The sequence below is a fragment of the Papio anubis genome, chromosome 11 (genome assembly GCF_008728515.1).
Source record: "Papio anubis isolate 15944 chromosome 11, Panubis1.0, whole genome shotgun sequence".
Classification (NCBI taxonomy): domain Eukaryota; kingdom Metazoa; phylum Chordata; class Mammalia; order Primates; family Cercopithecidae; genus Papio; species Papio anubis.
Window position 1 is genome coordinate 90,727,559 of NC_044986.1, and position 72,089 is coordinate 90,799,647.

Genomic DNA, 72,089 nt, shown 5'->3' on the forward strand with positions numbered 1-72,089 from the left:
AGACACTACTGTAAGCTCTGCCATGTACCCCTTCCCACCACACCATGAGGTGGGAAACCTCTATCCACCCCATAAACCAGGAAGCCTGTCACCAATCCGGCGCTGTGCACTCCCTCTCCAAAGTCCCTCCTAGGCCAGGCAGCCGCAGGAAGGGGCCCTGGGGACTGTGAAATCCAGAGGTCTCTGAGGAAGGTAGGATGAAAGGGGGCTTTGCCAGGGACTGCAGGGTTCCAGTGTCCTTGGCTCCCACAACAGGAGCTGTGTCTGCCCTCCTGTTTTTTCCGTTATTTCCCAAGCCATGCTGAGGTGCCCAGAGCACTGTGGGCTATCTGGGGTCAGTACCCTGCTGAGGGCCCTGGGGAGAACACGTACACACACACACACACACGCACACACACACACGCCTTTGGAGAAATTCACCCCAAGTCCCTGTGGACTGGCATTCTCAGGGTGTGGCCTTTTAAATTCCCAAGGGCAATGACTCAAACTACTATGCTGGGCATGTTAGAGGATGCAAATATGCACTTTTGAATGACAAGCTATTTTCTAATGGCGGCAAGTCTGCTTTCACAGCTAATCACAGCTAATAGAATGTGATCTATTTTTAAAATTATTATTTTTCACAATACAATAGCCAAGATTTGGAAGCAAACTGAGAGTCCGTGAACAGAGGAATGATTAAAGAAAATGTGGTTCATCTACACAGTGGAGTACTACTCAGCCATCAAAAAGAATGAGATCCTGTCATTTGCAACAACATGGATAGAACTGGACGTCATTGTATTAGGTGAAAACACCAGGTGCGGAAAGACAAACTTTGCATGTTCTCACTCGTTTGTGCGAGCTAAAAATTAAGAACAACTGAATTCATGGAGACAGAGAATAGAAAGATGGTTACCAGAGGCTAGGAAGGGTAGTGGGGTGGAGGTGGGAGGAATAGCTAATGGGTACAAAATAAAGTTCGATAGAAGGAGTAAGATCTAGTATTTGATAGCACAACAGGGTGACTACAGTCCACAATTTTTTGTATTTTTAAAAGTAACTAAAAGAGTATAATTGGAATATTTGTAACATAAAGAGAAATGCTTGAGGAGATGGATACCCCATTTACCCTGATGTAATTATTATGCAGTGTATGCCTGTATTGAAACATCTCATGTACCCCATAAATATATACACCTATCATGTACCCATAAAAATTAAACGTCTTAAAAAATATGATTTTCCTATCTTGTGTTTTGGTTAACAGGAGCCACCATCTCTCATCCCAGGATGAGAGCAAACAAAGCACCCAGGACAGCCCTGGAAAGGCAGTATCCAGCTGGCTGGCTGCATTCCATCCTCCACCTGCAGCCACGGCCCAGGTGCCAAGCTGGCTAAGGTGACGAGATCCGGGAATAATGCTGGCAGCGTCCACGCTGCCCCTGGGCTCTGTCACTCCGTTAGCCTGCTCATCCGCTGCCACTCTGTCGGCTCCCCTGTGTGAGATTTCCTGTCCTTGCAGCTTGATCTCACTACAACTTGCACATACTTTCCCACTCAGGAAGAATGTCTCCATTCAAATCCCTCGCAGGATACAGTCTATTTTGGAAGCCACTTAATGGCAAAGGTGAGCAATGTGCCCAAGCTTGTACATATTTACAGACCCCTCCTTCCCACTGTCTTCTCCAAATGCCACCCCTGGCTCAAGGGCTTTGCCTGATCGTCACGGTATTAGCGTTGAACACTATCAAGGCTGCTCTGTGGGCCCAGCACTCCAGCAAATGAATAGAAACATAATGTTCCTGCCAAGCTGATTTATCTATCATTTAACCAGAGTGAGTGAGAGAAGAAACAAACAGTGGGAGAAGCTGTCTTACGCACACTGAGGTTAGACCACTGCAAAACTGAGCCAGACGGCCTTGTTGTGCAGCTTTCTGATACCTCCAGGGGGCAGCTGCTTCTCAGAGGGAGACTATTGTGGGGTGAGTTTTAAGGATTTTTTTTTTCCCAAAATAAGGCTACCGCTCAATTTGGGACATCCCCTAAACACAGTCCTGGTCCTGCTCCTCCTGACAGCCTACCCACCTACCACGACCCGGACCCACAGCTTCTCCACTGCCACTCCATCCTGTGGTTTAACCGGGGCAGAAAGCAGGTTTGACCCAGCGCGGTGGCTCACTCCTGTAATCCCACTTTGGGAGGCCGTGGCAGGTGGATCACTTGAGGTCAGGAGTTTAAGACCAGCCTGACCAACACGGAAAAACCCGTCTCCACTAAAAATACAAAATTAGCTGGACATGGTGGTGCATGCCTGCAACGAGGCTGAGGCAGGAGAATCGCTTGAACCCAGGAGGTGGAGGTTGCTGTGAGCGGAGATCGTGCCACCACACTCCAGCCTGGGCAACAAGAGCGAAACCACGCCTCAAAAAAAAAAAAAAAAGAAAGAAAGAAAAAAAAAAAAAAAAGAAGAAGAACTCTGTAGACCCCAGCAGGAGTATTCATCATGCCTTTGTTGTGAGAGCAGACTTTCTGCATAGTCTGGGTTCCTACATCCTAAACTAAGCCAGTGTTGCCGTCTGGCATTGCTTTCCTTGATTCACAATTGGGAGACATTTGCACTCTTAGCTACACTTTTATTCTAAAGTAAGTAATGATTACAACTTTGAAATAAGTCTAAGAATATGGGAGAGGGGAAGTAAGAAGAGTTTATATCAGGCAATATCACACAAGAATAAGGTCTTAGATAAGCCGGGTTTCAAGATCAGTGTCAGGCAGGAGGATCCTCTAAGGGATGGTGGGGGGATCCTTCCCAGTACCCAGAGGAGTCGACAGGCACTTCATGCCCCAAAGCCACAAGGAAGAATGTCATCCACAGCATTTTCCCCTGAAAGCAGAGCCAACTCCCCAAGCTAGAACAGGAACCTCAGGATAGACCTTTCCGGAGCTTGTTGGCATTCTGGCTTAAGCCCCAGAATTTATCCCGTCCTGGCCATTGGTTCATGATTCTCAAGTGGCTCCGCAGCAGGACTCACTGACGTTTCCTATTCTCGTGACCAAACATCTTAGCAGAACATGAGCAGTGATGACTAAAAAGGCAAGATACAAACTGGGGCCAGGGCGTCGCCAATAGGCAGATGCCACACCTTTGGTTATCTCAACTGACCTATTCCCACCCATTCTGTGACTCCAGGGGGCTCTAGGCCCAGGCAGAATTCTCTTTGCTTTGACAGCCTCTCCTCTTGTCCTCCTCCAGGTTGGGGCTGGAGATGTTCCATGCAGCGTCCTGCAAGGGGAAGCAGTTACTTTATGAGAGTGATGCTTCAGCCAGCTAACTGGATAACCCTCCCTTTTGCAGCTGGTATAGGTGAAGATGTTGAAGCTTGATTCTCCTTGGAAGCTCTGATCACCCCAGCCCGGAACCACTAGTCCCCACTTAGCCTTGGAGAGGAGGCAAGGATGTGTGTTCTCCGCGCGTAGCCTTATGGTCTGCAAATGCTTACAAAAACCTATGAAAGAGAGACTATTCGTTTTAGCTCCATTTTAGAGAAAAACAAAAACAAAAAACAAAAACCTGGAGCTTAGAACATTTAAGAAATTTCCCCTAAATCCATCTAGCTAGCAAGAAGTGGGGACAAAATGAGAGTCCACTTGGCTCTCAGCTCCAGCCTCAAGCACCTTTTAGAGCCATGGGGGTTGCACAACACGGACTTCCTCTGCCAGAGTAGCAAGACAGTCTTTTTCACATGAAAAAATTAGGATAGGCGGGGCGCGGTGGCTCACGCCTGTAATCCCAGTACTTTGGGAGACAGATCACTTGAGGTTAGGAGTTTGAGACCAGCCTGGCCAACATGGTGAAACCTCATCTCTACTAAAACTACAAAATTAGCCAGGGCATGTCCCTGTAATCCCAGCTATTCGGGAGCTTGAACCTGGGGGGCGGAGGTTGCAGTGAGCCGAGATCAAGCCACTGCACTCCAGCCTGGGCAACAGTGCAAGATTGTCTCAAAAAAAAAAAAAAAAAAAAACTTAGGATAAATTTTAGGTAACCATTAAGTGTATTTTCATTTACTGACATTGTTTGATCATGTTCTAAAACCATCAAGTCTGTTTCATCTCCTCGTTAGACTCTAAGATTCTCAAGAATAATAACCACGTTCCCTTTTAAATCATTTTCTTCCTTGCTTCCCTTCACTAAGGTAATCTCTGACTTGATTAAAAAGTGTCCCCAGGCTGTGTCACCTGGCGGGGCACAGCTTAGAATGCAATTGCTGGAATTCAATTCCGTATTTTTTTCATAACTTTTCTATCAAGCCAGTTGCAACTTCAACATGTGATGCATTGCTTCTGAAACCAATGTTTGCTCCTAATGATGCGTATATACTTACTACCAAGAAGACTTAGGTACGTGCTTAGTCCCTTAGATGGAGGCAGGGTTGGGAGACCCTAAATGAGTATTGTTATCAGAGCTCTGTGTCCTCCATACCCCATCGTAAAAGGGTATGTGTGCTGTGTATGGTCAAGACTTCATTCTTAACATTCTCCTGTAGTTCCACTGACTAAACCCTCATGATATTCAGTGTTGCCATCATTTGGAAAACATGTTTATACTCATACTTATGCCCAATCATCAGCCAAGCCAATTTTGCAGGATTTATCTTAGAACATGCAACATAAATATTAGGCCAAAGACTTCAGCAAAAGCACACAGAGTACCCTCCCAAAATTCAAAATGCAGATTTTAAAGACAGACTTTAATATACCACATATTATCGGAGGAAGTAAGACATGTCATTATCATGTTAGGACAGGGTGTCATATTTACAATACACCATCAATAAATCAAAAGAAATTCAGTGATCCCATAGAGTATTGGTAAAAATCTTTCTCAAAAGTCATTTCTCAGGAGGTCATTTCGCACGGATTATTTTCGTCTGACTTACTTCTTACTCAGAAATAGAAATTCTTGCAGGATGCTATTTTAATTGAGAACAAAGGGTATTATTCCCAAAGTTCAAGTAAAATTTTTTTTAAAAAGAAAAGTAAAAGTGCACGTGGGACTAAAAGGTCATTGTCCCAATTTGAAATAGACTTTCTGCACACATTCTCATTGTCAGGAACCCAGAAATATCAGCCTTGTCGACCAAAAAGAAGGCCCCTTAGTGAGCCTTCTCACTAAGTATTCTTAGTGAGAAGTAAGCCTTCTCACTGGTATTCTCAACATGAGAACACCAAGGTAGTAATATCCAATTTCACCACAAGTTTCTGGATACTGTCTCCAGGGAAAACTTCAGAGAATTTGCACACCATCTAAATACATAAGAGCAGGCAGATCATCAATGTGGGGCAAATAAATTAGTGATAACTTTCATAGAAGCAGAAAAATACTATAGCAGCAGGTCTACATGCTATGAAATGGACAATTGGCTAAGCTCCTTTCTCAGGTGTTATCAGAACAATGTGTTTTTTCCTCACCTGAGTGTAAATTCCTCTAATATAATTTATATTTATTTGAAAACATAGACATTTAATAAGATATTTTATTTATTTTTTATTTTTTAAAGTCAGGTATATTGATTTACATACAGTAAAATTTACCCCTTTTAGGTGTACAGTTTCATGAGTTTTGAAAATATAAAGTTCTGTATCCACCACCACAAGTACGTAGAAGGATTCCACTAGCTCAGAACATTCTCTTAAAGACAGACTTTGATATACCACATATTATGAGTTCTCTTGTGCCTCACTATAGTCAATTCCCCTTCCTCACCTCCAGCCCAAGGCAACCAACGATGTTTCCTGATTCTGTGTTATCCAGAATGTCACATAAATGGGATCATAAAATACATAGCACTCTGATGTGGCTTGACTTTTTAAAACTTTTTATCTTTTATTTTAGGTCCAGGGGTACATATGCAAGTTATATAGGTAAATTCATGTTATGGGGGTTTGGTGTACAGATTATTTCATCACCCACGTACTAAGCATAGTACCCAGTAGGCATTTTTTTCTGATTTTCTCTCTCCTCCCAACCTCCACCCTCAAGTAGGCCCAGGGTCTGTTGTTCCCATCTCTATTTCCACGTGTTCTCAACATTTAGCTCCCACTTATAAGTAAGAACATGTGGTATTTGGTTTTCTGTTCCCACATTAGTTTGCTTAGGATAATGGCCTCCAGTTTCATCCATATTCCTGCAAAGGACATGATCTGATTTTTTTCATGGTTGCATAGTATTCCATTGTGTACATGCACATGCACCATGTCTTGTTTATCCAGTGTGCTGTTGATGGGCATTTAGGTGACTCCGTGTCTTGGCTATTGTGAATAGTGCTGCAATGAACATTTGTGTGCATGTGTCTTTATGGTAGAATGATTTATATTTCTTTGGGTATATACCCAGTCATGGGATTGCTGGGTTGAATGGTAGTTTAATTTTAGCTTTTGAGGATTCACCACATTGTCTTTCACAATGGTTGAACTAATTTATACTACTACCAGCAGTGTATAAGTGTTCCCTTTTCTCCACAACCTCACCAGCACCTGTTATTTTTTGCCTATTTAGTAATAGCCATTCTAACTGGTTTGAGATGGCGTCTCATTGTGCTCTTGATTTGCATTAGTCTCATGATCAATGATATTGACCTTTTTTTCATATGCTTGTTGGCTGTGTGTACACCTGCTTTTGGAAAGTGTCTGTTCATGTCCTTTGCCCACTTCATAATGGGGTTACTTACTTTTATCTCATAAATTTGTTTAAATTCCTTATAGATGCATAGTTTCCAAATATGTCCTTGCATTCTGTATAATTTCCATCTACTCTGTTGATAGTTTCTTTTGCTGTGCAGAAGTTCTTAAGTCTAACTAGATCCATTTGTCAATTTTTGCTTTCGTTGTGATTGCTTTTGACATAAAAAGACATTTTAAAAAGTAAATTATTCTCCATATAAAAGTCAAAGTCTGCTTTTGAGTACTTGCTCAAAAGTCTTGAGTATGATTACATGTAGAGTTTTAAAAAATGTGTGCCTCATGGTTCACTTCTCTCTTGTCAGGTACCTGGTATCCTACAATAGCTAAATCCTTGGGATAGAAGGTCACATGGTTTTTCTTTTCTTTTCTTTTCTTTTTTTTAATGAGATGGAGTTTCACTCTTGTTGCCAAGGCTGGAGTGCAATGGTGCCATCTCGGCTCACCACAACCTCCACCTCCCAGGTTCAAGCAATCCTCCTGCCTAAGCCTCCCAAGTAGCTGGGATTACAGCCTCCCAAAGTGCTGGGAGTACAGCCGTGAGTCACTGCACCTGGCCTGACATGGCTTTTCAAGTGTCTCAGTGTCTTACTCTTCTTCACTGGTGGTGTAGTGGAGGCAAAACAAAAACCAAACTGACCTGAATATTCTTGCCACTTGTTGCCTGTAATCCCTTCCCAGGAGGAACGGGAGGGAGGGAATGGGAGAAGAAGGTGACAACACTGAAACAGTGCTTCCAGAATCCTCTTTTACCTCACTATTTTCAAGGCAGAGTCTGATTAATGAGTCAGTTTGGGGTTTGGGGGTAACTTTGTTTTATAAGTCTTGACATCTCAGTTCAGACAATATTTCATTTTTAAAAACAAGCAAAAAGATGACCACTTATTTGTAGCCTCACATTTTTTCTATGGACTATATATGTATATATATATATATAATTTTTTTAAAGAAATCCTTCTTGGTTGTGTCTGTAACTAACTGCTCATTAACTTTCTCATCAGCAAGTACTCATTTATTCCTAATTGGGCCAGGTGCTTCAATTAGGAAATGGCACCACTGGATTTGGAGTTAGAGAAAGCTTCTCATTGTACATGTGATGGGAAGACGTGCGTGTCTGAGAAGGGCTTGACTTCACATATCTGAAAGTAAGTGCGATCCCAAGGGATTTGTTTTGCGTGAGTCTCTAGATAGCAAGATGTAAGATGAGAGGGGAAAGAGGGGGATGGTATATTCCCTTGCTTGCAAACAGACTCTGGTGTCTATCACTAAAATATAGATATGCACATATCTATATTCCCCTGAAGTAAGTCCTGTAACGAAGGCATCTCCCCCTGGAGAGTGGCATATTTAATTAGAATGGATTTATGTGCAGTTGGTTCTCCAGGATAGCCTCCAGAGATGAACATCTTGTTATGGGAAAGCCCAAGAGGTGTAGCCGCCAATCTTCCTCCAGCAGACTTGGCACAATATGAACAGTAACATATAGAATGTTCTGCCTATAATGAAGACACAAAGCCAGATTTGCTGGCTTCCGCTCATTTTTTAAGAATTGGCTCTTAGAACCCAAGTGTACCACCTTTTGCTGAAATAAGCAACTGACTTCTGTGGTCAAAGTTGAAACCCCAAAAACCTATTTCTTGGTCTCATAGCTGCTGTCATTTAGCAAGAAGGAAGGGTCTCCCTCCTATCCAAATTCCTAGTATATTGGATTTCTAAATATAAGGCATACGTATCCTTTAAATGCAAATAAATATTCCATTCTTCCCTGTATAACCAAAAAGATGCTCTTTACAACGCACAAACTAGGTCCATTTTTTTCATTAATCCCTTCTAGAAAACAGTTTTCTTTAAAGATTTTGCATACTAGCTTGTTGCATAAAGAAAAAAAAAAGATTTTAAAGAGATAGTATTTTATGTAGTTTCAATTTTTAAAACTAAAACAAAAAATGGGTAAACATGTTATTAAAATATTAAATAATGGAACATCACGATAACTTATATTTGCACAACTCCTTTCAGTTGACAAAAAAAAATCTTATAAATCTTTACAAAAGTTATTTGGATAAGGCAGGGAAGGTATTATTATCGCTCACAGCCCACTAGCAACTCTTATCATCCTCTGCTGAGTTCAGAAATTATAAAATAATTAGAGACTGCAGATTAGAATACCGTAATAAAAATTTCAAATTGAATTGGAGATTGTGTTAAACTAAAATGTGACTGAAGCTGCCGTTGATATATGTATCTATCATCCTAACTGCTCTGGTCACTGTTATTGGCTAACTAGAAATTTCTAATCCAAAATTTATCTAATCCTTACCAGTGTTCTTTTATAAGCAACCACAGAGCCACGTGAGAAGCCTGGGGCACCTCTGTTATCCAGCATGTGCAATCCATAATAACCCAACAATTTCATAGAAACATTTTCTATCAAAGAAAGTTTACCAGAATGATTTCTGTCTTATATTATGCGCATATACCAGGCCATGCTGGTGACCCTTAGCAATTCTCGTAAGGTTTTAGAAAACTGCTTTATCAGGAGGCTTACGAAATAAACCACAGATTATTTCGCAGAACAGTATCAAAAAGAAACTTTCCAGGGATTAGCAAAAAGATACATGCAAGGAACACAGGCAGAAATAAGGAATCGGCAGCTCCAGAAGAAGAGGGAGACAGAGCAGCACATGCCTTCCCAGGGTTCATCCTGCCTCTTGAACTGCTGGTAGTAAAGTTAATCTGTAAATGCTTTGAGGTGATTAAGAAGCTGGGCATCGCTCTAAATGTAAATAAGTCCCGTTTCATTTCCTTGAAGCTGACTCTGATTGGGGCAGTCACCAGCTACTTAGCCTGCCGATAAATTTAAGATCCACAGTCTAGCTCCTAATTAACCTTGTCTTCTTATGAAGTCAAAGCTTAGCAAACTCATTTGTAAATACAAGCACACCCAGAGACCTCATTCTCCACAGGTTCACGGAGGAGAAGTTGGTTTGTCATACATAGAAAGCCATGTTAAAATCTGAAAGCCTTGTGTTGATGATGGATTGCTTACCAAATATTTGGTAGAAGGTGGTGTCATTTCCTTCAACCAACAAATCTGAAAAGTAATTTGAAAGAACATTCTAGCAATTGAATTTTAGTCCTTTTTCTGATAACAAGATTTCTGTCCCTTCAACTTACAGCTTCTGGAAGGAGACAATGAATTATTTATTTCCCACTCACTCGCTCGCTCTGTCTGCGTACGCCCTGTCTATTCCTCTATCTTATCGTAATAAGCCAGGTCACCAGTGAACTGAACTTAAATCACGACTGTTCGGTGTTGCCTGCTTTATGGGTCTGGATGGCCTACTTTATATTGTTTGTTCTTCACTGAAGTTGGTGTGCTGGTGTAAGATTGTATAACTGCTTTACCCCAGGAACCCTCATAAAAATGAGAGGGTTGGCTCATAAAACTATCCCACTGTGCAAAACTGTAAATAACTTCCTTAGAGGCAGGACAAATTCAAGGCTGCAGAAAGTGCATACTTTCAGGGCCAGAGAACAGAACCACCCCCTCTCAAGTTGGTGCCTCTGCAAGCTGCTGGGGTCCTGCTCATCCTGGGAATCGCAATGCCAATTGTTCTCTCCATGTTTTGCAACTCAACACCATTTCCTCACTCCTATTTCCCTTGTTTCCGTTTTGCCACTGTTTGCAGACACAGGAAGAGGTCAGTGGGCTCAGATGAGGACAAGGCCTCCGCCAGAGCACAGTCATGTTTACGGGCCAAGTGATGATGCATCACCCTCACTCAGTTTACATGAGGGATTCCATAAATAAACAGTCCCCGTACAGCTGCTGTTTTTGCTATCTGTTTTCAGGATTCAGAATGGTGTTCTAGTAGAACTAGAGTCTGACGCTGGTGTATTGAGTGGAAGTGAATGTGCGGATTCTTTACCAGCCTGTATTGTGCGCCACACTTTCATTCCCAGTACCCTGAACCACATGGAGTAGCTTCTTCAGCCAGTCGCTAAGAGCAACCAGCACCTCAAGTCAAAGTGGTTTTCTCCCCGGAGTATTTTCTTAGAACGCTAGAAGGAAGAAGTAGAATCCAGGGTGACTTCACAACTGCAGATACAGGGCAGGAAAAGGGTAGCATTTGGAGTCCGGGTGAGGAAAGCAGGTTCTTCCATCTACGGGTAGCATGAATTTGAGCTGCAAATTAATTGCAAGGTGCATTTCACCTTCCCTAAAGCACACACACCTGAGGGAGACTGTGGCTGCAGCAGGAGAGCATAGGGCAGTGGTTCTCAAAGTGGGATCCCCATTAAGAACATCTGGGAACTTGTTGGAAATGAGAATTCTCAGGCTTATAAATCACAGACTTTGAAAGCAGGGGCTAGAAATGCATGTTTTTAAAAGTCCTCCAAACAGCTAAAGTTGATGCAGCTAAAGTTGGAGAACCAGTCCTAGAAAGAGCACAGCATACAGCAAGATTAGAGTTCATCCTCAAACTGCTGTGTGCCAGCCCGGGCCCTGCTGACCTTGACCAAGTGATTTAATTCTTGAAACCTCAGTTTTCATCTGGAAAACAGGCAGTAACAATTAAGCTGTTGGGACCATTTTGTGAATGTATTTTGCCTATTACACACTTAATATAGTGTCTACTGATGGAAAATACTCAACAAATAATAGTTGTCATTGCTTTTATTCTTTTGGAAACACTAGGACTGGAACAAAGTATGCACTCAGTAAATGAGATGAACAAAGGGATCCATGAATGAATGTCAGGACTCTAGGTGGTTAGCTTGTGTTGAGAAGGAAGATTCTAATGGCACTATATAACTAGACCTCTGCATTTTAGAGAACCATTTAGAAACATAGTGTTCTCTGAGACCTTGTGAACAGCAAACGCATTGAACAAATAGAAAAGGTAGGAAGAGAGGGAGGAAAGAGAAAAGAGAAGGGAATGGAAAGGGTAAGAATTGGGGTAGTTTTTCTACATTCCATTTTATATGTAGACTGTGGCTCAGAGCATTTATTTCTCCAAGTATCTACCCTAGAGCTGTGAAATCCATAATACCTTTAGGGATTTCTTTCTCTTTCCCTGTACCCTTCTCCTTTCAGTTGAGGACAACTTGTTCCTGATGAAGAGTTACTTTTTGTTCCCCCTAATTCTGATGCTTGTTGGAGACGAGTGCTCAAACGGGGGAATTCGCGAGGGGTTCTGAGAGTGCCATGTAATGGGATGAAAGAGGTGGGGCCTGGGGCTCTTGAGGGAGCTCCAAGGACACCTGACTGCGGGATCACAGGGAGCATCTGCTCATAGGATTATAGGGGTGTCTGCTTATGGGATCAGAGAGGGTGTTTGATCATGAAATCACATGGGGGGGGTGTCTGATTATGACTTCAGAAAACAATGTCACCACACCCACCCCAGGTTTGAAGTTAGATCAGAAAAGGCAAGAAGAGCTGCTAGCTGGGAATCTCTGCAAAACCCAGCTGAATCTGATAGTTCTACTGCCTGCACTTTCCTGGGAGAAAAATATGCAGTGGCTTTGACAAATTGAGAAAGGACTTTTTGAATTGACATGAAGTCATGAATCAACTACCAAACACAAAATAAGACTAAGGGAGACTACATGTCCAGCATTCACACCAACGCTGAATTTTCTCTGCTGGACATGACTATTTTTTGAGAGCAGAAGAAAGTGATAGTGACAGGAGGCAACCAAATGCCTGGGCAGATGGGGTGGGTCCTGGTGAAACCCCACCTCCAAGACAAAGACAGTTCAAAGCCTGAAAGCCAAGCTACCAGTTAAATCCTCAGACTAGATTGAGAACTTGTCTTCCCTATTTGGTGTGGTTTCCTCTGATTTGTCCCCACCTTTCACCTATTTTACATATAACTACTCTTCTTTAATTGGCTTTTCTTTTTTTTATTATTATTATACTTTAAGTTCTAGGGTACATGTGCACAATGTGCAGGTTTGTTACATATGTATACTTGTGCCATGTTGGTGTGCTGCACCAATCAACTTGTCAGCACCCATCAACTTGTCATTTACATCAGGTATAACTCCCAATGCCATCCCTCCCTCCTTCCCTCTCCCCGTAATAGGCCCCGGTGTGTGATGTTCCCCTTCCAGAGTCCAAGTGATCTCATTGTTCACTTCCCACCTATGAGTGAGAACATACAGTGTTTGGTTTTCTGTTCTTGTGATAGTCTGCTGAGAATGATGGTTTCCAGCTGCATCCATGTCCCTACAAAGGACACAAACTCATCCTTTTTTATGGCTGCATAGTATTCCATGGTGTATATGTGCCACATTTTCTTAATCCAATCTGTCTTAAATTGGTTTTTCTACACTGTCATGCCCACATTTAAGTGGTGTCTTCACTTTAACCTTTTTCACATACTCACAAACCAATCAGCACACACTCCCCATTCTGAGTCCATGAAAAGCCCTGGACCCAGCCACACGTGGAACTTTCCCACCTTTGGGTAGAGGGACCGCACCCATGTCCACTCTCAGCTGAAAGTTTTTTTATCACTCAATAAAATCCTTCTCCACCCTCCTTACCCTTCAATGTCCAGTGTATCCTCATTCTTCTTGGGCGTGGTACAGGAGCTTGGGAACTGCTGAACGCAGGTACAAGCTGTAACACAGGCAGGCTAGGGCATGCCAGCATGCAGGCAGGGCCCAGGTGGGGCATCACCAGCCAGAAGTCCCTGGCTTGCAAAGTGACCAAGAAGAAAAATTGTACATCAAAAGCCAAGGCAGTTGCAGAATGTTAAAAGGTGCATGTCAAAATGAGTTTAGCTGAGCATGTCTTCATTTTTCTTCCTATATCAGGCCTATAGGAGGAGTCAAAAAACAATGAATAAAAGAATCTACATGAATTGTGAGGGAAAGACAAAAGTCAGAAGCATAGCGCTCTGAAGGAAGATCCTAGGCTCACCCTAAGGCTTGAGGCAACAGAGCTCCCTGCTTTTAATGACATATTTGCAGCAGGGTCTTTGTGGCTATGACCCATAACCGCCGTTCCACCTTCCCCAGCCCTGCCCTGAGTCCAGTTTCTGCAAATAAAGCACCCCAAAAGCCATGACTTCTTCTGCTGAGACTTCCTTCATAAAGGGTGCAACTATGAGTCAGGATATAAACTCCCTCCAAGTTAGGCTAATCGTAAGCCCACATAGTAGACACCAGATGTTGTTTATCCTCAGTAGAAGGATGTCTTAACTGAATTCCTCCCCTCTGGTCACCACAAATTTTGAGCATCTGAAACTATTTGATCAAACAACTCTTCTACCTGAAAGAGATTTCTGCTCTTCTTCCCTGAAAGTTATTTGTCCTCACCTGGCCCAAGTGAGCAATTTCCATCCCTTTGCTCCCACCCCCACCCGCTATCCAAGATCACCTTCCCACTAGAAAGGAAGCTCCAACCAAGAGCGTTTGCATCCCTGGTGCTGAGAATGTTGATGGTGGTCAGCCAGTGGCTGGTTGGGTGGTGGATCCTTAGAGCACAGATCATTTCGACGGAGTGAAAACCTTTTCCTTCTTTCTGAAGTCATTTTCATTCTTACCTCCAATCCTCCCAATTCTGGTCTTTACTATTCTCCCTGCAGAATCATCAGGTGTGGGCTATATAGAAAATCACACCCCCCACCCCGCCCCGCTAACCCATCAATGCTATCAGACACAGAGTAAGTGCAGGAGGGACCAGAAGGAGGAGTGACAAATTTATCTTCTAATAGTTATTATCCAATAACAAGGAAGTGAATACTCTAAAGCCAACATTAATAAATGAATAAATACATAAATAAATAACAAGTACCCATGCTCAACTTAGAAATTCAGCCCTTTATGATAAAAATCCTTTGTCAGAGAGCCTCGTGTAATATATTTGTGTTTCCCTGTGCTCTCCTCCTCATTTTATTAATATAAATGACCAAAGGCAACAGAGAGGAGATATCATTCACTGTACTAAAGTAGGAATCTAGTAAGTGAGAAATTCATTTCCAAAAGATCTTAACTTATATCCAGAACATATTCACAGGCCGGGCCTGGTGGCTCATGCCTCTAATCCCAGCACTTTAGGGAGATGAGGAGGGGGGATCCCTTGAGACCACGAGTTTGAGGCCAGCATGGGCTACATAGGGAGACCCCATCTCTGCAAAAAATAATAATAATAAAAATTAGCTGGGCATGGTGGCATGTGCCTGTAATCCCAGCTACTCAGGAGGCTACAGTGGGAGGATCGCTACAGCCCAGGAGTTCAAGGCTACAGTGAGCTGTGATTGCGCCACTGCACTCCAGCCCAAGTGACAGAGCAAAACCCTGTCTCTTTAAAAAAAAAAAAAAATTATATTTGATTATCTGGCAAGGATGACTCAGTAATTGTACTAAGCAGTAGAGCTAACTTGTGAGGAGCGGGATCAAGGTTGCCGAGGTCTTCTGCCTTCTCACGGTCTTTTAGGGACTTAACATTTCCTGTGGAAATGCAATTATAATTGAGGAATACATAAGGTGCTCTGTAAATGGAATGTTACCAGGTCAACCGTAAGAACCCCCATCTCTGAGGAAATAACATCCTCTGTGCCTTCATTATGTCACTGTCATTAGCTGAAACAATAAAAGTAAAATAATAATCCTGGCTGTGTGGACAGTGATTAAAAACAGGCTCAGCAGTGAAACAAATGTGTGATTGAACGTTGGCTCCACTTACCAGAGCCTCAGTTTTCTTAGCTGGAAACTGGGATAATAATTATTCCCCTCAAAGGGTCACTGTGATGATAAAAGAACACATTGTTGCCCAGCGTGGTGGTGCACATCTGCAATGGCAGCTACTCGGGAGGCCGAGGTGGGAGGATCATTTGAGCCCAGGGGTTCGAGACCAGCCTGGGAAACATAGCAAGAGCCCATCTCTTGAAACAAAAATCACAGACACAGCGATGGGAACAACAAACACTGGGGAATCTAAAAAGAGAGAGGAAAAGAGAGGGGCAAGGGTTGAAAAACTACCTGTTGGATACCATGTTCACCATGCAGGCGATGGGATCAATAGAAGCCCAAATCTCACATCATACAATATTCCCATGTAACAAACCTGCACACATACCCCGTGACTCTAAAATAGAAAATATAATAATAATATTTTTCAAATAACAATACATATTATAAAGAATAAGGAATATACTGCATACCTAGCACAATTCCTGACACCTAGTGAGTATACGTGATTTACTATTTTTGCAATTTTACAAAGAACTTGAACTCACACTGTCCTAGTTGGGAGACAAATGAGGAAATTATTTTACTAATTAAAATAAAAATGAAATCAGATAGCTGAGCTGACCTGCATTTGATCGCACAGCACATGGTAGAGTCAGCATCTAAGTCCGGGGTTCCTGACTTATACCTTCATCATAATATAAAGTTCTTTTATGATTAACATAAAGTTATCTTCCCTGATTCTAACAGGTATCACATAAAACAGCTGAGGTGGACATTATATTTTTGCAGTTTGACAAATGAGAAACCAAGCTAGGGAGGGAAGGTTTGCAAAATGAGAAACCAAGCTAGGGAGGGAAGGTTTGCTAAGGGAGACACAGCTGGTTAGGGAGCAGTGCTGCACCTTCAACCAGGCCTGCAGGCTCTTAATCCTCCTTCCACTAAACCAGCCAACATCTCTGAAAGAAGAAACAAACTCTTCGTTAAACTACGTGGAATCAAGTATTTCCATTAGTTACCCATGCTCTAAAAATGTTCAAACATTAACTGTTCTCAATCTGCAGAAGGAGATTCCAGCAAATCATTTCAAGGGCAGTTAACCTTCCAGGACTTTTTAAAGGACAGTTTATAAACAAAGGCAGGGAAAGATAAGCTATCTCATACAAATGTGTCATTCAAGGTTTCGCCTAATCTCTGGCCGTCACTTCACAGACCCTGGAGTTGGGTTGGAGGCGTGGGGAGGCATGCACAGAAGGAGGCATGCATCCAGGTGGCCACTGGCTCAGGGGCCACCTGGGCTGGAGGAGCAGCCTGTCCCCAGGTAGGAGCCCTGGGCAGAGGCTACCCACTCAGGTGCCCCAGATAGCCATTATCAGAGGGGTGTGGTGCAGTGGAGCTCTGCACGCAGCCCAGGAGAGGAGACGCTGCAGCACAGCAGGAGCACTCCTAATTTTGTAACCAACAAATGAAAGAGCAGAGAAAAACCACCAGGAAACCTTTCATTCTGGGGTATCTCTAATTTGTGCAATTATGTAAATGCCTTATGCTGCTCCCCTTAGATTCGGTGCTGTTGTGGGACAATGAATATTAAAACTGCCTGACAAGGCTCACGTGGACTATTTGTTAGGGGTTTATTTGGAAAACTGGGGGTCTGGAGGGTGAAAGGGGTTTTATTAAATTCAAATATTTCATAGTTTTGGAATCTTTTATTTCTGTTCCATTTTCTGAATTGGACTGAAGTGGAATGGGATGTTCATTATTTCTGTAATGCCATCCAGTTTTGCAATGAATTTTATACAGACTGACAATCCTTAAATAGAGTTATTTCCATGCAACAAGCAAGATCAAAGTAGGTAAGTGGATGGTTTGACAATAATGGGGAAGGGAGAGGACTTCACACCTACTGTGGGAAGGATGGGTGGGAGGGGAGTGTTGGTATAGCCAAGCATGACCAAGTGGGAATCGGATCACCTAGCTCTTGGCCACGCTGAAGACAAATAATGGATTCATTCATTATTCCTTCTCCTCCCAAACAATTATGGCAAAATGTCAAATTGAAGTGAACATAGAGAATAATAACAACAGTCTTTGTAACCATTTTGTAATGGCAATTACTGGTTCTTTAAAATGTCTTAGCTTGAACCTTATTTTTGTTTGCTAGAAGTGTCAGAACGAAACCTGATGTTCAAGCAAAATAAGATTATCTTCTAGTGAAAAAAGCCCCCTTAACTTTTTTTATTTTTATTTTTTTTTGAGACCAAGTCTCGCTCTGTCACCCAGGCTGGAGTGCAGTGGCACATGGTCTCTGCTCACTGCAAGCTCCGCCTCCCGGGTTCACACCATTCTCCTGCCTCAGCCTCCCGAGTAGCTGGGACTACAGGCGATCGCCACCACGCCCAGCTAATTTTTTGTATTACTTTTAGTAGAGATGGGGTTTCACCGTGTTAGCCAGGATGGTCTCAATCTCCTGACCTCGTGATCTGCCCGCCGAGGCCTCCCAAAGTGCTGGTATTACAGGTGTGAGCCACCGTGCCCTGCCCGCCTTGGCTTTATATATGATTTCTAAACAGTTTATCTGATGTAGTTCCCTAAAGAGTCAGCCTAAGTATAGTTTGCAGGCGGAGAAAAGGGCAAAGTTTGGCTGAGGAGAGCAGTGGATGGCAAGATCTCAGAGGCTGGGAGGTGGAGCTCGTGGCCTTGGGACCATGGTCAAGGTGCCTATATAGTGAACATGGTCTGCAGTAAAAGGCTGGGCATGGCCATTTAGATTGGGGTGATTTGGAAACTGGATTGTGGAGAGGATTAAGAGCCAGGCAGTGAGTATGAAAAGGTTTACAATTATTACATTCATGTCCCAAAACATCCCTGAAAAGTTATCTCCATTCTGTAAATGAAGAAATCGTCTCAAAAAGATAAGGATTTACACAAAGTCATGCAGCAATTTTAGGGTAGAACCGGGACTTGAGGCCAGGCCTAAATCCGGTGTTCTTTGAGACCTTGATAAAGGCTGTAGCATTGAATGAAATTGATGTTCATTTGAATGAAGTCATTTATTCCACAACTCCTCATTGATATGGGAAAGAAAAACCAAATCCCGGAGGGGCTCACGGTCTTGGAAAGAACAGAGGAGTAAACTGTCACCCTGTGGTGTGGTCAGCTGAGACCAGGGTCAACCCCAGGACCATGTGGGTTCAGGGAAAGAGACCTCCCAACCTGGGGGAGACCGGGGAAGGGAGGCTTCCAGAGTAGGGGATGCTTCACTAGTCCCAGGGGAACAATGGCTAGCCAGGCTACAAAGTGGGAAGACAGATGAAACAATCTGTGCAAAGGTGGCAGATGTACTAAACCAGAAGAAGAAACTTGAAGGAGTTTAATACGCCTGGAGCTCAGGGCACCTGAAGGAAAGAGGGGAGAAATGGGGCTGGGAAGGCAAGCAGAGCTGGATCGTGAGATCCTACAGTGCACGCTGAAGATTTTATGGTAAGGGTGCAGGGGAGTCTGAAACAGGGAAAGTGGGACACTTAAGTGATTGTATGTGCATTTCTGAGTGATCCCCCTGACACAGAGGTTGCCACTTACCTCCTACGCCCCCTGTCTTCCTGCCTCACAGATTTTGTTCTGCCGCTGTGCTGATTGTCTGCATCTGTCCCTCCAGAGCTGGCCTCCTCCCTCTCTAGCCTGTTCTCCACATCACCAGGCCTTCCTTGCCCTCTGGCTTCTGTTTGGGTCCAGCCTCGGGAAGCACAAGCCTCTGGGAGAAAAGAGACTCTAGGGCATTTCTCTCTACCACCTCCTGGCCTGGCTATGGCTGTGTGTCCCTCCTTGTCCACAGCGTCTGTCTGTGGGCCCCTCCCATGGCTACAGCTTTTGTTGCGTGTCAGTAACATTATTCCCTCTCCCTGCCCCTCAGGCACAGGGATGGCACTAGCATCCCACACTTACTGGTCCCCTGACAGCGTCACCATTGTTGATTGGCTCTCTTCACCCTCCCTGTGCCTCACTAATGTGCCTCTTTATTGAATTCTTTTGGAATTGAGTATGCCATCTGATTCCTGCATAGACCCTGTCTTGCTACTCCATCTCCAGCTCCAAAGGACGACCCTGATTAGTCCAAGTCATTCAATATATGGCATTTCTCTGATAAAACTGCTCTTGGTTCAGAGACTGACAAGAGACTTATTTGGGCCAATCAACCTGAAGAGGATGATGCATATTATGTGCATAGGGGAGATCTCTCTGTGTCTGTGTCTGTCTCTGTCTCTGTCCCTCTCCCTTTCTCTTTGCAAAACATGCAATCACTATTGCCATGAACTGCCACAGATGGCTCCATAGTGAAACTGAGGCTGAGAAGGGTAGAGTAGGGGCACAAAGTGAGCCATGGCGCTTCAGGGCATCACTCAGACCCAGCTGCCTTGAGCCAGCTCCACCCCTGACTCCCAGGTATTCAACATAATAAATTTGTTGTTGTTGTTTTGTTTTGTTTTGTTTGCTTTTTTTCAGACGTAGTCTCACTCTGTAGCCCAGGCTTAAGTGCAGTGGCATGATCTCGGCTCACTGCAACCTTCACCTCCCAGGTTCAAGCGATTCTCCTGCCTCAGCCTCCTGAGTAGCTGGGACTACAGGTGCATGCTACCATGCCCAGCTACTTTTTGTATTTTTAGCAGAGACAGGGTTTCACCATGCTGGCCAGGCTGGCCTCCAACTCCTGGGCTCAGGTGATCCTTCCTCATTAGCCTCCCAAAGTGCTGGGATTACAGGCGTGAGCCACAGTGTCTGGTCTATAGTAAGTTTTTTATGGTTTAAGTCAGCTTAGGTCAAATAATGCTATTTCTTGTAGCCCAAAGCATTCCCCAACATACTAAGGGGAAACGGAATAGAAGCAAAGAGACATAAGAGCCTATCACATTTGTCCAAGCCATGAAAAGAAAAAACAAAAAGAAAAGAGAGAGAGCACACACATAAACTAGGGCAACTGGCAGTGATGATGGGAAGAGAAACAGCCAAGATTCTCAGTAGATGGACTTTCTGCATGTTGTGTGAATGACAAACACACATCCCCACACCACCAATCCAGAGGAAGGTCAAAATGATAGGCAGAAATCATCATGTGGTCTAACCACTCAGATACGCCATGCTGAAATGTGTTTCAGAGATCAGATGTGAATGTGCTATAAACAATACAAGCAATCATCTTTAAGATGATTTTTGTGATTTCAAGTCATTGTAAATGCTGGTTTTTTGTTCTGTCTGATATATTATTGTCAACATTTGGTGACATATTGTCTTCTCTCAGTTCAATTACTCTACTGCTAAATATTCTAATGGTACATGGTGCTTTATGTTACAGATGCATTACTTATATGTCACATGTAATGTGATTTTCTGTTTTTTTTTTTTTTTTTTATTTGAGATAGGTTCCCACTCTGTTGCCCAAGCTGGACTGCAGTAGTACGATCTCAGCTCACTGCAGCTTCAACCTCCTGGGCTCAAATGATTCTCCCACTTCAACCTCCCAAGTATCTGGGACTGCAAGCATGCACCACCATATCCAGCTAATTTTTTTTTACTTGTAGAGACAGAATCTCACTATGTTGCCCAAGTTAATGTTAAACTCCAGGGCTCAAGCAATCCTTCCATCTCAGCCTCCCAAAGGATTACAGGCCTATGATCCAGGCATGAGCCACCATGCCCAGTTGGAATGTGATTTTCTGTAATGGCCACATTTCACATTTGAAGTCTTCTACAAGTGCAATTGTTTCTGTGTAACCTGTGCTAAACCTTTTAAAATTTGTTAAAGTGAAGAATTCCCTTATAAAGCAATCACACTCTTGAAGTGTGTTCAGATTTATAAATTCTTGGGTTTTACCTATAAAAATTTCTTAAAACACAACATAACTTTATAAATCCAGTCTCTTGAAATTGAATTGTTTAATAAGCAAATATTTATTGTTTATGTGATATTTTAAGATACTTTCCCAGGTACTCTAAGGTCAAAAAGTCCTCAAATATTTTTTCAACAGTCCAGTTGAAAGAATACACAAAATAAGCTTCACTAGAAACCAAATAATTATGATAATAGAAGAAAAAGGATTAAAACATGTTACAGAGCACAAAATCCCTAGGAGTTTACAGTAGGTTAACATGGGGTTAAGATAATCAAATATGGCAGACACTATGGATTGACTTGCTCAACTTCTATTCCAAATGCCTTCTAGAACATTAATGCCACAAACACAGACTGCATTTCTCAGACTTCTTTGCAGCTCTGGTTCTAGATATGGTCTAGGTGTTTCCAGACAACTGCACCAACATGAGAAGTCTGCACCATGAAGAAGCAATCATACACACAGTTGGGCTATTTTTGCTGACACATGGCCTAAGTGTGGGCTTCTGGGAGAAAGCTGGTTGAAATGATTGTGTACATTCCCAGTATTATAGGTGCTAAGTGACATTAGGCTGTGGCAATAGGGCAAACGTAAAGATGAAAAGTCAGGTGGATATGTACGCAATTGTGGAACAAATTTTAGTATTGAACAAAATTCAAGGCAAAAATCATCATGAAAAAACATATATATATAGAGAGAGAGAGAGAATGACATATACTCCTTTAGAGGAAAAAACAGATCAAAATGTTTTAATAATCATGAACATATATGTATCTGATAGTATAGCCTTTATTTATGTTCAAGGAGATTTAACATGTTCATCTCAGAAAGGGATAGATCAAGCTGCAAAAGGTTTGCATACATAGGAGATCTAAATAGCATGACTAATAAGTCTGAAATATTAGATAAATGTAGAATCTTAAAAATATAATTTTTCAAGCATACATATAATATTTGTAAAAATTGACCAGGTAACTCACACAGTAATCTTCAATAAGTTTTAGAAAAAGAAATAGCATTGTGTAAACTGTGTTTATTTATCACGATGAGGTAGCAGTAGAAATTATTAACAATTATTAACAAAGGTAGAAATTAACAAAAATGTTAGCTAATAAAAAAATTAAAAGTCCATATGTCTGGAAACAAAAAAAAACCACTAAATACATCTTATATGAAGAAGAAGTTATAATTTTGAAATACTAAAACTGAACATCAATAAAAAATACTTCATGTCAGCACTTTGGGGTGAATATGGTCAAGTGTAATTTATAGTATTATTTTATGTTATTTTTTTATTTCCATAGGTTTTTGAGGAACAGGTGGTATTTGGCCACATGAATAAGTTCTTTAGTGGTGATTTCTGAGGTTTTGGTGCATCCATCACCCAAGCAGTATACACTGTACCCAATTTGTAGTCTTTTATCATACACCCCCCACCCTTTCCCCAGAGCCCCAAAAGTTCATTCTTATGCCTTTGCATCCTCATAGATTAGCTCCCACTTATGAGTGAGGACATGCAATGTTTGGTTTTTCATTCCTGAGTTACTTCACTTAGAATAACAGTCCCAGTTCCATTCAGGTTGCTGCAAATGCCATTATTTCATTCCTTTACATGGCTGAGTAGTATTCCATGGTGTATATATACCCCACAATTTCTTTATCCACTCATTGATTGATGGGCATTTGTGCTGGTTCCACATTTTTGCAACTGTGAATTGTGCTGCTATAAACATGCATGTGCATTTATCTTTTTCATATAATGACTTATTTTCCTTTGGGTAGATATCCACTAGTGGGATTCCTGGATCAAATGGTAGTTCTACTTTTTGTTCTTTAAGGAATCCCCATACTGTTTTCCATAGTGGTTGTACTAGCTTATGTTCCCACCAGCAGTGTAATATGGTATACCTTTTCCTTTTTTTTTTTTTTTTTTTTTTTTTTCCTTTTTGGTAGCAGGGGGCGGGGGACGGAGTTTTGCTCTTGTTGCCCAGGCTGGAGTGCAAAGGCACGATCTAGGCTAACTGCAACCTCTGCCTCCTGGGTTCAAGTGATTCTCCTGCCTCAGCCTCCCGAGTAGCTGGGATTATAGGCTGCCACTACCTTGCCTAGCTAATTTTTGTATTTTTAGTAGAGTTGGGGTTTCATCATGATGGCCAGGCTGGTCTCAAACTTCTGATCTCAGGTGATCTGCCTGCCTTGGCCTCCCAAAGTGCTGGGATTACAGGTATGAGCCACCACAGCTGGCCAATATGCTATAATTTTAAAAGGCTAGAAGAGAGGATTTTGAATGTTCACAACAAAGAAAAAGGATAAATGTTTGAGGGGATAGATATGCTAATTATCCTGTTTTAATCATTACACAATGTATACACATCAAAATATTATTCTGTATCCCATAAATATGTACAATCATTACATGCCAAATAAAAATAAAGGAAAAAATACTGCACAACAATATGTATGTGATAAAACAAATGCAGTACTCAGAAGGAAATTTTTAATTCCAGATATACTTATCAGAAAACACGTGAGATCAAAAACCAATCACCTAAGTCTATGCCTAAATGCAGAGCTTCTTTGCACTGAAAGCTTTTCTCTGTAGCTTTAATTCAATGCAGGAAGATTTGAGGAGCCATGCTGCCTCCTTACTTTCTCCTTATCGAAGATGTCCATTTATATTCTTCTAGGCACTGGCAGAATCATGTTGCTGGGAGTATATATTTTCCACCATTCTATCAGGGCTCAGTGATATGACTGATTGCACCGGCACCCCATATCCACTCAGCGACATGGCAGCAGCTGCTCGTTTCAGTGCCAGCCCACAGCTTTTCACTGCTGACTCCACAGGGTCCTTGCCCCCAGGCATCTGTGTCAGACCCTGCGTGCAATCACCTGGCTCCCTTCTTCCCATGCAGCCACAGACAAGCAAGACCTGCAGAGACTCCTCAGGCCTCTCTATTCCCCTGGGTCCTAAATATTTTCATTCCCCAAATGTTGATTTGGAAATACAGGTGCTCCTTGGCTTATAATGGGGTAACCCCTGATAAACTCATTTTAAGTTGAAAATATAGTAAGTTGAAATGCATTTAATACACCTAAGCTACCAAACAGTAGGGCTTAGCCTAGGTAGCCTACCTTAAACGTGCTCAGAACACTTATAGTCACTTGCAGTTGGGCAAAATCACCTTGCACAGAGCCTACTTTATACTGAAGTGTTGAATATCTCATGTAATTTATTGAATATTCTGTTGAAAGTAAAAAACAAAGTGGTTTTGTGGGTGCTTGAACAGTTTCTGCTACATTGACAATTAGCAGAATAAATTAGTTACTATTTGTGTGAAATTTTCTTATTTAAGAATTAAAAAGTAGGCCGGGTGTGGTGGCTCGTGCCTATAATCCAAGCAATTTGAGAGGCCAAGGCGGACTGATCACTCGAGTTCAGGAGTTTGAGACCAGCCTAGTCAACATGGCGAAACCCTCTCTCTACTAAAAACACAAAAAGTAGCCAGGCATGGTGGCGAGTTCCTGTAATCCCAGCTACTTGGGAGGTTGAGCCACAAGAATCGCTTGAATCTGGGAAGTAGAGATCGCAGTGAACTGAGACTGTGCCACTGCACTCCAGCCTGGGCGACAAGAGTGAAACTTTGTTTCAAAAAAGAAAATAAAAAGAATTAAAAGCTATATAAAACATAAAACAGGACTAACTGCTCTGGCTATACACACACACATATGTATAGTATGTACATATATATGCAAACACATAAACACACACACAGAGAACACTTAGTCCTGTATTGCTCCAAGTTCTGAGGACACAGCAATGAACCAAAATGACAAATATCCCTGCCCTGGGACCTTACAATCTAGTTGAGGGAGGGTAATAAAATAAATAAATATATTGTATGATGATGCTGAGCAGAAAAGTAAAGCAAGTAATGGATAAAAGGAGAGCAGGAGGTGGGTGTTAACGATTAAAGGATGGATTTAGAGCCTACATCTGACTCCAATGAGGAAAAGGAGATGGTATCACCATCCTCTAGTCAACCATTACCAGAACTTCTTTCACTTCCTTTTCTTCATCCCTGATCTTATCAAAGTAGCCACCAATTTCTTTAGTGTCTTCATTCCTAAAGTCTCAGTCATCCACAGCTCCTCCCCATTCCTGTATGCAGACGTCCTCATCCTGCCTCCTCCCGCCAAGGTCCCGCTCACAGCTCACATCTTTCCCCTTCCAGGAAGCCTCCCAAGCTCCTTGGCCTAAACTGCACCGTGTTATTTAATTCTCAGCAACTCTCTGTGGGCCACTTAGCACTGGCTGCCATAGCTGTGTAAGTTCCAATGAAAATCCCAATTATAATGCTTGTGGGATGAAACTTTCTCTGTGTCAAAGCACATGAATGATTAGAAAAAAAACTGTGGAAACTGTCGAAGCCGTGCTGCAAAGGCTTGCAGCTGGGATGACAAAATACTGCACAGAGCCTCCTGGGGATGGGAGAAATTTCACTGTGTAGCCTCTGAAGCCTCAGCTTCCTCATCAATAAAATGGGAGTGAATAACCAGTACTTCATAGCATTGTTGAAACGACTGAGTGGAATTAAGTAGTCCGCCTGTGCCTGGCACATAGTAAACCAATAAGCCTTTGTAGGGCCATCATCACAGCAAACGTGAGCTTTCCCTTCTGCTTCTCCTCTAGATGTTCCCCGTCCCTGAGTTCCAACTCCTAGAGCTACCCCGAACTCCCTCCCTCTACCCTTCCCTATCTTAAAGTTTACAAAGCAAGTCTGCTATTTGTCATTTATACTTGACCAGTAGTGTGATTTTATTTAGTGAGCATAAATTTCAGTGTGTCACCTCAACCAGGATTTGCATTTTAAAACTTCAGTCTGGTTTGGGAAAAGTTCCCAGCCTCACCCAGTAGGCTGGGAGAAGTGTGGCCAGTTAGGGGGTTTTGGAGTCAGCCTCCAGAACGTCTCCTTCTGGCTTTGCTGAGATGAATGAATTAACAGCTTGCTCAATTGCAGCTGTGGAAAACTGCCTTCATGGTCAATGACATTTTCCAGAATCTAACATTCGCCCTCCCCCACTCCAAACTCCCTTCACATCTCTCCTCCTGCCATGATTCAGCTGAATGCAAGTTTTAGCTCACAGTCTCCCAGGAGAGGCCTCAGCACCCTCAAGAGAGGCACTCCCTTTTGAGAAATTCCACACAAAGATGCACATTCTTTCCTGGGGAAGGACCACCTACAAGGCGAGGGTCTCTATATAGGGCTGTTATAAATAGAATCCTAATCTTCACAGTTAAGTTTCTCGGCATAAATGAATATTCGACATCAAGTTCATTAATCCCCTTTTGGTTGTGAATTTGGGTCGCTGGAACCCAAGACCCAGAAGCCAACAACTCCCACTGGAGTAACTACCAAGGGAGGCCTTTAATCTGCTCATGGTCACAGCCAGTCCCTGGATGGGCCTTGAGGGATGCCAGCAATGAGCACTGACTCTCACCAGGACCCCATATCTTTACTACGACAGTAAGATGATGAAATCCATTTCAGATCCATTAACTAACAGTCTTATCTCCCACCCCGAATACAAGCTCCTTCTGGGAAAAACAAGTTCTCTATAAAAGGTGCATCCTGTCAGTTCTAGCACCTTGTACATGACATGGATTTCTTTCACACATTAATTAATCAAATATACCAAGTACAGAAGGAGGCTCTCCCCACGCTCCACATTCCATCATGCATTGTCTGTGGATGGGCCCCTGGTGGGAGGCTGGCAATCTCATGGCATCTTCAACCCTGTAGCTTTAGAGTCCTACATGTGATTGAAATAGAATAACGTCACCCCATGGCTGACTGGGGGAGATTTGAATGTCAACAAGAACAGCCAAAAAAAAAAAAAAAAAAAAAGCACAATAATGTTCTGAGATTCATGTCTAGTGTGTTTTGCAAAAAGGGACAAGACTTTCCTGAAAAGTGTCCACCACTCCTGCAAGCTTTCCCTTATACATGACTGATTGGAAACATGAGGTTGTAAATTACTTCAAGCTGGTGGGGCCTGTTCTTAGGGATGCCAATTAGCATGGACTCTGGATTGACAAGGCTGAGACCTGTGTGTGAGTCATTCAACTCTCTGTGAATCTACCAGTGATGAAACTGATCCTCTGAGGCAAAATCCTTCATCAATGGGATTATTAGCTACATGAGCAAGAAAACGAGAATGCTCAGTGAAAACGAAGAAAAACAATGTTTTTAAGAAAAATCACCTGAACAATTGAATTTCTTGTTTTGTTTTGGCAGCTTTAACAATGACTGTAACAAGCAGCCAGCCGCCATGCCGCGTTCTTTTCAGCTGCATCTAATCTCACACCTGTTCATACTCATTAATCCTTAAAGTCTGATAGCATTTCCATAATTTCCATGGAAAGGGACATTTTCTCCTCATCTCAGTAATTAACTGTGCACTGCTGCAGCTGAAGAGAAAACCTAGCAAGTGCCCAGGATTGATAAGCAGAGTCCTGACTGAGTTGCAGGGTCCAGGCTGGGCATGGGGTGGGAGCTGTGGTCTGTAGGACGCCTAGAGGCAGAAAGGCCTGTTCTCTCCCTGGGCCCCCGAGGCTGCAGGTCAGCAGCACTGCTCACTGAACCAACACCAGGAGCTCGCTCTTCATCTAATCAAATGCATTCTTATCACAGGTTTGATATTATTTAGACACAAATTGTGTTAGTCTGTTCTCATGCTGCTAATAAAAACATAGACCTGAGACTGGGTAATTTATAAAGAAAGATATTTAACGGACTGACAGCTCCACATGGCTACAGAGGCCTCACACTCATAGCAGAAGGCAAAGGAGGAGCAAAGTCACGTTTTACATGGTGGCAGTCAAGAGAGCTTGTGCAGGGGAACTCCCATTTATAAAACCATCAGATCTCATGAGATTTATTCACTGTCACAAGAACGGCATGGGAAAGACCCACCCCCATGATTCAATTACCTCCCACTGAGTCCTCCCATGACACTTGGGAATTATGGGAGCTACAATTCAAGATAAGATTTGGGTGGAGACACAGCCAAACCATATCAAATGACATTCCCATTATTTAATTTTCTCCTTTGAAGCCTAAGCCACATGGACAGTAATCATGTTTAGTAAATTATCCAAATTAACTGGAATTTGAAGGTTTCCAATGACCTGCACTGTCTATTAAATACTTACAATTACTAGAATTATACAGGAAGTTGCAAAGATGTTCACAGACATGTGGGGAGATATTCTTGGGAGGGAGCAGTACAGAGGCAATAAAAGTTATTCCTGCAATACCCTTCTTGTAATTACTTTGCCTCTATCACTGCGTGTTTTTTTAAGAATCTGTTTTGTTAGAATGGTACTCGGATATATTTCTTTGTCAGTGATCTTGTAGCCCCTATTGGTGGTGACTTCTGGAGAAGGTATGTGGTCTATGTTAACATCGGAAACCTTCTAGGCATAGGCTGTGACTCAGTGAATGTCATCAGTGCCTGACGCTGGAGACCAGCCTCTGCTGAGGCTCTGTGTCATGACCGGCTCCGCCTTCTCTCCCTTTTCTGAGTCTTTCTTACCTGAAACAGAGAAAAGCAGAAAATACACGCCTCCAGGGGAGCAATTTTGGTCACCACTAGAGAAGTTTTGCCAGTGCTGACACTTGATTCTGAGAAAACGGGCACTCCATTTTTGGCTTAGAGCCACATTTGGCCTCCTTCCCTGAATCCCCAGCTGAGGGAGACAGCTGGGGAGAGACCCACCTGGATGCCTGGAAACTGTGCTCTGAATCAGCCCACAAAGCTCCTCGCCATCTAAGGGAAATGCTATTCTTAATTTCCCACCTTAGATGTGTCTACCTGCATGTCTGTCTGCGAGACTTAAGGATTACCCTGGGGAGTGGAGGGCTTTGTCGTGGCTCACACTGCATCCTGCGGTTGTGCACGAGGCCTGGTGTGTCAGAGGCATGTGTGTGGGTCTATAGACTCCCTTCCCTTGCATCCTCTGGCCCTCAGACTTCACATGGCCTTTTACGTTCTCCTTCCCCTCCATTCCCCACATGGCATCTGATTTTACCTAGATGAAAACAGTGGGGAAAAAGCAGAAAGCACCACGGGATCTCACGAACCTCTTTGTGCTAGCCCCGACAAACACAAATAGTTCAGAGAGCAGTCCTTACTCCCAGATGTACTGATCTGTGATCACCCCCAGGGCACAGGTCTCCCGACCTGCCAAGGTGTGACCCACACCCAACTAGACCGCACTACAAACTGACCACAGAGAACCAGACAGAGACAGTGGTCTGATTATTTGCATTTAATGTTCCTTCCTTCCTTCCTTCCTTCCTTCCTTCCTTCCTTCCTTCCTTCCCTGTTACTGAACCAGTTACCAGATTTCAAAGGAAAAAAGTTGGGTCTCCCCTCACTCTACCAAGTGCTCCCAAATTTAACCCACTTAATCTGGTCCAAAACAAGACACTGGCCTGCAAGACTTGTGGGTAGAGACCCTCCAGAGGGCAGAGCTTACTGCTGTCCCGCACACTCACCGGCTCTGTGACTCGGAACATCTCACTCAACCAAGTTTTCTCATTTTTTGAAAGTGAGATGACAGCATGTGCCCTTGTTTCCTCCTGGGTCCCTCTGGGGCTTTGCAAATGCAAATTCCTACGCTGGGGTAGTAGTAATTGTCTCTCAGCTGGTAAAGATTTGGAATTTTGCAGTAAATTGGAGGGGAAACTGTCCTGCCACCATTTTTTTTTTTTTAATTTAGAGACAGGGTCTCACTCTGTTGCCCAGGCTGAAGTGCAGTGGCACAAACATCACTCACTGTATTCGTGAACTCCTCAGCTCAAGCGATCCTCCCACCTCAGCTTCCTGAGTAGCTGGGACAGGCACATGCCACCACGCCCAGCTATTTCTTTAAAAATTTTTGTAGAGTTGGGGGTCTCACTATGTTACCCAGGCTGGTCTCAAACTCCTGACCTCAATCAATCCTCCCACCTCAGCCTCCCAAAGTGTTGGAATTACAGGAGTGAGCCACAGCACCCAGCCCAGAGAGCTCTTTCTAAAACATAATTCAATTTATGACATTTCCTAATTAAGACCTATTTATGGGAGATGCCTCCCCCAGTCCAAATACAGAGGAAAAAAATAGATTAAGTAGAAACACAGAGCACTGAAGGCATAGTGAAACTCAAATAACAAAATAAATCTCCCCATGAACCAGAAACAGAAGAGAAACGCAAGTCAGTGGGCTCTGCTGGAGCTGGGGGACTGCTAGACGGCTTTTCCGGAAGGAGGCTGTGGCAGTCTGCAGTTTGGTTCCAGTGGGGTAAAAAGGATACAAATACTCCACTCAAGAGTATGGGACTAGCATCACTCACCAACTCCCACCCCCGCTCCCAATACCCACCCAGAAAAGAAACTAAAAGTTGTGGCTAACCCTCCCCTGGGAGCTAGAGTTTTGAATAAGCTACAAACCTAGGAAGGAAAAAGAAGACAGAAACACAGTGTCCCATCAAGACAGGAAGGAAGCCACAGTATATCCCCAAAGCCACTGTGGGACAGGAGCACTGTGGCACCGCCAGGTTTAGGGCAGCGAGCCCTGAACAGCTGCACAAAGGTGACCACAAAACCCCCGGCCCAGCAGGGGTGAACACAGAAGGAAACAGAAAGAAGAAAAACAAAAACAAAAGCCTCCCGCTCAAAATAAGCCTGTAAAGCAAAATTCCAAAACAGAGGAAGAAATCTAATACTGAGAAAGACAGCCAACAAAATCAACCTTCAAAACATGAATATGCCCCAGAGGAAATTAAGTGTGTGGATCCAGCTGGCAAAACTTTAAAATAGATACGTTCAGTTGCCCAATGAGATAAATGAATAACTTCCATTTTAAAAGTGTGAGAAATTAAAATAAAAGCAGATGTAAATGAAAAAAAAAAAATGAAGGCATTGAGTTAAAAAAAAAAAAAAAAACCTTAAGGAATGATACGTGCCCAGATCTGACCCAGAGAGAAGCAAAGAACTAGTAGGAATCTGCCCGGAACGCAGTATGGAAAGATTACATGCATTAACAGCCACAGAGAATTACTAAGACCATCTAAGGGTCCAACAGGATTTCTCCAACAAGGTAACAGACAAAATGGTGAAGAAGCATTATTCAGAATTTAAAATTTTCCAGATTTGAAGAAAGACATGAATCCTCAAATAGATAGTACACCCCAAGTACCCATCGGGATAAATAATGGTAAAGCCATTCCCAGAATCGTCACAGTAAAACTGCAGAACATGAGAAATAAAAAGAAAACGTTTACAGCCACCAGAGAGAAAAGACAGATTACCTGCAAAGGAACTACAGTTAGAACCACATTGGAACTTCTCATCAGCCACAATAAATGATGGAAGACAACGAAATTATATCTTCAACTTGATAAGAAAAATTAGTAGCTCTCAACCTCAAGTTTTATACACAGATAAGCTATCAATTCAAGATTCATGGGGGGGAAATCTGTGTTTAGAAAAATCAAGAGTTAAATACCCACAGAGCCTCGCTAGGAAAATAATTAAAGGATTATTTCGGGGGGAAAAATAAACTCAGAGACATAGGTATATAGAATTTTAAAAGTAAAAGTGATCAGGAAAAAGGTAAAATGTTTTAGTAAACATATTTAGCTATTAAGTGAAAAAAATCTTTTTTAAAAAAGAAACTAAAACCAATACTAAAATGGATACAATATTCCATGGATGGTTGATATGTGCCCATGTCACATTCAGGGGCAGGAAGGAAATAATATGTTAGAAAAATGTACAGCTAAGGGTGTTGGTTAAAAAGTTAAAAATAACCAAAAAATGGAAACACGATGTGTAGCTTCCAAATCAGTACAGATTAAAAGGGGGGACTCTAGAAAACTTTGTCCATCCAATAGAGAGCAGAAAAGTGAAAACGAAAAGGCAGATGAAGATGGTATAAGGAAAATTCAAGGCGGGCATGGTGCCTCATGCCTGTAATCTCAACACTTTGGGAGGCAGAGGCGGGTGGATCACTTGATGTCAGGAATTCGAGACCAGCCTGGCTAACATGGTGAAACCCTGTCTCTACTAAAAATACAAAAATTAGCCGGGCATGGTGGTACATATCTGTAATCCCAGATACTCAGGAGGCTGAAGCAGGAAAATCACTTGAACCCGGGAGGCAGAGGTTGTAGTGAGTCAAGATTGCATCAGTGCACTCCAGCCTGGGCTATATAACAAGACTCTGTCTCACAAAAAAAAAAAGAAAAAGAAAACGAAAACGAAAATTCAAAATAGGTTGGTAAAAAATGTATCAGTAAGTACATTAAATGTAAACAGATTTATCCATATATTCAAAGATAGAGATTATCTAATGATTGTAAAAATAGGTCAGGGGTGGTGGCTCACACCTACAATCTCAGCACTTTAGGAAGCCAAAGCAGGAGGATCCCTTGAGGCCAGGAGTTCAAGACCAGACTGGGAGACATAGCAAGACTCCCGTCTCTATAAAAAATTAAAAATTTATTGGATGTGGTGGTGCACAGCTGTGTCCCAGCTGTTCGGGAGGATGAGGCAGGAGGATAGCTTGAGCCCAGGAGATAGAGGATACTGTGAGCTATGATCACAGCACTGCACTCCAACCTGGGCAAATGGTAAGACCCTATTTTTGAAAATAAAATAAAAACTCCTGCTATATGCTACTTGTATGAGAGTATCTAAAACAAAAGACCCTACAGGATTAAAAATAAAAGAGAAATAATATGCCAGGCAAACACATATGTTAAAGACAAACCTAATACAGCAATATTAATACCAGGCAAAACATGAATTAAGAAAAAATGAGTAAGAAGAAATAGAAGGAGAATAGAAAGGAATGGCTGTATGTAATTCTGCACTCAAAGAACTTGAAATAGACATTCTTTTTACATCAAATATTTTTTAATAGTGATATTTTAGGTCACAAAGGAAATCTCAATGAGATCAAAGATTTAGTATAATATAAAACACATTTTCTCATCAAAATGTAATCAAATTTTGTAAAAATATACAAAGATAGCACCAAAAAATGTGTGATTAGAGACATTAAGTGCCCCAAATTAACTCATAAGTAGAACAGAAATTCACAATAAAAACTAGCACTGTTTAGAACTAAACAATAATAATGAATTAACTACATATAAAACATTGTGAGATGAAGCCATAAAAGTATTTAAGTATAAAATTATAATGTTAAATGTATTAATATATAAAACATGTAAGATGAAATATAGATGGGTTAAGCATTTAATTTAGATGCTTGGTGGGAAGAATATATATAAGAAGAAGAGAAATAATAAAAATAAGAAAGAAATAAAATTAAAGCAAAAAATTAACATAAGGTAATGCAAGGCTGATTATTTGAAAATGATAATGACAAATCACTTGCAAGACTGGTTAAGAAAAATTTAGAAAACACATATTAATAATATTGAGAATAAAAGAAAGCCATGATTATAGGCATAAAATTTTTAATTGAGAGAATTCAACAAAAAATTTTACGAAAATAAATTTTAAAACTTGAAAAAATAACTTTTTAGAAAATAAAAATTACCAATTGTATTCTGCTGTTCTCACATTGCTATAAACACCTGAAACTAAATCATTCATGAGAACTCTTCCCCCAGGAGCCAATCACCTCCCACCAGGCCCCACCTCCCACCAGGCCCCACCTCCCACCAGGCCCCACCTCCAACACTGGAGATTACATTTAAACATGAGATTGGTGGGGACACAGATCCAAACCATATCACCAATATTGACTATAGAAGAAATAGATAACTGAAGAAATTAATAATCCATTTTAAAATTAAATAAGTAGTCAAATTTTCATCTCCAAGAGTCATCAGACCAAGAGCATTTTAAAGGAAAGTTTTACCAAACATTGGTGAATAGATAATTTCTCTTGAACTATTTCTGAGTTGGAAGAGAAGAAAAAGGTACTCATTTTGGCATATTAGTTAAAACCTTGCTACCCAAAAGAGACAGGATCAATGCCATAGAAGAAAGTTATAGATAAATCTTGTGTGAGTACATACATGCAAAAATCCTTAAAAATTAATTTTTAAAAAGCAAATCAAATTTAGATGTTTGTAAAAGTAATACACCATGTAACAATCATGACCAAGACCAAGTAAAATATATAAGGATTTTAAGAATATTTCAACATCAGAAAAAAATCTATTAATATAATACAGCATAGTCAGAGATTGAAGGGAAAAAAAAATCAAACTGTCAATAAATGGAGAAAGAACACTAGATGGACCGGGTGTGGTGACTCACACCTGTAATCCCAGCATTTTGAGAGGCCAAGGCGGGTGGATCACCTGAAGTCAGGAGTTCCAAACCAACCTGGCCAACATGGTGAAACCCCACCTCTACTAAAAATACAAAAATTAGCCAGGCATGGTGGCACACGCCTGTAATCCCAGCTACTCAGGAGGCTGAGGCAGGTGAATAGCTTGAACCTGGAAGGCAGAGGTTGCAGTGAGCCGAGATCATGCCACTGCACTCTGTCCTGGGTGACAGAGTGAGACTCCATCTCAGAAAAAAATAAAATTACTAAGTGAAATTCAACATCTTTTCATTATTCAAATATGTTTGAAAACTAGATAGGAATAAGAAAATTCTTAAAGTAAAATACCTCTTCACATACTTACATAAATGTTGCACTTCGGTTTGAAATTTAGAAAATTTTTATCCAAGTCAAGAACTTTTTAGTTTCCAGTTACCACAATTTGTATTTAACATTACCTTGAATGCCCTACTCAATTCAATAGGACATGAAAAATAAATAATAAGTATGAAAAATAAAAAGAAAAAGACAAAATTTGCCTTTATTTGTAGGTGCTGTTATTGTTCACAGAGGAAATCCAAAAGACTAGAGCTATTATTGTAATCCTTTTAATATAATATAGAAATTTTGCAATAATATAGGTACACTGACAACACTTCTCAGCTTTGATCCTATAGTTGTTTTATATATATATATATATGGATTTATAAACAAGTCATTCTTATACTTTATACCTTAAATAAGAATATATACTATCAAGTAATTAAGAGGAAAATATAGACTTGAAAATTTACCTATTATTTTTAACTATTTCTCATGTTCTTCTCTCCTTCAGAAAGATCTGGTATCATTTCCTTTAAGCATGACAAACGTCTTTTAGCATTTTTATAACTGGAACATTTCTTGAAATTTAGCATTGCTAGTTCTACTGGAAATAAACTCCCTTCATTTCTTTCATCTGAAAATGTCTTTGTGTAGTTATTATTCCTATTAAGAATATTTTATCTGGATATAAAATTCTGGGTTGACAGATTTTTTCGTTTTCTTTCAGCACCTTACATATGTTATTTCATTAACTTCTGGACTCTATTGTTTGATGAGGTTATCAGTCATTTGAATAATTGCTTTCTTATATACAATGTATCATTTTCTCTGTTTTGAAGACTTTCCCTTCATCTTTGGTTTTCATCAGTTTGACTGTAATGTGCTTAGACATGTCAATTTATCCTACAATTTATTAAAATTCTTGAAACTGTAAATTTGTATCTTTTATCAAATTTGGAAACTTTTCTAGCATTATGATTTTTTTTTCTTTTTTTGAGACAGGCTCTCACTCTGTCACCCAGAGCAATGACAGCTCACTGCAGCCTCGACCTCCCAGGCTCAGGTGATTCTCCCACCTCAGCTTCCTGAGTAGCTGAGACTACAGACATGCACCACCATGCTTGGCTAATTTTTTGTATTTTTGGTGGAGATTGGGTCTCGCCATGTTGCCCAGGCTGGTCTTGAACTCCTGAGCTCAAGCAATCCACCCATCTCAGCCTCCCAAAATTCTGCAATTACAGGTGTGATCAAACACACCCAGCACATTGTCTTTAAGTAAATTTTTCTGCCCATTATCTCTTTCCTATACTTCTGGGACCCCAGTTATGCATATGTTAGATAGCATTATTTCTCCACAGTTCTCTGGGGCTCTGTTCATTTTTTCCTCATCTTTTTTCTCTCTGTTCTTCATGTTGCATAGTTTCTATTGCTCAATCGTTAGGATAGCTACAATTCCCTGTCATCTCCATTCAATTGTTAAGACTGTCTAGTGAATTTTTAATTTAATATTTTTTTTAAATCTAGAATTTCCGTATTTCTGAATTCTTACTCTTCTGCTGAAATTTTCTCTCCCTTTGTCCATTCTGAGCATATTTTCTTTTACAGCATTGAGCATTTTTATAGCTGCTCCTTTATACAGTTTGCCTGATAATTTCAACAGCCAGTAATGGTCTCTTGATTTTCTTTCCCTAGAGAATGGGTCACATATACCTGAATCTTTGCAGTCAAGTAATATTGGATTTTATCCTGGACATTGTGAATATTATGTTATGGAATCTCTGAGTTTTATCACTAGTCTTTCAAAGAGTATGGATTGTTTGGGTTAGTTTACAAGGCAGTTAATATGACTAGACTCAAAGTAAAAACTCTGTGTTTTATAGCAATTCAAACTTCAGTTCACTTCTTGTACTGTTAGTTGAGCTTCTCAGAGTCTGCCTCATATAGATAGATAAATAGATAGGTAGATAGATAGATAGATAGATAGATGATAGATAGATAGATAGATAGATAGATAGATAGATAGATAGATAGATAGATAGATAGATATGGGGCTCAAGTGTTAACCAAGATTTGGGCAGAGTTTATACAAACAATTTGGAGATTCCCTTCCTGGCTCTCTGCTGAGATTCCGCCTTAACTTCACAGAGACTGTTGTTGCCTAAATTTTTCCTCTGGTTATTCATGCCAGAAATACTACAGATTTTCTCTTGGAATTTTGGCTGCCTCACATGCTGCAGAATCCCCTCAGTTGCCTAAAAATGAGACGCTCATCTAGAGTCATTGCCTTCTTTCAAGCGTCAACTCCTTTTCTTAATAGTCCTGCTTTGGTTCACCTTCCAGTGCCTTCGAGTGTTGCCTTTGTTTTCTCTTTTTGCTTTACTTAATTTTCCTTTTCTTTTGTTTGTCTGTTCAATGTGGGTAGTTATTAAAGGTGAAAGCTCAGTCTGATAGGAGCTTACTTGGCTATTAGAAGAAGAACAACTATTTTTAAAAACTTACAAATCAAATGTATAAAAGAGTACAGTAAGGTGCTAGATACAAAGTCAACATCACTTTATTTTATACCAGTAATAGCCACTTAAAACGTAATATAAAATATAATTTTTTAAATTCCCACAGAAAATTCCTATCAAAATTAGAAATAGCTGGTGTTAATCCAACAAACAAAAATATCTAAGAACTTTATAAAAAATAATTATTAACAGACATACAAGAATTTTGGAATAAATGAGAGAGCAACTATATTTATAGATAGAAAAACTCAGAGTAAAGGTACAAGTTCTTTAAAAATTAATCTATAAATGTAAAGCCATTCTGATTAAAAGCCCCAAAGAGGTTTTCATTGACAAGCTGCTCCTTAAACTCATATGGAGAACAAATGTCAAGAGCTAGAACAACAACTTATGATGTAAAATACCAAGACATTTTAGGAAGTTACATGTTCTATAGTAATGAAATCTACAAGCAAACCCATGGAAGAGAATAGAGAGTACAGAAAGAGAACCACACATATATGAAAACTAGACATACAGAAACAGTGACAATGTAAATTAAGGGAAGGAGAAAGGATGAAAAAATCAAATGGTACTAGAACGATTGATTATTCATAAGGAAAATGGAGTAAAATTACATCCATACCCAAAAATAAATTCAGTTGGATTCAAGACCTAAAAGTGAAGTATCAGACTCTTAAAAATTTAGAAAATAATATGAGAAATATCTTAGGATAACATCTTGGGTAATGATTTTTTAAACTAGACAACGAAAAACACAAACCATAAATGAAAACATGACATTCTTTCACTAAATTAAAAGCTAAAGCTTATTGTATGTCAAAAAACATCATAAACAAGATAAATCACCAACCTGAAGAAGGTATTTACTGTGCATACATACCTTTGTTTATTACATCGTATAATTTTCATTATGTTTGAAATACAATATTTCAACGCAATCACTTTGAAGATCGTTCCATTGCTGTTCACTTCTCTTAGAAGAAAGACAAAAGCCTCAAGCTGCTCTTCTTCTAGCTGTTTTCTTTCCAGACTCAGTTCCCCACTGTCCGTGATTTTTCTTCTCTCAGGGCCTTCACATAAGCTGAGCTATTCCTTCTAACAAAAACACCTGCCTCCCCGCTTCACTTAGTGAACTCCTCTTCCACCACCAAGCTCAAATGTAATCCTGCCATAACGATTTTTCTTGCCCATCCACCATAACACAAGTTAGACCTCTGTTACAAACTCTCACACACTGTGAACTTCTCTTTCATGGTCAAAAATGTTAACATTAATTATGTGTGTATTTTTTTAATGTCTGCTTTGTAAATTTCATGAAAGCAAATAAAATGTCTGTACTATTCACCACTTAATCTAGCACAAGGCTTGACACATAGTGTATGCCCAGTTGATGTATTGGGGAATAAAGGGCAATAGAGGAAAGAGAAAGAGGGAGAAGAAGGGAGGGAAGGAGGAGAGAGGGGAAAAGGAAGGAAAGAAGGAAAGAAAGGAGGCAAGAAGAGAGGGAGGAAAGGAAAGAGGGAGGGAGGGAGACTGAGTTCTGGTCATTATGAACCGGTGGTTGGGGGTGATAGGTTGAAGTGGGAGTCCAAAAAAAGTGGAAGAGGAGAGACAAAGATGAAGCAAGATTATACCCAAGATAGCTTCAATTTCTTAAAATCTATATTGAAAGGAGCTTGGGGGCTGATTTCTATTGGCATTGGCCTACACTCAATTTTCCAGTGTTCTGTTATCTACAATTTCTGACCTGTAATTATATACTTCCATCAGCGGCCCAGTTACAGGAAGTCATGATTAAGAGTTCCTGCTAAATTGGCCCCTTGTGTATTAGTCATTATTTTAACATTCACTGTAACAACATATTCAATAGTGTATCTGTATATTTAAAAGAGGGAAAGGAGTCATTCTCTGTTAATACCAGGTATTAGTTCTGCAAATGAAGCAATTAATTTAAGTGGATCAGAGTTTTTAAAGATTGGATCTACTAAAACAAACACACATACACACACTCATCAACACTTTCACACACCAATACTTACGCTCATAGTCACACTCACACACACACACCCCTCATTTAATTTGTTACTAATGCAGTAAATACCTATTAGAAGATAAACCTAAAGAACGCTATTCCTGAAGGGTTTAAAATTCGTTTTGTATTTTGAAATAAGAGGACAAAGGTGATAACAGTGATGATGATGATGATGATGATGATGATAAATGTTGACACAGAATAATGACTAATATTTAGTGCATGTTTACTATGTGCCAGGCATTACACAAAGTACTTTACATGCAATAACTGTCTTACATAATCCTTATAAGGCATTGTGAAATAAATAATTTTATTACTCCCTTTTACACTTGAGAAAAGTAAAGTATTCTTACCCAAAAGTTATCTAACATTAAAGCCTATGATATGCCTAGCCACTTGGCTGTCTCACCTGCCACCACCACATCCCCAAAATTGTGTCACTCATGTCCACATACCACATGGCACAAATATATGCGCACACACACACACACCTTGAAGTTCATTTTCACAAATATATAGTAGAAGCCAGTTGTAGAAAAACTTTCATTCAAATGCTTAAAAATAAAGGCATTCACAGTAAACACAGATCGTCATACTGAATTCCCCAAACTGTAGAATGATTAATCTAATTTCCTCCTCCATGTTTTAATTCTGAACAGATGGCTACAGAAACTGTTTAGCCTAGTTGGTTAGTATCTATTTTCCAGACAATTCAAAGTCCTGACAGATGCTTGAGCCTAAACATCATGAATTTATAAACGAACCTCCCACTCCCGATTTTTTGTGCATTACAAAGCACCATACCTGACATAGTTGGTGTGTTTATTTTAAAATAAATCGAGTTGAGGTTTGTCATAGCAATAACACATTAAATGACAATTTCAGTTATGGTGACCACATGATTGACAAAAATAAATGGAGATCAGCAACCCATACCTGAGAAAGAAAACTAATATGATATATTTCCCATGAGAATTTAGAGGCCTTCCAGATGGACATAGCTTGTTTTCCAGAATTGGATAAGAGTTCAAGTGCCCCAAGTGAGTACTGAATGTCCAGGATTCTCAAACAACCTTCACTACCTTAAAATGCCCAATTTGAATGGCATCCTGAGCTCAGATGGATTTTAAAAGCAAGGCAGGTATCTGTCTTTGCATGTTGAAACAGAAAAGCGTAATTGAAATATTTGTAACACAAAGAAATAAGCAATGATTGAGGTGACAGATACCCCATTTACCCTGATGTGATTATTACACATTGTATACCTATATCAGAATATGTCATGCACCCCACAAATATATACACCTACTATGTACCCATGAACATTATTTAAAAATTTTTAAAAGAGGGCCGGGTGCAGTGACTTACACCTGTAATCCCAGCACTTTGGGAGGCCGAGAAGGGTAGATCACGAGGTCAGGAGATCGAGACTATCCTGGCTAACATGGTGAAACCCCATCTCCACTAAAAATACAAAACAATTAGCTGGGCGTGGTGGCAGGTGCCTGTAGTCCCAGCTACTTGGGAGGCTGAGGCAGGAGAATGGCATGAACCCAGGCAGCAGAGTTGCAGAGAGCTAAGATCGTGCCACTGCAGTCTAGCCTGGGCAACAGTGTGAGACTCTGCCTCAAAAAAAAAAAAAAAAAAAGAAAAGAAAAAAATGTAAAAGAAATATGGAAGAAAAAATAAACAGAATTTTAGAAGTAAAAGGGAATTTTCTTCTTGCCTTAGGTAGAATTGGAGCAAACAAAAACTGGTATTAAACTTGGGACAAAAATAAATAATTAAATGAAAGAAAAATCAAAATATTTCCATGATTTTTAAATATATCTTTTCTCTTTTTTGTTTCTCTCCCCTCCACACCCTTACCAGAAAAAACAAACTCTCGTCTGGAGAGAGGGGCAAGTGGGACCTTAGTTAACCACCATCAATTCTTAGATCTCAGATACAGTGATGAATACTTCCAAGCCAGAGGCAGTGACTTTACTGTCAAACAAAGAATGGCATTCCCAGCATCATTTTCTGGCAGCTTCTGATGCTCATCACTGTAATATGGAACTCTGCAATAGGACAGGAAGAGTTAGAGAGAGAGACTTAGTCTTCCCTAATCTTCCCCTTTGTTAGCTCCTTGATCTTGGACAAGTCACTAATCTGAGTCTCTGCTTCTTTGGCTAGAAAATAAGAGCAACCCTACCTATCTGATAACAAATGGAAACACCTAGAATAGCACTAGACAGGCACACAGTACACTGTCAACAACAAGTAGAGTCAATTCAAGGAATAGAGTTTTGAGGGTCAATGGAGAATATTGTCACAAAATCAAAGAATTTTAGAATCAAAATACCTTTAGATCATTCTAGTACAATCCCTTCATGTTTAGGAAGAGGAAACTGAGAATCTTACCATCCGTTAGCATCTTTTAATACTTAATGGATGCACAGACTTAAAATGATAACCATTTAAAAAAAAAAAAAAAAAAAAAAAAAAAACTAGTTCTGAAAAAAATGGTCCTAACACACAGTAAAGTCCCCAGTGGACAGGGCCAAGCCAGAGCTCAATATATTTCTAGTGGAATAATGACTTCATAGAAAGACTTTGCCAATACAAACCTTATAGTCTGTAGTTTCTCAGGAGAACTCAAGGTCAGCCCATTGTTTTTAACGTAGGCGTCTGGCCACTTGGCTCCCACTTAACTGGCACTAAAATAGGGGTTCTTTTTTCCAGTGGCTGATTTCCAGTCTTTCCCGTCAGAGCCCCAGTTATTACAACTATATATAAAAATGTCACTTATTCCCAGTGCTGATTTTTAATCTTTCTAAGTTGGTCCTGCTCCTGAGAAATTAAGGAGTAGTACATGAAGAGAAGCAATGGACAACCTATTTCCTTGTAGGCATGCCATCAGTTTTTGAATAATAGCATCTATGAGTTGGAGCTTATTCCAACCTCCCAGTCCTTGAAAGAATCCCACCTATAACATGAGCAAGCTGGTTATGCCATCCCAGAGTATATCTGAGTTCAGGCATTCTTGGTGTCACAAAGACATTCTTTCTACTTTCCAATGGTCCTATTTCACAGAAAGATTTATTTTTCTTTTTCCCTAAAATCTGCCTCTCTAGAACTTCTCCCTATAGTTAGTTCCTGGTTCTTCCCCTGGAGCTACAGCTTGTACCCTGATGTATTAATCATAGTTTTTTGTTTTTATATTTTATGATGTTTTGACCTCTTGGGGGAACTAGGTGGGTAAGACAGACTGACCCCCTCCTCTGGGTTAGCTAATTCCTCAGACGATAAATGGCCGGCCTGTGTGAGTGCCTTTCATACACAAAACAACCAATCTAAAGTCTATACCCCAACCACCTCCTGTATCTGACACATACCAGGCCAATATTTTCCCTGTCCGAAATCAATGCAGGGCCAGGTACCAAACAACTAGGGACAGCCCCTCTGCCTCCAAACCCACTGGCGTCATTCAAACTAGCCTATGTTAAGCTTTTTCCCCTGCCCTGCCATGACTGTTTCACAGAAAACACAATGAAGATTGGCCCATGCTCTCTCCTCGCTCTTCTCCACCTCCTGTCCAACACCGGCCTTCCCACATGTGGCCCTGTGTGGCCTGCCATGCCCCTCCTCTTGGGAAATAGAAGCAATGAAAATCTTTCCATGACATAAGCTGCTCAGTGACCTCTATAAATTAAAATCAATATGTCTTCCAGCACTTTGGGATGCCAAGCTGGGAGAATTGCTTGAGTTCGGGAGTTCGAGACCAGCCTGGGCAAAACAGCAAGACCCCACCTTTATGAAAATGAACACAGCAAGATCCCACCTCTACAAAAATGAAACACAACTAGCCTGCTGTGGTGCTGCAGGTCTGTGGTCCCAGCTACTTGGGAGACTGAGGCGGGAGGATTGCTTGAGCCTGGGAGGTCAAAGCTGCAGTGAGTCATGACGGAGCCACTGCACTCCAGTCTGGGTGACAGAGTGAGATTCTGTCTCAAAAAATAAATAAATACATAAATAAATAAAATTGATTTGTGTGATCAGTGAAATGCCTGAAAACTCACTGAAAGCAGTTACCCCGTTTCTTCCAAAGCTTTCTTCTGTGCCCTCAACCTGTATCCTTTATCACCTCCCTCAAGGCTCTAGAGTCATCTCTAATCCGTCTATCTCAGAGCTGGCTGTTCAGAACTGAGCCCGGTCCTTCATATAGGATCTGACTATTTTAGAACACTAAGACACTCTCAACTTTGCCAACCTGGGCAATATGCTTTTATTCATTCACCCATTCTATTTTTCAATAGCTCATTTACACCACTGGTGAAAATGAAGTTGATTTTTAACAAAAACCTTCACTCCGTTTCACATGAACATTTGTTTTGCCAAATTTCCCCAATCCTTTCTTGTACAACTGATTGCTTAAATGTTAAATTCATCATTATCTTGATTAAATGTACAGTTACCTACAAGGACTAGATATCTCTACTATAGTAATTATTATTAATATTATTATTATTATTATTATTTGAGAGACAGATTCTCACTTTGTTGCCCAGGCTGATATCGAACTCCTGGCCTCAAGCAATCCTTCTGACTTGGACTCCCAAAGTGCTGAACTGCAGACATGCTGAACTGCACCATGCTGGCCGTCTTTATTATCCATATTTATTATTCTTAGTAACAACTATGATGACAGTAATAATAATAATAGCTAAAAGGTGTTGGGTGCTACTATGCTAAGTATCTGACATGGCCTATCCTATTAAATTCTATTATAAGTACTAATATTATCCCATTTTCTAAATAAGAACATTAAGAATTCTAGAGACTAAGTGTAACTAGCTCGAGATTGTACAAATTAGTGTTAGAACAGGGATTCGAATGCAGGCTTAAATGCACATCTTGTTAATTGCATCTTATTTTAGTTGTTTATGCGTGGATCTCCCAGTTAAAATTGTAGAATCCCCAATATATTATGTACCCACTCCCGAGGATCTAAATTGTGAGTGCTCAGATATGTATTTTCACTGGATTCTATATTAAATATTGATAGTTTCATCAATCTTGTTGGCTATTCCACCTAGATTTCCACAAATGTCTTCTTTGTCTTCATGCAGCCATTAGTAAATATTTCGAAAGATATGAAACTCTGTAACATTCCCCTGAGAACCTCTGCTCTTTGGGATAATATTGGTGACTTTTGATATATGGTTGTTCACAAGCTATGGATCTTTCTAACTGGATCCCTTCTTTTGACATTTCTCCCTACATATAACAAGTGTTTCCTGGGTGTCAGCTGTCATTATTGTCATTATTTCCACCTGAACACTCACATTCTACCATGAGAGAATTTTTCCAATTATTTATTAAATCATGATTACATCAAGTTTACAGCAATTCACTACTCTAACAACAATCACTTTATCAAAGAATAAAAAAAAAAAAAAAACCAGAGGAAAGGAGTGTGCTTCCTTTTCTTTGTTCACCAATGCAGGCTCACAAGAATCCACCATTTCTATTCTGAGCACTCTCTACTGCATTTAATAATGTATTACAACCTCAGATTGATACAGATTATGATTAACTTCACAAGAATAACTTTTCCACCATTCTAATGAAGGCACACTCCAATAGTGCTTTGCAATCTACAAAACAGTAAATACTCCAGTAGTGCCTTGCACTATTATATTCCAATAATGCTTTGCAATTTACCCAAAAGAAATCTTGCAGGAAATATGAGGGTACAATGACTCTCCTGTTGAAGGGGTCATTTACTGCGCCTCCTTGATTCAAAAGATGAAAGCAATAAAATAGATATTTGGACGCACAAGATTTTACATTCTTTTCAATATTCTTATACCTGCAACTTTTGATCTGGAAAATCTCTCCTAAAGATATATTTTAACTGCAGCATTCAACACGGAAAAGATTGCAGAAAGCCTTCCAAGAGCTATAAAAATAGAATTCGTAACATTTGGCTTGTAGGGAGGGCTGTGTGTTTACCAGCTTTGAGGTAGAGTGGTACGCAGCAGCTCTATGCATTTTCTCACGGGGCATGGTTTCAAAGCCCTTCCTTCCTGTGCGCCCCCAAACCTGTTTACAGCAGTCTCTCTCCTCCACAGTGCTTGCCACAGGTAGTTAAGTGTGAATAATGACAACCAAAAAAAAAAAAAAAAGAAACAAAACTAAATTCCCATTACTAAAGAAAAACTCAAGTTAGCCCTCTGGGGGAGAAGCTCACAAGGATTAATTATATTGTAGGGGTTGATATCTCTCTTCATTTCCCTTTCCAGCAGTTTTGCAAATACATTTTTCCACAGTTTTAAAGAAATGTTAAGAACTCCCAAGTTCCACAACCAGAAAATCCTGACAGTCTCTGATAGCTGAATAATGGATGAAGCTCCACTGTTTACTTAGCAGGAGAAAAAAAGAGAGAATGATAGAGAAGTCCAGATAAAGTGCAGGAATCTGACATCCTCTTGTGCTGAACAATGGTGAGAAGAATATCTTAGCTTCTTTTTTTGTTTGTGTTTTTTTTTTGGTCCATGTGCAAAACGTATATGGAAACAACAGTTCAGTATGGGGTTTATTATTATTTAACGCCTGTACCTAAGAGTTCATCGGGCAATTCTCTTCTGTGTCAATGTGATTGCTTCCTTCAGTAATGGGCTGAGACCTGGAACACAGATTACTAAGCATTTCCATCCCAACAACTCCACTCCATCCCCTACTCCACTGTCACTCCAGAGAACTTTCCCTAAGATACCGCATAATTTTCCCAGCCAGGAAACACCCCAATATTACCACATATTCATTTATTGAAAAGTTGATTAAAACATGAAAGTATAATTAGCAAAGTTGAAGGTTTTCTTTGCAATAACGTTCAGTATTTCATGGCTGATTAATTCACATTCCTACACTCTTTTGTAGGGTCAACCACACCAAGTCAGTCAAGTCAAAAGCTGTGGGGGTGTTTGTCTTCTGAGAGAACCCTCCCCATGAAATCTCCCACAATGCCTGTCACTGGTACCTAAAATTCCACCATTAGAGATTCACTCTTTTGGTTCTGGAGGCATTTTAATCCCTAGGGGTCCTATTAAAATGCAAAATCTCCTAGAAGAATAACAGCATTGAAAGCTATTATTAACTGACAGCAAGGAGGCCCTGGGGAATTGGACACAGGATAGAGCCTGAGGAACAACTCCAGGAAATCAGGACGCGAGCAGAGGGAAGGTAGGATGGCAGCAAAAAATAAACTTTATCTACTTCGCCATTTTGTAGGGGCAAGGCAACCCCACTTCTGATATTCTGTACACTAAGGAAATTCCATTCCAGGTGAGATGATGGACACAATGCGAGCAATTTATTTTCGGTTGTGCTAAAGGAGAAAATCAACAGTGACACATAATAGTATTTATGCAGAACTCTGACTTCAGTGCAGCATGTTTAATCAGCATGTTGCCCCTGGACTTTCTCCTCCAGTGCCTTGAAGTAGTCACTTGGGCTTGTCAAGGGTTGTGTCTAAATCATATGATTATAAGCTTATGTTCTTCTATTCCCTTACCCTCTTTAGAGAGAGCAATATGGAACTTTTTTTTTTCTGCTTGCTTTTAAAATTGTACATTTCACATGCATTGGGAATGTTTCTGTAGAAAACGTGGAAGTAACTTAAACTAATAAGGTGTCTGCAGAAGAGAAGGACTAGGAGTCTACAAAAGCTGACTTTGTGGATTTCAGAAAATCTGCCTGTATCTGATAAGGCGCTGATTGGCAGCAGCAGAAGTTGGTCCCAGAGCCATCTCTCTCCCTTACAGAGATGCTTCCTACCTTGAAAAGTCGTATGGACACTAAAAGCTTTAAAAATGCAAGGAAAAGATTGAATTTCTGTTGTTATTGCGTGGTGGTGATATGTGTATATATGCATATGTACGTGTGTGTATTAAAAAATGAAAATGCACAATGGGAAAAATTGCATCTTGAATTTCCCCCAGAAAGATAACATAAAGCATTTAAAGGTATTATGATTTTAGGGAGAAAAGAATAGGTTGAGGCAATAAGTTTCTACACTTTTCTTATGTACCTGAAACAAGAAGTTATGGAGGTATTTTGGTGTTTTATTATCATTGCCATTGTTGTCATTTTTATGGTATATAGACAGAATGATTTAACCCAAACCTAGATCCACCTCAAAGAACGTCAAAGTCCAAGGCTTCTCAGTGAAGGCTGCCCAGGGTCAAGTCACAGAATCAGGATTACAAATTACTTCGGGCCAGAAGGAGAGAATTATGGTGCAGAAAATAAATTCCTGGGGAAACAAAGTAAGTAGGCCTTTAGAAAATTGCAGATTTGAGAAGAAAGAATAGATGTATTTTTTTAAATCCTGCTTCACCTGGTGTCTTCACTGTACGTGAATAACTGTGTAACTATACTTCATTAAGGATCAGTTGATGGTTATACTATTTTAACGAAGAGCTATACTTTTGTAGAGAAAGCTTAATCAAGATTATCTTTAATCTGTCACTCATTTCAGTTATCTGAACCTGATTCAGTATCTGTATCTCCACTTGCCTGCATTACACCATAACTGGCCTTCATGAAACAGGATGTGCTCCATTTCCAATGCTCCAGAAGCACAAAACTCAAAACTCAGATGTATCTGAGAAAAATCCAGCAAAATTCTAGCCAATATAAAGATTTGGAAGACTGCACACTACAAGAAAAAACAGAAAATGAATATCCTTCAAACCACAGGTCAATAGCTTCATCTACATGCATCTACAAAACAGCAGCTCATTTTCCCCCTGAACAGCATTTAGTGGCCTTATTTCATGCTCTACTCTTTCCAGGGTAAGGAAGGAGAAGCAAAGACCCAGGAATCTCCTTAAGTTGGTTTCCATAGCGACTTCTAAAAGAAGTAAATAAGGAACGCAGTGTCTGGGGATTGTCAATATTTTGATCACAGATATGAAGGTGCATGAGAATGCACATGCGTATTGGGTGTGTTTTATGATTTTAAAGTCAGTATCACTGGTTGCTGATAACAGTCACAACCATTCCTACAATCAACAAATATTGATTACCTATTAGGTGCTAAGGAATGTTCTAGATATTAGTAAAAAGACAAAAATGAGAGGGAATTTCTGCCATTTAGCCTAGGCGAGGAAATAATTCCATAAAAATAATTACTGGGGCCAGGGGCGGTGGCTCACATCTGTAATTCCAGCACTTTGGGAGGCTGAGGTGGGTGGATCACCTGAGGTCAGGAGTTTGAGACCAGCCTTGTCAATATGGTAAAACCCCATCTCTACTGAAAATACAAAAATTAGCCAGACTTGGTGGCACACACCTGTAATCCCAGTTACTTGGGAGGCTGAGGCAGGAGAATCACTTGAACCTGGGAGGCAGAGGTTGCAGTGAGCTGAGATCAAGCCACTGCACTCCAGCCTGGGTGACAAAGCGAGACTCCATCTCAAAAAAATAATAACAATAATAATAATAACAATTACTGGCCGGGCATGGTGGCTCACACTTATAATCTCAGTACTCTGGGATGCCCATGCAGGAGAATCACCTGAGGCCAGGAATTTGAGACCTGCCTGGGCAACATAGCAAATCCTCATCTCTACAAAAATTCTTTTAAAAAATTAGCTAGGTGTGGCCGGGAGTGGTCGCTCATGCCTACAATCCCAGCATTTTGGGAGGTCAATGCGGGCAGATCACCTGAGGTCAGGAGTTTGAGACCAGCCTGGCTGATATGGTGAAACCCCATCTCTCCTAAAAATACAAAATTCCCTGGGCATGGTGGCGGGTGCCTGTAATCCCAGCTACTTGGGAGGCTGAGGCAGGAGAATCACTTGAACCCAGGAGGTGGAGGCTTCAGTGAGCTGGGATTGCACCACTGCACTCCAGCCTAGGCAACAGAGTGAGACTCTGTCTCAAAAGAAAAAAAAAAAAATTAGCTGGGTGCGGTGGTTTGTGCCGATACTCCCAGCTACTTAGGAGGCTGGAGCAGGAGGACCCCTGAAGCCCAGGAGTTCAAGGCTACAGTGACTGTGATCACATCACTGCATTCCAGCCTAGGCAACAGAGCAAGAGACCGTCTCTTAAAAATAATAAAAATTTAAAATAATTACAGCACAAGGTATTAAGTGTTATAGTAGATGTATGATGAAGTGCAATTTATAAGTTTTGAAAGCTGTCACTATCAAAATTTTGACTATACATTGTGGTTAATCTTTTCAATAATATATGAGTAATTACCATTTAATGAAGAGTCACAACGTGACAAGCATGCACATAGTATCTCTCCTACTCTTTGCAGCTCCCCAGAAGATAAGTACTACAGTGGAGCTGAGGAAACTGAGGCTCAGGGGTTAGCTGATTTTTCATAATCATACAGCTATTTGTTACCAGAGTCTGGTGGGGTGGGGTGAAATAGGAAAATGTTGGTCGAAAGGGACAATGTTTCCATTAGATCAGAGGAATATATTTTTTGGGGTCTACTGCACGGCATGGTGACTATAGTTAATCATAATGTGTTGTATATTTCAAAATGCTAATAGAGTAGATTTTAAATGCTCTCATCATAAAAAACAGATAAGTATATGAGGTGATAGATATGTTAATTAGTTTGATTTCGTTATTCCGTAACGTTTAAATACGTGAATAAATACATATAACAAAACATGACAGTGTGCACTGTAAATATACGCATACCTCACTTTATTGCACTTCACAAGATACTGTGTTTTTTACAACCTGAAGGCTCGTGGTAACCCTGCAACAAGCAAATCCACCAGCACCATTTTTTTAAAAACATGTGCTTATTTTGTGTCTCTGTTTCAGCATTTTTGGACAACAAAGTATTTTTAAATGAAGGCATGTACATTGCTTTATAAGACATGATGCTATTGCACACTTAATAGACTATAGTGTAAATATAACTTTTATAATGCATTGGGAAGCCAAAAACGTGTGCAACGTGCTTTATTATGATGTTCTTTTTATTGTGGTGATCTGGAACCAACCCTGAAATATCTCCAAGATATGCCTATATGCAACTAATACTTGTCAATTAAAAATTAAACAAATTGGATTAAAAATCACATAGCTGTGAAGGAGCTGATATCTAAACCCAAGTCAGCCTGACAATGGCCATGAGCTTAACCACCAGGCCACACTAGTACCAAATCCTAAAACTGAAAATTGCACCCACTGTCTGTAGCACAAACTTTTTAACCTATTTGAAATGGACACATTAGATCCCCAAAGAGATGCCTCTGGTACCTCAAAAAGGAAACAATCTTAAGCAACTAAAATAAAAAGTCAGCAAACTTCAGCAAAGTATCCCACTGGAGAGCCATGTGCAGGGAAATATTTTGAGGTCATATAGGAGACAGTAATCTTTGTTTGGGGGCCAAAACACACTTCCCTAGTGAGGCTGGAGGTTAGACATAAATAATCCAGCCCGGAGAAAGGTCACGTCTAAGGCTACAGCCGGGGTTAGCAGCGACAGCTTGAAAACCAATTGCTCTGAAAATCTTCAGCAAGTCTGGCCAAGTACCACAGGGAGAGTGGTGCTGAAAGCAGATAAGACTTAACTCCTCTGCAGGAGGCACCAACCTTGAACCTTATTGTTGCCCAGTAAATTTCATTAGGCATCACATACTACTCCCTGCAGCAAGGGAAACCGTGGAGCCGACAAGCACGCTCCTGGAGGGACAGGAAACACAGGCCATGGGGCACGCAGAGAGGTCGCAAGACCACGGGGCAGCAGGCAGGAATCAATAGCACCGAGCAGAGTCCAGGGGGATCAGTGACCCCTAGACTTCATGGCAGCTTAGCAAACTTGATTAACAGTGCACGTGGGATTTGCCCAGGGCTGTGCAGGCAGTCACAGACACCAACTTTTAGAGAAGCAGAAGCATAACAGAGCTGTAGAAGGAATCGTTTCTGAGCCGGGAAGCTTGGCAAAGGCAAACCATTTGGTCACCTACGTATGATTTGAGGAGCCCAGGAAAGCATTCTTCCCTGGTTCCCCAAGATCTGAAATGACCATTATCTATTCTCTGCATTAGATTGTTCTTCTTCTCTCTGTTAATCTATCTTTATCTGTTTTATTATGAGAAATTTCAAACATATACAAAATTGGAGAGACTAGTATAGTAAACCTCCATGTACATATCACCCAGCTTCAACATGTATTAACTAACAGCCAAACTTGGTCATCTCAACCTCCACCTATCCTTTCCCTCCCCTGTCCCATGCACACTGTACTGGATAGGTATGAGACAAATCGTAGTTGTAGTAGTAGAATTTAATTTGTAATACTTCTGTTTGAATCTATAAAAGGAGTTCTTTTTAAAACATGCCATATTATTATCACAGCAAAACTAATTGGACAATGGGCTCATTAGTACACTGGGTTTGACTGAGGGAAAGAGTCTCTGAGCTTCAGGCTATGACAATTGAAATTTCTAAAACTGAAAAGTGAAGAGAAAAAAATACTGAAAAGAAGAGAATAGAATATTCTAGAGTTGTGTCACAACCACAAAAGGTGTAGCATGCCCACAATGGGAATACCACCATGCAGGGAAGAAAGACAGAAACAGAAAGAAAATATTCAAATCTTTAATGACTGAGAATGTCTCTAAATTAATGTCATGCACCACACCACAGACCCAGGAAATTCAGAGACTACCAAGTAGGATAAATCCCCTTAAAAACTACACATAGGCATATTATATTCAAATTTCATAAAATCAAAGATATAGGAAAAAATCTTGAAAAAAGAAAGGAAAAAGAAAGTCTTACCTCTGAAAGAAAAAAGATAAGAATTGTATCAATCTCTCCCAAGAAAAAAGCAAGCAAGAAGAGAGTGGAGAAAAAAGAAGAAGAGAGTAAAGTGAAATATTTAAAGTGTTGAGAGAAAAAAAAAAAAAAAACTATCAATTTAGAATTCTGTACTCTGTGACATTATCCTTGAAAAGTGAAGGGAGAAATAATTCCTCAAACAAATAAAAATTGAGAGAATTTGTTGGCAGTAGACCTGCCTTGCAAGGCAATATTAAAATAAGTCCTCCATCTCTTCATCCCTCTCCTCTCTCCAACCTCTAATGGCAACCAGTAATCTTTTTACTTTAAAGTAAAACTTTATTTTACTATAAATAATAAATATTTATTACAAATAGGCAGAGCATAGAAACTAGAAAAAGAGCAAATTGAATTCAAACTAAACAGAAGAAAAGACATAATAAAAATTAGAGAAGAAATCAATGAACTTGAAAATAGGAAATCAATAGGGAAAGTCAACAAAGCCAGGAGATGGTTCTTTGAAGAAACTGATAAAATTAATAAGCCTCCACCCAGGCTAACTAAAGAAAAAAAAGAGAAAATACAAATTACTAGGATCAGAAATGAATGATAGAGCATCACTACAGATCCCATGAACATTAAAAGAGTAATAAAAGAATACTATGAGCAATTCTATGCCCACAAATTTGATAACCTAGATGAAATGGACCAATTCCTTGAAAGACAAAATTGTCAAAACTCATATAAGAAGAAACAAACAATTTATATAGGCCTGTATCTCTTAAAGAAATTAAATCGATGATAACTAATCTTACAAAACAGAAAGCACTAGGTTCAAATGGGTTCATTGGTGAGTTCTACCAAGTACAGAAGGAAAAAATTTATACCCATATTCCACAATCTCTTCCAGAAGAAACAAAGAAAATAATTCCTAACTCATTCTATGAGATCAGCACTAGCCTATGTTAAAACCAGTCAAAGACATTACAAGAAAAGACATTACATTACACAGACCAATATCTCCCATTAACATAGAGACAAAAGTCCTCAAAACAAAGTTAGCAAATCAAATCCAATAAGGTAAAAAAGCAATTTTACATCAGGACCAAGTGGAATTTATCTCAGTTATGCAAGGTTGATTCAACAATCAAAAATCAATTAATGTAATCCATTGCATCAATAGGCTAAAGAACAGAAGTCACGTGATGATATTAATAGATGCAGAAAAAGCATTTGACAAAATCCAACACACACTCATGATAGAAACTCTCAGCAAACTAGGAATAGAGGGGAACTCCCCCTTTGTAGACAAATAATATCTACAAAATACCTACAGCTGACATCATATTTAATGGTGAGAAATTCAAAGTTTTTCCACTAAGAACAGGAACAAGGGGAGAATGTCCCCTCTCATTACTCTTTTCAAAATTTGACTGGAAGTCCTAGCTAATGCAATAAGACAAGAAAAGTAAAAATGCTCATCATCACTAGCCATCAGAGAAATGCAAATCAAAACCACAATGAGATACCATCTCACACCAGTTAGAATGGCAATCATTAAAAAGTCAGGAAACAACAGGTGCTGGAGAGGATGTGGAGAAATAGGAACACTTTTACACTGTTGGTGGGATTGTAAACTAGTTCAACCATTATGGAAAACAGTATACATTCCTCAAGATCTAGAACTAGATGTACCATATGACCCAGCCATCCCATTACTGGGTATATACCCAAAGGATTATAAATTATGTGCCATAAATAATACATGCACATAAAAGGTTGTGACATTGGCACGGTTCATGGCTAGCAAAGACTTGAATCAACCCAGCTGGCCCATCAGTGACAGACTGGATTAAGAAAAATGTGGCACATATACACCATGGAATACTATGCAGCCATAAAAAGGATGAGTTTGTGTCCTTTGTAGGGACATGGATGCAGCTGTCCTATCATTCTTGGCAAACTATCACAAGAACAGAAACCAAACACTGCATGGGGTTCCTACCTAGGTGGGAACTAGCCAGCTGAGATCACTTGGACTTAGTACAGGAAACATCACACACTGGGGCCTATCATGGGAGGGGGGAAGGGGGGAGACACTGTGGAGTTATACCTGATGTGAAACATGAGCTAATGGGTGCTGACGAGTTGATGGGTGCAGTACACCAATATGGTACAAGTATACATATGTGAATAAAACCTAACAAGAAAAAGATGTAAATTCTAGAACTGAAAGCAATAATGTAATAAATACAGCAAAGAAATGCAAAAATACACCATGGAATAATGCAGCCATAAAAAGGATGAGTTTTAGGTCCTTTGTAGGACATGGACGCAGCCGGAACCATCATTCTCTCAGCTAAACTATCACAAGAACAGAAAACCTGTAAAATAATCTCATGATGGCAGTTCTCACCATAGGTGGGAACTAAACAATGAGATCAATGGACTCCGGAACATCACAATAACCAGGGCCTTAATTCGTGGAGATTGCATTGGGAGTTATACCCGATGTAAATGACGAGCCGACAGGCCGATGAGTTTGACAAGCACAATCAACATGCGCATTATTATGTAACAAACCTGCACGTTATGCACATGCACCCTAGAACTTAAAGTATAAAAATAATAATAAACAAAAGAAAAGTAAATAAAAGTTATATATGTTGAGATAGAAGAAATAAAACTGTGTTTGCAGATGACATGATTTTCTATGTAGAAATTCTGAAAGAACTGACAAAGAAGCTTTGAAACTAAGAGTGATTATAGCCAGGTCGCAGGATACAAAGTTAAAATACAAAAGTCCACTACTTTTCTATATACCAGCAATGAACGAGTGAAACTTGAAATTACAAATGCATTATCATTTCATTAGCACCTCTCAAAATCAAATACTTAGGTATAAATCTAACAAAATATGTATAATATCTATGTGAGGAAAACTATGAAACCCTGATGAAATATATTAAATATGAACTAAATAAATGGAGAGACATTTCATGTTCACAAATTGGAAGACTCAGTACTATCAAATTGTTAGTTCTTTCCAACTTGAGCTATAGATTGAACACAATCCCAGTCAAAGCTTTGTAAGTTATTTTGTGGATACTGACAAACTGATTTTAAGGTCTGTATGGAGCGACAAGAGACCCAGAATAGCCAACTCAATATTGATGGAGAAGAACAAAGTTGGAGGATTGGCAGCATCCAACTTCAACAACTACCATAAAGCTACAGTAATCAAGATAGTTTGGTATTGGCAAAAGAGTAGATAAATAGATCAATGAAACAAAATAGAGGGCCCAAAAATAGATCCATATAGTCAGCTGGTCTTTGACAAGCAAAGGTAATGCAAAAGAGCAAAAATCATCTTTTTGACAAATGATGCTGTCACAATGGAACAGTCTCATGCAAAATAAACAAATCTAGACACAGACTTAACAGCCCTCACAAACATTAACTCAAAATGTAATATAGACCTAAATGTAAAATACGAAACTATGAAACTCCTACAAGACAACATAGGAGAAAATCTGGGTGACCTTGGGTATGATGATGTGTTTTCACATACAGTAGCAGTCCCATCTAGATTGATGGATACTTGAGTTGTTTCCAATATTTTGCTACTGCAAATGATGTTTCAGTGAGTAGCCTTATGAATATATTTTCTTTCTTTCCTTTTAAGATTTTTCTTGGATTGTTATTGTCATCATTTCTGGGACACAAATAGCCCTCAGAAAATACAATCTCTATTAAAATACCAATGACATTCTTCACAGAAATAGAAAGAATAATCCTAAAATTCATATGGAACCACAAAAAAACCAGAATAACTAAAGCCATCCTGAGCAAAAATAACAGAACAGGAAAAATCACATTACCTGACTTCAAATTATACTACAGAGTTATTGTAACCCAAACAGCAAAGTCCTGGCATAAAAACAGACACATAGACCAATGGAACAGAATAGAGAATTCAGAAATAAATCCATACATCTACAGTGAATGCACTTTTGACAAAGATACCAAGAACATACATTGGGGAAACAACAGTCTCTTCAATAAATGGTGCTGGAAAAACTCAATATCTATATACAGAAGAATGAAACTAAACCCCTATCTCTCACCTTATTCAAAAATCAAATAAAAATAAATTAAACACTTAAGTCTATGACCTCAAACTATGAAACTACTACAGGAAAACTTTAGGGAAACTCTCCAGGACATTGGTCTAGGCAAAGATTTCTTGACTAATAACTCAAAAGCACAAGTCACCAAAGCAAACATGGACAAATGAGATTACATAAAGTTAAAAAGTTTCTGCATAGCAAAGGAAACAATCAACAAAGTGAAGAGACAACCCACAGAATGGGAGAGCATATTTGCAAACTATCCATTTTACAAAACATTAATAACCAGAATATATAAGGAGCTCAAACAATTCAACAGGAAAAATAATAATCCCATTAAAAAGGGGCCAAACATCTGAATAGACATTTCTCAAAAGAAGACATACAAATGGCAAACAGGCATATGCAAAGTTGCTCAACATCATTGATCATCAGAGAAATGCAAATCAAAACTACAATGAGATATCATCTTACCCCAGTTAATATGGCTTTTATCCAAAAATAGGCAATAGCAAATGCTGTCAAAGGTGTAGAGAAAAGGGAACCCTCAGACACTGTTGGTGGGAATGTAAATTACTACAGCCACTAAGGAGAACAGTTTGGAGGTTCCTCTAAAATTTAAAAATAGAGCTACCATAAGATCCAGCAATCCCACTGATAGGTACATACCCAAAAGAAATTAGTATATTAATGAGATATATGCATATCCATGTTAACTGCAGACCTCTTCACAGTAGCCAAGATTTGGAAGCAGCCTAAGTGTCCATCAACAGATGAATAGATAAAGAAAATGTGGTACATAATGACAATGGAGTACTATAAAAAAGAATTAAAAGCCACAGAAAAAATGAGATCCTGTCATTTGCAACAACACTGATGGAACTGGAGGACATTGCGTTAAGTTAAATAAGCCAAACACAGAAAGTCAAACTCCACATGTTCTCCCCAATTCGTGGGAGCTAAAAATTAAAACAATTGAATTCATGGAGATAGAAAGTAGAATGATGGTTACCAGGGGCTGCGAAGGGTAGTGGAGTGGCAGAGGGAGTGAGGATGGTTAATGGGGACAAAAATATAGTTAGATGGAATTAGTAAGATCTAGTATTTGATAACACAACAGGATGCTTACAATCAACAATAATTTACTGTACATTTTTAAATAACCAAAAGAATGTGGACCTGGTGATGTGCACTTCTAGGCCCAGCTACTCAGGAGACTGAGGCAGGGGGATTGCTTGAGCCTAGGATTTGGAGGCAACAGTGAGCTATGATTGCACCATTGCACTCCAGCCTGGGCGACAGAGTGAGACCCTGTCTCGGAAAACATAAACAAAAACAGCTTTTAAGTGAGCATTATGACCAAGCAACTTCTATTCTTGAGGAGGAATAACCCAATTCCTGACCAAGGTCTACCAGATACTGAGTGCCAGGCTGGCTTCGGATCCTTTGCATTCTGTCATAAGAACACTTGTTTATCTTCCAAGACTGACCTGAGCATAAGGTGAGGTTTCTCCCTGATTTCCACTAATTTACAGACACTTGAAACCATAGCTTTTTCTAGCATGGCTAGGTTTAAATTCTATTGGCTATTTCTGCTATGTTGTTGTCATGGCAACCTTCCCATTATAAACCTGGGCACTCAGGGAAGGGGTTGCTTACATCTGGAGGGAGAAGGCTATTAAACTAGACAGGTGAGGAATGAGTCTGGCCTGGGCAGAGTGGTGGGGGAAGAAAAGGGGCGGCTAAGGGGCTGGAGGCAGGGAACAGCTGTGAGTATCCTCCCACAGAGAGATGGACATTTTTAGACTTCCTCTCTTCAGAAAGTCCATTTCTCAGCACTGCCAAGGCTCTCCACCACTCGTCCCATATAACCAACTGCCACAGCTCACCCTTGAACCTCCACAAGTACCCCTTCCCTTTCCACTACAGTCATTTCTCTTTAGTCCCTCGGAAACCCTCTGCTTCAGCCAAACCTATATTTGGCCCCCAAACGTTGCTTGCCTCTTGCTACAGCCAAGTTTTGGTTCACATTCGACCCAAGTGACTTTCACAGCTTCTCTCTGCCCTTCACTTTCTAAACAGAGAATAATTCACCCTCTTCAGGAAGCCCGATTCACCTAATCACAACACACCATTGTCCCTCATTGGGGACTATGATGGCAACTGCCACATAAAAGTGTGTTATTTACAGACACCCCATACTCCTTTGTCCTCTTAGGCAGGACCAGAAACTGTGCACAAATCTGAGCTTCTGAGATGTCAGAATGCCTGTCCCTATGTGTGAAAATACATCTGCCTTCTGGGTATCTTTTGCAATATATTCAAGGACAAATACCAGTTTTCAATTAGCCACGACTTTAGAATGCCCACTTCAGAACTTCTCTCCACTGGCTGCCACACTCTTTCCCAAGGCTTACAGGGCTGTCTCCTTGTCATTCAGGATGACATTCAAAGAGCACCCCCTTATAAAAGTTTTCTCTTGCTTTCCAGTTTAAAGAAACCTCCCAGTCCTTCTAACCGACATCACCCTGTTTTGTTTTTATTATAACACCCATGATTTGTTAGGTACTATTGCATTATTTCTCTCTCTCTTATTTTTATTTTTTTATTTTTTTTTTTGAGATGGAATCTTGCTCTGTCTCCCAGGCTGGAGTGCATTGGTGCTATCTTGGCTCACTGCAACCTCTGCCTCCCAGGTTCAAGCAATTCTCCTGTCTCAGCCTCCTGAGTAACTGGGACTACAGGTGCACACCATCACACCTGGTTGATTTTGTATTTTTAGTAGAGACAGGGTTTCACCATATTGGTCAGGCTGGTCTCAAACTCTTGACCTCAGGCGACCTACCCACTTAGGCCTCCCAAAGTGCTGGGATTACAGGCATGAGCCAGCGCACCTAGCCCATTATTTCTTTATTATCTCCGTTTCTGCATTGAAATGCAAGACTCATAAGAGAATGCAGCTTATCTGTCCTGCTTACAACTTGTCCCTGGAATAATGCCTGGTATATATTGCATCATCAATAAGTATCTATTGGTAAATCAGTAAGTTCACATTCTAAGAATGCAGTTGTGATTATTCTTTATTTATTCCACTCCTCATTTACAAATAAAAGAACTACCTGGTAGCATGGAAAGTTTTCTAATTTGCTTTTTGAAGGTTCTGCTCCTTTGTCATTGCTGTAGTGATGCCAGGGCAGCAGCGTTCTCAGAGCTCTTGACCCAGGCTTTCTTCCATGCACCCTTCGAAACCACCCCTTGTATAGAGAGTAGCTAATGTATGTACCTCATTGCAAAATGCAGTGAACTTCAAAATGTTTAATAGCTTTGTGGGTTTTACTGGGGAATAAAGGGATATTTACAGGCTATCGCAGAGCATTTTCTAATTTAGTCTCCTCGGTGATCATATGAAGTAGAAATAGTATATTCCTGAATGATGGAAAATGGAACCCTCAAGAGGTCAAATTGCTTGGATCAGGCCCAGTATGGTGACTCACACCTGGAATCCCAGCACTTTGGGAGATTGAGGTGGTAGGATCACTTGAGGTCAGGAGCTCAAGACTAACCTGGGCAATTAGTGAGACTCTGTATGGAAAAAAAAAAAAAACAATTTTAAAAAATAGTTGGCCAGGCGCAGTGGCTCATGCCTGTAATCCCAGCAGTTTGGGAGGCCGAGGTGGGTGGATCACCTGAGGTCAGGAATTCAAAACCCGCCTGGCCAACATGGTGAAACCCCATCTCTACTAAAAATACAAACGTTAGCCGGACGTGGTGGTGGGCACCTGTAATCCCAGCTACTCGGAAGCTGAGGCAGGAGAATTGCTTAAACCCAGGAGACAGAGGTTGCAGTGAGCTGAGATCATGCCATTGCATTCCGGCCTAGGCAACAAAAGTGAAACTCCTTCTAAAAAAAAAAAAAAAAAAAAAGCAGTATTTAAAATTAGCCAGGCATTTGGCATGCACCTGTAGTCTTAGTTACTTGGAGGCTGAGACAAGAGGATCACTTGAGCCCAAGAGTTTGAGGCTGCAATGAGCTATAATCATGCCACTGCACACTCCAGTCTATGCAACAGAGTGAGCTCTGTCTCAAACAAACAAAAAATGTTCAGGTTGTATGAGTAGTAAGTGGTCAGAGCTGCATTCAAACCTGGGTCTTTTAATATCGTATTAACCATACATCCTTTCTCATCTCCTAACACCAGTTTCTAAAAAGCAATGTCGTCTCGTAAAAACAGGCCTAGACCAGAAGCAGGAAAATCTCTCCTTGTTCAAAGCTCAGCTTGCCATTTGCTGGCCATGCTACCCTCAGCAACTTCTCCTCCTATAAAGTTGGGATGACAAAAAAATTTTCCTCCCTGCCAACCTCCCCTGGTGACTGCGATGAGCACACAAGATGACGTACATCAAGACACGACACTCCCAGCAAACAATACCATCCCAGCGGATCCTTGTGGACTGCCTGCCACGTGACAGCTTTTGCTTCACATTTACTCCCGGAATCTGCTAAAGCGAGGGAGGAGTCGCAAGTGAGAAACGCAATGAGGTCATGAGTTTGTTAGCTGAGGGTGGTGGTGAGAGAAGAAATCTCTTCTGGAAGAATAAAAATGTAAATAGCAACTAACGCTCAGGGCTTGTTGCCATTTGAAGTGAATATTAGCTTGCATTGTCTTGGCAAGTCCTAGAGAGACATTTCGCCTTGGGCACAGGAGTTAAAGGTGGCATGCTTCAGCTAGCACATTTCAGCAGGTTTAACACAACAAACCCAGGGGAAACCAACCAGCCCCAAAGGGGACTGAGCGCACAGCTCTGCATCCCCGTGACTGACAGTTCATACTCACTGTGGCAAACTGCTGGAGGAGACTCAGGGAATCCGTCCCTTCTCCGGCTGAGGATTCGGATCTGACAGGTCCGATGAACCAGGATCACCCTTTCCTCCTCCCTGATCAAGTTTTTCAGAGAAACTATGAGAGAACAAAAATCCCTAGAATAATTTTTCACAGACTCCATCTCAAAATTGTAATTAAACTAACACAAAAGCCAATCATAAAAAAGCTAAACTTTTTTTTCATTTTGATTGAATTATAAGGATTTGTGTTATGACCTAGATAAGAGGCTCTTCTATATTTTTTAGTTTGACTTAAGACACTATTAAAATGAGACTTTTAATATCCTATCCTAAGAAGCCTTGGACACATCTATAATTTATATTATGATTTTTGAGAGGTTTCACCTGAAGGGAGTGTGGAAACCATCGGCGCTCTGTCGAGCTCTCCTTGAAAATGCTTTCCATTACTAATAGATAGAACCTCTTTTTCTTATTATTTATACAAGACTTTCTTTGATTTCCTGCTTGTGACACTTTGGAATGAAAAACTGGTGACTGCATTAATTAAAAACGAAGATGAGATGGCTTATTTTTTTTCTCTCCACAAAATCCTAGCCAGAGTCCCTGCAAGCAGACCTCAGTGTGAGTCTGCAGCCTGCAGGGCCAAACGTTGAGGTTTCTGTCATTTGATCTGATACAAGCTTAAGTACTGATTACAATCATTTTTGTTGGGGGGTGGGTGTGTGTGTGTGAGAGAGAAAGACAGGGTCTCATTCTATTGCCCAATCTGGAGTGCAGTGGTACCATAATAGCTCACTGCAGCCTTGAACTTCCGGGCTTAGGCGATTCTCCCACCTCACCCTCCCAAGTAACTGGGACTACAGGCTATGCCAGGATCCCAGGCTATTTTCTTTTTAAAATTTTTGTAGGCTGGGCGTGGTAGCTCATGTCTGTAATCCCAGCACTTTGGGAGGCCGAGGCGGGCGGATCAAAAGGTCAAGAGATTCAGGCCATCCTGGCCAACATGGTAAAACCCAGTCTCTACTAAAAATACAAAAAATTAGCTGGGTATGGTGGCGGGTGCCTGTAGTCCCAGCTACTTGGGAGGCTGAGGCAGGAGAATCACTTGAACCCAGGAGGAGGAGATTGTAGTGAGCTAAGATAGCGCCACTGCACTCCAGCCTAGTGACAGAGTGAGTCTCCTTCTCAAAAAAAAAAAAATTATAGAAATGTGGGCAACTATGTTGCCCACACTGGTCTCAAACTCCTGGCCCCGAGCGTTACTCCCGCCTTGGTGTCCTGAAGCGCTGGGATTATAGGCAGGAGCCACTGGGCCTGGCAGAACCATTATTAATTGGAGAGTAAGATGAAGCTGAGAAACAGAGGCAGGCGAAGGTGGCAGTTTGATCAGTCATCTCAAAATTCAAAGAGGAAAGGAAACTTTGTCTGCCTCCTTGACCTCCTATTTCCTTTCGCTCTTCTCCCCTCCCCTACCCCTAGTCAAAATGCATGATCAGACCTGAGAAAGAAGAGAGAGTTAGAAGAGAACAGGGTAAGGGCTTCTGCAGCAGCAAAGTGACCAAGGAATAGTCTGTGCTCCACTTTTCACTATGTGAAGGAATAGCCCAGGTGTTTGGGGAACAGCAGCAGCTGGACGCAAATCCTGAAACCAGGAGGTCCTGACCAGGGTCGGTGGCTCATGCCTATAATCCCAACACTTTGGGAGGCCAAGGCAAGAGGATCCCTTGAGGCCAGGTGTTTGAGAACAGCCTGGGCAACATAGCAAGACCCCATCTCTACAAAAAGTAGAAAAATTTGCTGGGCGTGGTGGCATGCTCTGTAGTCCCAGGTATTCGGGAGGCTGAGGTGGGAGGACAGCTCTAGCCCGGGAGTTCAATGCTGCCATTAACCATGATGGCGTCACTGAACTCTAGCCTGGGAGACAGAGCAAGACTCTGTCTCTACTTAAATAAATAAATTAAATTAAATAAAGAAGTCCCATCTCTCTCAGAAAACCACCCACCAGTAAATGATAATACCCACACACAGGAGATGAACAGGAGCTTTCAGCTGTTCAGCTGTATCATCCCACACAAATTCTCCTTCATTCAGTTCATTCAGTAGGAGACTTTTGCAGTTGCGAGGATAAGGAAATGGTCAGCTTGTGCAAGAATCCCCTGTATGAGAAAGAAAAGACACAATACTAGAATTTGAATTTTCCATCTGAGTCAGATCTCTTTCTTACCTCTCTGACACATTTAACTGAGTAACTGTCATGAAGCAAAAAAAAAAAAAAAAGAAAAAGAAAAAAGAAAAGAAAAGAAATACTAGACTTGATCTCTATTGTTAAAGAGCCTCCTGATCTGTCAGGGCGTCATCTGGCTGTGAGTTACAGCTGTAATATCTCAGTGCAATGGCTGGGATATTACGTAAGGGCCATGAGTTTATGCCTGCATTCTAGGGATAATCAGCTCTCACCTGCTCTCTAGAATGCCCAGCCCAGAGGTGGTCAGCAGTACTTAATCAGAAAGGGCCACACACTGGGTGAAGTGCATTGGTTCTGTGTCCCCAATGAAATCTCATCCCGAATTATAATCCACATGTGTTGGGGGAGGGGCCCGGTGGGAGGTGATTGAATCAGGGGGTCTGATTTCCCCCTTGCTGTTCTTATGATAGTGAGTGAGTTCTCAGGAGACCTGGTTGTTTGAAAGTGTGTGGCATTTTCCCCTTCACTCTCTCTCCTGCTCCGCCATGGTAAGATGTGCTTGCTTCGCCATGCCTCCCGCCATTATTGTAAGTTTCCTGAGGCCTCCTAGTCATGCCTCCTATTAAACCTGCAGAACTGTGAGTCAATTAAACCTCTTTTCTTCATAAATTACCCAGTCTCGGGTAGTTCTGTATAGCAGTGTGAAAACAGACTAATACACTGGGGCAACAAATATAAGTTCATCTGTTATCGTTATCACCATCAAAAATTCACATTTTGCAAGTCAATAGGGCAATTCCTTAAAAAATTAAAATTAAATTACCATATGACCCAGCCATCCCACTTCCGGATATTTACCCAAATGAATTGAAAACAGTGTCACAAAGAGATATTCAAACACCCGTGTTCATAGCAGCTATATACATAATAAGCCAAAACATAGAGCAACTCAAGTGTCCATCAAAGGATGAGTGGATAAAGAAAAGGTGGTATATACAAGTGATGAAATTCAGCATTAAAAAGGTAGAAAATTATAACACCTGCCACAATAGGAATGAACTTTGAGGACGTTATCCCAAGTGAAATGGGACAATCACAAAAGGACAAGTATTGTCTGATTCCACTTAATGAAGTAGTGAAAGTCATCAACTTCATAGACAGAAAGTAGAATGATGATTGCCAGGTGTTCAGGGGAGAGGGAATGGGGAGTTATTGTTTAATGGGAACAGAGTTTCCATTTTGCAAGATGAAAAGAGTTCTGAAGATAGATGGTAGTGATGGTTGCACAACAATGTGAATGTATTCAATGCTATTAAACCATACACTTACAACAATTAAGATGGCACATTTTCCAGCCTGGCCAACATGGCGAAACCCCATCTCTACTAAAAGTACAAAATTTAGCTGGGCATGATGGTGTGGGCCTGTAGCCCCAGTTACTCGGGAGGATGAAGCACAGGGACCGCTTGAACCCAGGAGGTGGAGGCTGCAGTGAGCCGAGATGGTACCACTGCACTCCAGCCTGGATGACAGCATAAGACTCTGTCAGAAAAAAAGATGGTAAATTGTATGTTTCATGTATTTAACTTCAATTTTTAAAATTTTTAAAAAGCCCCATAGCGAGGGTATGAAGGAATAGCCATCCCTCACCACCTCCAACATCTTAGGTGGCTCTTGACTAAAATTAAGCTACACACCATGCAGAGAGGCAGATTCAATGTGAAGCCGATGACATTTCAAAGCCTCTCCCTAATATGGACCTCTTCTCGGGCTCTGCACTTAATTTTCTAGTCATAGTTTTCTGGTCTTGGCCTTTAGAAGGGCCTCTAAATTAAATGTATTCAAGCCAAACAGTCCCTAGCTAGACCCCTGACCTGAGAATGACTAAAAGCTTATGCTCCCTCCAAAACAGGTCACCTGGAAGGAGCCATTCGGTTGTTCTCAGTGTGTTTCCTTCCCACCTCTTCTCTCTTCCTTCTCTGCACCCCAGGGTCTATTTTTCCCTTCCCAACACTTGAGAGGACAAGTGGCGATATGCAACCTCATTCCAGGCAAGATCCTCTGCACCATGTTGCTAGACAAGATGTCCCCTCCAGGATGAGACAGGAGGTGAACAGAAGGCCCTGCAGAGGAAGAACCCTGGAGAGGAGTGCTGGGTTCCCCAGATGAGAGAGAAGATGAAATCTGCCAGCACACGACAGGGAGTGAAACCGAAGGAGTCAAAGGAGAAAGCCGTCTTGTGGCATGGAAACCCACGCCCCCAGTGATGCCCAGCATAGGCCCCTTGCCCCAGCTCGGGGAGGGGAGCTTGGGCACCTTGTGAGGCAATGAGGGATGTAGGGAGAACCTGACCATGGTGAACACAGATTCAACTTATAAAGTGTTTCCCTAGGTGTCAGACACGGCATTGCCACTTTACATGTAGATGAAAATAGTAAAGAATACTTCAAAGCAGCATCCCTTGGTGTAATAAAGAAATCAACCCGGGCCGGGCGCGGTGGCTCACGCCTGTAATCCCAGCACTTTGGGAGGCCGAGGTGGGCGGATCACAAGGTCAGGAGATCGAGACCACAGTGAAATCCTGTCTCTACTAAAAATACAAAAAATTAGCCGGGCGCGGTGGCGAGTGCCTGTAGTCCCAGCTACTTGGGAGGCTGAGGCAGGAGAATGGCGTGAACCCGGGAGGCGGAGCTTGCAGTGAGCCGAGTTTGCATCACTGCCCTCCAGTCTGGGCGACAGAATGAGACTCCGCCTCAAAAAAAAAAAAAGAAATCAACCCAAATGCACATCAATCAATGAGTGGATAAAAAAAAAAAACTGTAGATAAAAAAACTGGCCTGTAGTCCCAGCTACTCAGGAGGTTGAGGTGGGAGGATCACTTGAGCCCAGGAGTTCAAGGATGCAGTGAGCTGTGATCATACCGCTGCACGCCAGTCTGGGTGACAGAGCAAGAGCTTATTGGAAAAAAAAAGAGAGAGAGAGGGAGAGAAAGAAGAAAGAGAAAGAAAGAGAGAAAGAGAGAGAGGGAAGAAAAGAAAGAAGAAAGAAAGAAAGAGACGAGCAGAAATCCAGGCTTTGTAAGCAGGTCTGAGTTCAAACTCCCCTCCTGTTTCTTACTAGCTGTGGTATCTGGAGAACGTGGTCAAAATTTCAGAGCTTCAGTTTATCTTCCACAAACAGAGGAAATAGTTATTATTTTTAGGATTGTTTTATGTCTTAAGTGGGAATAATACATATGATGTGTCTGCCCGTAACGGCTACATGGTACCAGTCATTACTACTAATATTCCAATAGTCTAGAATGTTCTGCTTCTGGAAGCAGCACCAGCAGAAACTGATCAGGGTAAGGAGGGTCATGGTAGCAGAAAAGAGCATTTTACTCTCCACAGTTGAGTCACTCAATCTTTCCATTAGGCATTATTTCATTATATCACAAGCCCAGAACCTTTTTATGGGGCTAGGAAAACTCTATTAAGTATTTTTAGGTAAAAAGCAGACTTGTGTTCTTCTAATATTAGATTGCCATAATCAGTCTCTGGAACCAAATGTGTGTCTTTTCCCACCAGCCAGCTTCATTTCAGCTTTTGCAGGCTAGGACCTGCCCAAGGCTCCTGGCCATCCTCTTACAACCCTGGTCTCTGGTGGGTGTCGATTTTATGCTAGAAATTCTTCATACACTACCCCTTTCCCATCCCCTGGGTGGGCTTGGCCACCTGGGATTCCACAAACAGTTGTCTAGGCCTAGGTTATGACCACCCATGACCAGGAAACAACACACCAGACAGAAGAGTAAAGGCGACTTCTCACCTCCCTGCCAGCCCAGGAAGGTGGAGAGAAGTCCCACCAAGAGCCCCCCAGCCCTAAGGCCAGTCTACCTTATCCCACCCCCATGTTCTCCTGGAGGTAGAAAATGAAAGCATGGACTATGGGTGACAGGTCTGAGTTCAAGCCCTAGGTGCTCTGTTAAAACTATTTAAAGCTATGTGATTTTCACCAAACAGCATAACCTCTTTGATACCCATTTACCTCGTTGTAAAATGAAAAAAAAAAAAAAAAGACCCACACATAGGCCATTGGGTTTCAGCGAGGATTAAAAAATCTGTAATATGCTTGATAAATACTAGGTACCTAGAAAACATGGTATCCATGGGAGCATTTATTATAAAGAGTGTTCCATACTCTTCCACAAGGGATGCCTGACTTCTCAGTTCCTTCTAATGCGGTTTTCACACCAAGCAAAGCATCACAATGCAGAAGTGTGAGGCACTGCCAGGGACAAGATGGGGACAGCCAGGGAGCCACGTACCATGAGCACCGCATGGGGGATGAGAGAACTGGCATGGGAGTGGGAGTGCAGGAAGGATGACGAGAAGAGCAGATGGCGCCTTTTGTCTGGGGTAGGTTACAGTCACTGTCACCACATTCAATCCTGCCGGAACAGCACAGACTGAAATACCAAGTATTTCCATTTCAGCTTGACAAGCAATAGTTGCACAACTAGCAAAACTGGCTTCATAATGTGGCCTGTGGAGAAAGAACTGTTCTCTCTTTTTCTGCTCTGTAAAAATGTGCTGTGTGTTATTTACCAACTCCAGGCAGCACAACCAGCATTGCTGAGCTCTGACAGTCCCTGTCAAGGCTGCCTATTCTATGGCAGTATCATCTTATTCTTTTTCTCCCTTTTGTGCCCAAACTTGCATTTCAAACTCAAGGTAAAAGCCTAACAGCCTATAACCTACCAGAGGCAGCCGCAGTAATGGGAATCCGCCTTGCTCACTTTTAATATTTTCTCAAGTTCAAGGCAACACTCTTTTTTTCTGGCTACTTCTCTGAAATAATTTGAAAATTGATTTCTTTTCCTTTTGCCTTTCCCAGGGTCAGCCTTTTCCCAGCATCCGTGCGTATTGAAGAGGATAGGGATGTTCCTGGCTTGTCCTCTCTTGCCTTTGTGATTTCTTTCTGCTTGGGCCACAGAGAGCTTTGCAGGAGAGCAAAGATGGAACCATTTTCTCTCCTTTTTTTTTCAACTTCACCCACTGAATATTCATTAGGTGATGGATTCTACCTCAACCATTAGCCAAGGGAATATAAATAGTTTGCAGCCAGCTCTCTGCCACGGATAGGCTTCCAAACCATTGTGAGGTAGAGTTTTTCCTACCGGGTGAGGTTCAGACAAGCAGCTGTGATTTCCCCAGACATAGTCCCGTGCTCAGAGCAGATGCCTGTCAAACCAGCCCCCAGTAAGCAGCAAGAGTGATCTCACTTCCTTTCCCTAAAGGTAACTGTCCTCATTACTCTTATTACTGAGCTGAATGAACCTTGGGTGCATAATAGAATTTTCTTTAAAATATTCATCATCTGACAGCTGATATTTCAGCCATATTCCACTTGAAGACTACATTGGGGGAAGGAAGCTGAGCAGCAGTGCTCAATTAACTTGGTATTTTGCTCACTTTCTGAAACTACTTTTCAAGTCCAAGCCATTAAAAATGCATGGGACTGTGCAATGTGGTACTCTCCTGTGAGCTCCCAGAGCAGGACAGAGGTGGCCACCGAAGCCGCTGCTCTGCCTACATAGGCACCAGTGGCTCGAGGAATCACGGGCTTCTCCTGCCAGGGAAAAATGGAAAATGCCCCACTGCCTCCGCTTTCCTGCCCCCCCCCAAGTACCTTGCTGTGTGCAAAAAGAATGAATACATATTCCTTAGCCCCTTATGGGTCTTCCGATTGGGTAGGCCAGTTTTTTGTGTGGTTTCCAGGTTGAAAGGAAGCGGTGGGCAGGTGTGCAAGCACACACTGGAAACATGGCAAGTGGAAACAGTGGAGACACACACACTTGGACTCAATCCCAGTGTTGCCACTTACTTCATGATCCTCAGTTTCCTCATCTGTCAGATACACTGATGTGGTTTAGATCTGTGTCTCCACCAAATGTCATGTCGAATTGTAATCCCCAGTGTTGGAGATGGGGCCTGGTGGGAGGTGATTGGATCATAAGGGCGGAATTTTCCCTTGACACTGTGCCCCAATAGTGAGTGAATTCTTGTGAGATCTGGTTGTTTAAAAATATGTAGTGCCTCCCCAGTTTTTTGCTCCGGCCATGTAAGATATGCCTGTTTTCCCCTTCACTTTCTGTCATGATTGTAAGTTTCCTAAGGCCTCCCAAGAAGCAGAAGCCACCATGCTTCCTGTACAGCCTGCAGAACCATGAGCCAATGAAGGCACTTTTCTTTATAAATTACCCTGTCTCAGGTATGTCTTTCTAGCAATGTGAGAATGAACTAATACATCCACACAGAGTGACAGTGCAAGGATTGGGAAGAGCATAGAAAATCTGTATTGAGCAGCCTCTGCCACATCATTGATGCTAAATAATTGGCCTCCAATACCCCATCATGGGGAGGGTTCTCAGCCACATCTGAGACCTCATGCTTTAGGCTGCACTGCCATGGGCTGCATCCTCTATTACAGTTGTAGCCCCCAGAGGGCAAGGCCCAGGTCCTGTCCTATTCATGTCTATCCTCAGTGTTTGACCTGTATCTGGTACATAATAGGTATTCAATAAGACTTCTATGAGATAATTACATTACATGGGATTGTAATTACTCTATTGGAATGTGATATGGTTTGGCTGTGTCCCCACTCAAATCTCATCTTGAATTGTAGCTCCCACAATTCCCACATGTTGTGGGAGAGGCCTGCTGGGAGATAATTGAATCATGGGGACCGTTTCCCCTCTACTGTTCTCATGGTAGTGAATAAGTCTCACGAGATCTGATGGTTTTATAAGAGGAAATCACTTTTGATTGACTCTCATTCTCTTCTCTTGTGTGCCACCATGTGAGACGTGCCTTTCACCTTCCACCATGATTTTAAGACCTCTTCAGCCACATGGAACTGTGAGTCCATTACATCTTTCTTTTGTAAATTACCCCGTCTCAGGTATGTCTTTATCAGCAGCGTGAAAATGACTAATGCAGAATCATTCTTAATTCATGTTATTATAGTGATATATTATAATTAATCATTAATAACTTCTTAATTGTTTTAACTTTTGAATGTATAAGAATTATTAGGAAGTGAGCAGAAGTGCTAACATAATCATTTTTCAGCAAAATTTTAAGAGGAAACTCACAAAAATAAGTTGGCCTTTTAATTACGATTGCTGCCAGGCAAGCAGGAATTGCACTTCAGAGGAGAGCAATGGAAAACAAAAACTGAACCTTTGGACATGGGCTAAAAACAAGCTTGATAATTGCATCCTTGGTACCCATGGACATTTGCCCGTAGCCCCTAAACCATTCCGTAATTTGAAAATGTTCGGTTTGTTTGCCATTTCTCAGTTTACTGAGGTTGATTTTGTCTCCACATCCAAATGTTCAGAATCTTATTCAACCTGATCCAAACCACTCTGGTCTAGAAATAGGTCTTGATATCCAGCCAGCCTGGGTTTTTATGCAATATTTCCAGTACTTCTGCTTTCAAAACAAGGTGGTGGAAAGAAAACACCAGACAATCCCTACTGTTGTATTCCAGAACTTTCCCAGTTCAGTCTGGAAACTTTGGGCTTTCTTCAGAGAACTGTTGTGAGATACAACCAAGAAAAATAAAAATAATATGACCTTATCCTTGTATAACACCCAATGGTTTATGTGTAGCTGACATTTACTCAGCTCATTGTTTTCACACGCATTGACGCCTCCAAAGAGGGAAATTATAGTAAGTTCCAAGCCGAGGGTCTTGGTTTTCTTGGGACTTCCACATTGCTGTCTTACTCATCTAGGGCCTGGGAACAACAGGTAAGGGGAGCTTTGCCATGCCGAAGCTGGGGCAAGGATAACAGCACTCCTAGGCTCACACAGTCCACAAGCAACAGAGCTGGGACTAGAACTCATCAGGTCTGGACTCCTTCCATGTACCATGTGAATTCTATATCTGCTGTGAACATCATCATGCAATAAATAACATCACAATACTCAGTGTTTGTTAATATTAATTATGGAAGCATAGGTGTACCATATGTCACTAAAATAGGTAGCCTGCTTATGTCAACTTCTAGTGTATTTCAAAACCATTACAGTGGCATTTTCTTTTTGTTGTTTTTTTTTTTTTTTTGAGGCAGGGTCTCTGTCACAGCTCACTGCAGCCTTGACCTCCAGGGGTCAGGCAATCCTCTCACGTCAGCTTCCTGAGTACCTGGGACTGTAGGCATGCACCACCACACCTGGCTAATTTTTTAATTTTTTGTAGAGACAGGGTCTCACTGTGTTGCCCAGGCTGGTCTCAAACTCCTGAGGTCAAGGAATCCTCCTGCCTAAGCCTCCCAAAGTGCTGGGATTACAGGCATGAGCCACCATGCCTGGCCTACAGTAGCATTTTGTCAGCACCATGTAGTGAAACTGAAGTTCCACAATGTTGATCCTATGTCTGCATCCTCGCACTAGATAATAACTAACAATTTATTAATATATTGACTACAAATTAAGCAAATGAATGAGGATGAAAAGAGTTGATTTATTCAAGGCCTTGGGAAGTCTAAACGATTATCTGAGAGGCAACATAATATGGTGGA